Consider the following 72,089-nt stretch of genomic DNA (forward strand, 5'->3'; position numbering starts at 1 on the left):
TCACGCAGTCCCACGCTATGACCTACTGAGTCGGCACTTTTCTCGAAAAGCCATCCCAGCCCTCCACATGCATGTGAAAGACCGCATTGTCCATGCACTCAAACAATCAATGAGTGGAAAGGTGCACCTCACAACAGATGCATGGTCCAGTAGGCATGGCCAGGGCCGTTACGTGTCCATCATTGCGCACTGGGTTAATGTGGTGGATGCAGGCTCCACAGGGGACAGCGGCGGTGGAACAGTGCTGCCTAGCCTACAGTATAGGAAACAGTTGGCTGTAGGCGTTCGACCCTCCTCCTCCTCCATAAGCAAAAGCTCATCCACAGAGCGCAGTCGCACGAGCACTCCATCCGCAGCTGGCAGTGTTGCACACAAGGTGTCCCACTATCGAACAGCTAGTGGTAAGCGTCAGCAGGCTGTGATAAAGATGATGTCTTTGGGCAATAACAGACACAACACGGAGATACTGGCCGACTACTTGCAGTGACGAACTGAGTCATGGCTGGGCACTCTACATCTTGAGCCAGGCAAGGTAGTCAGTGATAACGGCCGTAATTTTGTGGCAGCCATAGTCCAAGCAAAACTCACACACATACCTTGCCTGGCTTACACTTTGAACCTGGTGGTGCAGTGCTTCCTTAATAATTATCCAGAGTTAACATCCCTGCTCCACAAGGTGCGAAAGCTGTGCTCGCACATCCGTCGCTAAAACGTCCACTCCACTCGTATGCAGAAGCTGCAGCGAATGCTCCACTTCTTCTGGCCCCCCCTAATCATAGACGTTGCAACAAGGTGGAACTCCACCCTGCACACGGTTGAGAGGCTGTGCGAACAGAGGCAGGCTGTAATGCATTTGTGGGAGGATACACATGCAGGCAGTTTGAGGGAAGACATGGAATTGTTGGGTGTGCAGTGGTCAAAGCTGAAAGACCTCTGTAAAGTCCTTCAGTGTATTGAGGAATGCACACGGCTGGTAAGCACAGATGACGCCATCATAAGCATGAGCATCCCACTTATGCGTCTGCTCATGCAAAGTTTGACGCACATTAAGGATCTGGCGTCTGCAGCGGAGGAGGAACAGGAGGAGGAGGAGGAGGGAAGCTCTTGCTGACAGTCAGCCATTGTCTGGTCAGGGAACTGTCCTGGATGAGGTGGAGGAAGAAGAGGAAGAGGAGGAGGATGAGGGGGATGATTATTTTGGGCAGGAGGATGCTTCTCAGGGGGCAAGAGACAATGTTGGCGTTCCAAGTCCGGTACAGTGTTTTTGCGTGACTGTAGGGATGTGAATTTGCCAGAAAGTGCATCTCCACCCAGCAGTGGCAGTGCATTATTGACACCTGGAACATTTTCCCACATGTGCGATTATGCCTTGCGTATCCTAAAAAGGGACCCCTGCATTGCCAAAATGATGAAGGATGACGACTACTGGCTGGCCAGCATCCTCGATCCACGCTACAAAGGCAAATTACGCAACATCATGCCGCAGAAGAGCCTAGAGATAATATTGGCTAACAAACAAGCAACTCTGGTAAACCGTTTGTTTGAGGCTTTCTCAGCACACAGCAGTGGTGCTGGTTCTCCCACAAGCCATAGTGGACACAATGATTCAAGATAAAACTGACTATGTGAACGAGGCTTTTAGAATTTTATCTGACAAAAAATTTTATTCACCCATCCCCCAGGACCCCATCCCCCAAGCCACTGTTTTTTACAATGATTTTATTATAAAGGCGCATGATTCTGGGGTTCTTAATGACCATGAAAAAAAGTTTTTAACAGTCAAGAACCCCTCCACTCCCTTCCTGTACCATTTACCCAAAATACACAAGAATACTATTAATCCACCAGGAAGACCCATTATTTCTGGTATTGACTCCCTTACCAGTAATCTATCATTTTACATAGATCGAATCATGCAGCCTCATGTCTCACAGCTCCCTAGTTTTTTAAAGGATTCTACACAACTGATCAATTTAACTAATAACACACCTTGGAAAGATTCTTATGTGTTTTTTTCTTTTGACGTATCTGCTTTGTATTCCAACATTGATCACCAACTGGGTTTGAGCTGTTTTAAAAAATTTCTTTTAACCGACAGTCGACTGTCTGACCCTCAAAAGGAATTTATTTTTAATGGGATGGATTTTATTTTACATAATAATTTTTTTACTTTCTTGGGGGATTTTTATCATCAGATCAAAGGCACCGCTATGGGATCACGGGTCGCGCCAACTTATGCTAATCTTTTTATGGGGGTCTTTGAGAATGTTTTTATTACTATTGATTCATTTCTAGAGGGTATTGTTTTATATAGAAGATACATCGATGATTTATTCTTAATCCTGGACACCAGTCACGTTTCAGTTGATGCTTTTATTTCTTCTATACAAAATAACACATGGGGTTTGGAATTCACCCCCCACATTAGTAATACTCAGATGGACTTTCTTGATATCACTTTTTTTATAAAAAATTCCAAAATTCATACCAAAACCTTTTTTAAGAAAGTTGACTCCAATAGTTATGTCCATTTTAAGAGTAGCCACTATTCCAAATGGCTTTTTAACATCCCTCATAATCAATTTCAGAGAATCCGAAAGAATTGCAGGACGAGGATTTTAATAATCAAGCTGAGGTCCTCAAGGGAAGATTCCTTGCTCAAAAATACCCCTCCCAATTGGTTCATTCTACTTTTAATAATGTTTTTAAAAATTTTAATCAGCAAACTCTTTTAAGTGAGAGATCTAAAGAAAAGGATGCACATGATAACTATCAGGCCAACTTTATCACTACTTATAACTCCCAACATAAAGAGATAAAAAATATGTTGGGTGACCTCTGGTATATTATCAAAAATGATCCAATACTCAATAAAGTTCTGCCTGATAGACCTACTGTCACTTTTAGGAAGGCCAGATCACTAAAAAACCATCTGGCCCCTAGCAGATTGACCCAGTGTACTCCTGATAACTGCACTGGCTTGACACCAGGCATTTTCAGATGCCTGAAACCCAGGTGCAGTCTATGCAGTAATATTGCTCATAATACATTCATCTTTTCACATCCATTCACCTCAGAAAAATTCACCATCACTAACCACCTGTCCTGTGTGTCTTCCTTTGTCATTTATGTCATCCTTTGTCCTTGTCCTAAATTGTATGTTGGCAGAACCACACAACCCCTTCACTGTAGAATGAATTCTCATAGACACAACACTAAAACTGGGTATCAAAAACACGGTTTGTCACGTCACTTTGATTTATTTCACCAAAGAGATTTTTCTAAAGCTATCATTTTTCCTATAGAACACATCCCTGAACACGTTTCCAATAGAACCCAAGCACTGAATAGAAAAGAGGTCTATTGGATTTATAAATTAAAGACAATTGGTCCCTATGGCCTCAATATTATTAATGATGCTTTTATCTGATAGACGAGGGGAAAAGATTTATTCTTCACACCGCTACCGTCAAGCTTAATGGTCTAGTGGACTAATACCTTACATCTGCTCTTTATAGTCTGTACTTGCACTTCATGAGCCAGGTTCTAATACCCCTTGAGGACTCACCTTTTTTAACTATAGCCATGTTTCAACCTCGTGATCCTTAGCACTCTTTTTCATATTTTTTGTACTTTTACATAATTTTATTTTTTCTTTTCTATATAAACTCTTATTGTTGTGTTTTCTATGTTTGTAATTTCATTGTTTTTAACCCCTCAATTTACTTTTCACACCACCACAGTCAAGCCTTATGGTCTAGTGGACTAATACCTTCCATTTGCATTTTATGAGTCAGGTTCTAATACCCCTTGAGGATTCACCTTTTTTAACTATAGCCATGTTTTAACCCCGTGATCCATAGCACTCTGTTTTATATTTTAATTTTTTGTACTTTTACATATTTTTATTCTTTCTTTTCTATATACACTCTTATTGTTGTGTTTTTTATGCTTGTAATAAAGTTTAATTTTTTTTTTTTTATTTTTTTTTTTGACCTTTGCTGATTCTGTTTCACCCTGTATTGGCGCCTTTTTTGTCTATAAGTATGTTTCACTGTCTTCCAATGTAATCTGCCCTGATGAAGTGAGCCAGCAGGCTCAGGAAACGCGTTGGCTGAATAAAGAACCCTTTACTCTACCAGAAGCAAGCGCAGTCCTTATTGCACTTCCACGTCATTTCTGCAATTCTGTCCTAGGACCCTGTGCAGACTTGCTGCTGCTTCTTAAGCGTTCATGGGTGTTGTGACTTCCTCACAACCCCAATAGGTGAGCACCTTCCTTACTGTTCCACAATTTTAATTGTTTTATACGGATTTCACACAGTGGATGCGCCCTGTATCTCTCCTTTTGAGGCTTTCTCAGCACACAGCAGTGGTGCTGGTTCTCCCACAAGCCATAGTGGACACAATGGAAGAGGTGTTTGTGGTGCACACAGCCGAAGTGGCGTTGGAGACAGGGGTTTAATGACCATGTTGTGGAATGATTTCTCAAGTACCGCTGACACGACTGCTAATACTGCAAACTACTTCTCCTCCCATATCGATGTTCTCCCTCACAGGCCATTCCCCTTTCACTATTGGGTCTCTAAACTGGACGCCTGGCCTGAATTAGCACACTATGTCTTAGAGGAGCTCGCTTGCCCTGATGCTAGTGTGTTATCTGAAAGAGTCTTCATTGCTGCTGGATCAATCCTGACAGAAAAAAGGACCCGTCTGTCGACCCAAAATGTTGATGATCTACCCTTCATTAAAATGAACCATGCATGGGTTTCAAAAGATTTTGTCCCACCTTCCCCTGATGACACAAAGGTTACCAGAAAACTGCCTCGCTTTTGTCCTCCTCTTCCTCAGACTTGCCCAATTCCGCCATTTGCAGCAGCTGAATGTCCAGCCTACACATCAACATATGTCATCTTTTAAACCTCCCTAGCTGGGCTGCCCCCCCGAAGGGCTGGGGTCAACACCTGGCGCACCCGGGCAAGTGCTATTGCTCTGAACAGGTGGATGGCCCACTGATGGCTGACGGCCCTGGCACAGGGCCCCTTATAGTACAATACAGTGTCTCTGATGGTGGGGGGGCCCACTCGCTGTCAGACACACTAGCATACTATGAGGGGCCCTGTGCCAGTACCATCACCCACAAGTGTGCCCCCCTGCTTGGTCATGGCCACAGCACTTGCAAGTTGCAATACTTACCTCTCCCTGCTCCACCGATGTGTAGTCTGGCCAGTTAAATCCTTCACAGGGACGGCCACTAGAAATTTGGTGTATTGATCAACGATGGTTAAGATGTAGCTATGGCCTGTCCTGCTGGCCTCTACCTTCAGATGATCAATGGCTACCATTTGTAATGGACATCAACTTACAAGCAGATGCAGTGGTGCTTTATGATCACCTTTCACAGTTGTGATAGTCACGGACGTGTGACATTCCTGCCACCATTTTTCAATGTGTCCTCTCAGGCCAATCCAATAGAATCGCTTACAACCTGTGGCTTCTGTCTTTTGCACTCAAAAATGACCAGACATATCATGATAGGCAGTGAGGACCATGTCTACATCTCTCCCTGTGATCACAATTTGATGGAGACGAGTAACGGTGATGTGATCCACGCTAATGCGATAAAACAATCCTTTCTTCACAAAGAACCTTTTTCGCTTTCTCCACAGACACAGTAATTTAGGCTCTGCATCGCCTCTGCAATATCTACCGAGAGGTTTTCCCCTGATGAGTACGTCCCAAATTTCTGCTAACACTCGACTTTCCGTCTCTACTTGTATCCATGTAGTTTCCAGTAGCGGAGAGTCTGGATTGGCTTACTGAGATTGAAATATACACGAAGATTTAAAAGTACCACAACACTGTGTACTGTTGTACGCTTCGACTACTTTTCCCTTTTTCTACTTTTTAAATTCTGGTGTAATACATAGTGAGCCTGTGAGTGTCTGTGTCTGAGTTCGGAAGTATAGAAGGAAATTTACCATTACCCCTAGACTGGATACACCTGGTATGTGCTGATACAGTACCTTTGTTCAAAATTTTTTATTACGGTATCATCCATATTGAGTGAGCGTGTGTGGTTTACGCCTTCTATATATACTGTGAATCGGAGATACCAATTTTTACCCTATACTCGATACAGCTTGTATTTTGTTATACAGTACCTTTGTTCGACATTAAGTATTACGGTCAAACCCATACTGAGTAATAGTGTTGAGCATTCCGATACCGCAAGTATCGGGTATCGGCCGATATTAGCTGTATCGGAATTCCGATACTTAGTTCCGATACTTTTTTCATATCGAATACCGGAATCGGAAGTTCCCATAATGCTAGGAGCCCGCTCGATTTGATTCAGCCAATGGGGATCCTCAGAAGTGTGGGCACTTCCTGTTAGGCATGTAGGCATGTTAACTACTGGCATGACTGTGATTGGCTGCTGAAATGATGCCATGATGCACTATAAAAAGCGCTGCAGCCGCCATTTCTGGTCACTCTGCTGTGAATTCAGTTAGGGACAGGCTGCTGTTGAAGACTGTGAGGGACAGTTAGAAATAGCGATTCCACAAAACATATAGTGCTTAACCCAGGCTACATAAACCACCACTGTAGCTTGCTTTTCCCTAGCAGCGCTGTTTTCACAGCTGTCTGCAAGGGCTGTGTGAGTGCAGACCCACGCTGTGTAGTGTGTCCTGCAGGCACGTCTGCTTGTAGGCCGCCCAGCGTGTGTCTCTGTCTCATACACATTTTTCTTTTATTGCTGCTTTTTTTTTCTCCTGTATAGTGTGCTTCCATACGTATCCATATACGTTGGTTGCAAACACTAAAGGAGTGGACAGCGGAGCCTTTCAGCAGCCTTTCAGTGCTATAGCCCATTTCTCTGCACTGTTTTTGGCTGTCTGATAGGTCTCTCTGTGTGTGAGTGCAGCTCACGTTGCAGTGTGTTCTACAGCCACCGCTAGCTGTAGTCCGCTCAGCGTGCATCACTGCCTCATACATAGTCCTTTTTTTGCAGCTAATTTAGCCAGATTTTTGCTCCTATATTAGTGTGCTTCCAACCGCATCCATTGTCATTGGTTGGTTGCAAACACTATATAGGATTAGATAGATTAGATAACTGCACTGGCTTGACACCAGGCATTTTCAGATGCCTGAAACCCAGGTGCAGTCTATGCAGTAATATTGCTCATAATACATTCATCTTTTCACATCCATTCACCTCAGAAAAATTCACCATCACTAACCACCTGTCCTGTGTGTCTTCCTTTGTCATCTATGTCATCCTTTGTCCTTGTCCTAAATTGTATGTTGGCAGAACCACACAACCCCTTCACTGTAGAATGAATTCTCATAGACACAACACTAAAACTGGGTATCAAAAACACGGTTTGTCACGTCACTTTGATTTATTTCACCAAAGAGATTTTTCTAAAGCTATCATTTTTCCTATAGAACACATCCCTGAACACGTTTCCAATAGAACCCAAGCACTGAATAGAAAAGAGGTCTATTGGATTTATAAATTAAAGACAAATGGTCCCTATGGCCTCAATATTATTAATGATGCTTTTATCTGATAGACGAGGGGAAAAGATTTATTCTTCACACCGCTGCAGTCAAGCTTAATGGTCTAGTGGACTAATACCTTACATCTGCACTTTATAGTCTGTACTTGCACTTCATGAGCCAGGTTCTAATACCCCTTGAGGACTCACCATTTTTAACTATAGCCATGTTTCAACCTCGTGATCCTTAGCACTCTTTTTCATATTTTTTGTACTTTTACATAATTTTATTTTTTCTTTTCTATATAAACTCTTATTGTTGTGTTTTCTATGTTTGTAATTTCATTGTTTTTAACCCCTCAATTTCCTTTTCACACCACCACAGTCAAGCCTTATGGTCTAGTGGACTAATACCTTCCATTTGCATTTTATGAGTCAGGTTCTAATACCATAGAATCGTAGAGTTGGAAGGGACCTCCTGGGCCATCTGGTCCAACCCCCTGCTCAAAGCAGGATTCGCTAAATCATCCCAGTCAGATGTCTGTCCAGCCTCTGTTTGAAGACATCCATTGAAGGAGAACTCACCACTTCTCGTGGCAGCTTGTTCCACTCATTGATCACTCTAACTGTCAAAAAGTGTTTTTTCTAATATCTAATCTGTGTCTCCTCCCATTCAGTTTCATCCCATTGCTTCTAGTCTTTCCTTGTGCAAATGAGAATAAAGATGATCCTTCTACAATGTGACAGCCCTTGAGATATTTGTAGACAGCTATTAAGTCTCCTCTCAGTCTTCTCTTTTGCAAACTAAACAATCCCAAATCCTGCAACCTTTCCTCATAAGACAGGGTTTGCAGACCGGTCACCATTCTGGTTGCTCTTTTCTGAACTTGCTCCAGTTTGTTGATGTCTTTTTTAAAATGTGGTGCCCAAAACTGGACACAATATTCCAGATGAGGTCTGACCAAAGAGGAGTAGAGGGAAATAATGACTTCACGTGATCTAGACTGTATGCTTCTGTTAATACATCCTAGAATTGCATTTGCTTTTTTTGCTGCTGCATCACACTGTTGACTCATATTCAGTTTGTGATCTATTAGTATACCCAAGTCTTTTTCACATGTGCTGTTGCTTAGGCCTATTCCTCCCATTCTGTATATGCTTTTTTCATTTTTATTGCCCAGATGTAGTACTTTGCATTTTTCCCTGTTAAAAACCATTCTGTTAGTTGCTGCCCACTTCTCCAGTTTATTTATATCTTTTTGAATCCTCTCTCTCTCTTCTCTAGTATTAGCTATCCCTCCTAGCTTTGTGTCATCAGCAAATTTAATCAGTTTACCCTCAATTCCTTCATCTAAATCGTTGATAAAGATGTTGAACAATAAAGGGCCCAGGACAGAGCCCTGTGGTACCCCACTTGAGACATTCTTCCAACTGGATGTGCTGCCATTTACGACCACTCTTTGGGTCCGATCACTAAGCCAGTTATGAATCCACCTAACAGTTGCCTTGTCCATTCCATACTTAGTCATTTTTTCAATAAGGATTGTATGAGATACTTTGTCAAATGCTTTGCTGAAGTCAAGATATACTATATCTACAGCATTTCCTTGATCCACCCAATCAGTGATTCCGTCATAGAAGGAAATTAAGTTAGTCTGACATGACTTATTAGTTACAAACCCATGCTGACTCTGTTTAATCACTTCATTCTTATCCAGGTACTGACATACATGTTGTTTAATAATTTGTTCAAAGATCTTTCCTGGTATAGAAGTCAGACTCACCGGCCTATAGTTGCCTGGGTCCACCTTCTTCCCCTTTTTGAAGATAGGAACAACATTTGCTCTTTTCCAGTCTTCCGGGACTTCTCCTGTTCTCCAAGAATTTTCAAATATTATGGAGAGGGGTTCAAAAATTTCTTCTGCTATCTCCTTCAGTACTCTGGGGTGTAATTCATCTGGACCTGGAGACTTGAATTCATTTAGGTTAGCTAAGTGTTTCCTCACTATCTTTCTGTTTATAGATATCCTGGATTCTTCTATTCCCTTAATAGGACAGTGAAGAACAGTTGATGTCACATTTCCTTTCTGAGAGAAAACAGATGCAAAATAGGAATTTAAAAGTTCGGCCTTCTCAACATCCTGTCTTACCCCTTGAGGACTCACCTTTTTTAACTATAGCCATGTTTTAACCCCGTGATCCATAGCACTCTGTTTTATATTTTAATTTTTTGTACTTTTACATATTTTTATTCTTTCTTTTCTATATACACTCTTATTGTTGTGTTTCATCACTGCCTCATACATAGTCCTTTTTTTGCAGCTAATTTAGCCAGATTTTTGCTCCTATATTAGTGTGCTTCCAACCGCATCCATTGTCATTGGTTGGTTGCAAACACTATATAGGATTAGATAGAGGAGCCTTTTTGCTGGCTTGTGCCCTTCAGGGCCAGCCAGGCTAGTATCACCCTATTTTTTGGAGCCTCATCAATTGCATTGTAGGTTAGCTTCCTGCATTGTAATCGCTCCAAAAAGTTTGTGATACTATAGCTTTCAAACTTTGGTCACATCCTTTCCCCCCCCCCAAAAAAAAAGGAAATAAAGTTCACCAAACACTCCACTTTACAGTTGTCTAGGCCACATTAGATCATATTAAAGTGTAGTACACACACTCTTAGCCAAATTAGTGTTTCTTATACTGGTTAGCAGGTGTTCAGGAATAAGAACACTAAGCCACCCCTTTTTTACTTTTCTGCCTATCTTTATCAGTCTACCAAGATGAAGAAGGCAGGGAGTAAGGCACGTGGTCATGGCCGTGGAGTTTCAGCAGGGAGAGGATGGGGGGATTCGGTGTCTGCTGCGGCCACCAGTGACCCGGCATCCCCCACTTTTACCAGGCAACAGTCCTTCATGCGCAGCTTTGTAGGACCTCGCCGTACCCCACTGCTGCGTGACGAACAAATTGAAGCCGTTGTCGGATGGATGGCAGCTAACGCATCCACTTCAATGACTTCCGCATCCTCCCAAGGCCAGAGCACTGAAGAGCAACCATCTGTCTCTTCACCACCTGCCAAGTTGCCCAGGCAGTCTGAGAGCCCTGGACAGGAGCCATCTCAATCTTTACTTCTGTTCTCAGAATCTGTTGGCTTGGAAAGAGGTGGCCAGCCAAGCAGCATTCTAGAGCGTGAAGAAGAGGGAGTATGCAGTGATGCGCAACTGCTTTGTCCCTCTGAATCTGAAGAGGCGGGTGGGCCAGTGCCTATTGTCAGCACACCTCAGTGCTCATCTGATGATGATGAGACTCAGTTGCCAATTTCTGGTGCGTACGGTGCTGGCGAGACAACCCAGGACCAGCCGGTGCTTGAAGAGGGGAGTGGAGATGATGAGGTCCTTGACCCATCATGGCATCAGCCACAGGAAGGTGGTGGGAGCAGCTCTGAGGAAGAGATTCCCCGAACGGCCAAAAGAGGAGGGAGAGGGCGGGGGCAGACTTGGTTGCCTGTAGCCTCCACTTTGGCACCCGTGAGGAGCAATCCTCTTCCAAAACACAAAACGGGCGCTCCCAGGACTTGCAGTGCGTGGTCTTTTTTTGACACAGTTGCAGATGACATTTGCTTTGTCAAATGCAAGCTGTGTCATCAGAAAGTGAAACGAGGGAAAAATGTGACCAACCTCAATACCACAAATATGTGGAAACATGTGTGTACCAAGCACGAGGTGGAGTTACACAGACACACTGAAGATTTAGGCGAACCTTCAGCAGCACCTACCACCTCTTCAGCTCGTGTTGGGGCCTCTTCCTCCAGCTCACACACAGCTGGTTCGGCTTCCTCACTGGAACGCCATGGAAGAACCACTGCCACTGTTGTCCAGAGACCCAGTGAAATTCCACCCACTGAACCACGTTCGCAGTCATCAGCACACTCCCAGGCCACTCACCAGCAATCGGTAGCACAGGCATGGGAGAAAAAGCGGCCATACTCGGCAAACCATCCCCGAGCACTGGCTCTGAATGCCGGCATTGCCAAACTACTGGCCCTTGAGATGCTGTCATTCAGGCTGGTGGAGACTGACACCTTCCGGAACTTTATGTCATTGGCAGTTCCACAATACAATGTGCCCAGCCGCTTTTATTTCAGCAGGCAAGCTGTCCCTGCCCTGCAAAAGCATGTGGAGGGAAAAATTAAAAATGCGCTACTAAATGCCATCAGTAGCAAGGTCCACCTGACCACCGATGCGTGGACCAGTAGCCATGGACAGGGACGATACCTTTCCCTCACTGCCCATTGGGTCAATGTTGTGGAGCCGGGTACAGATCTGGAGAGTGGCTCTGTACGTATTCTGCCAACTCCAAGGATTGCAGGAATGCAGTCTGTACATATTGAGTGCTCCTCCTACTCTAGTTCCTCGGAATCAGCACTGCGTGAGCCTGTTAGGCCAGATATGAGCACAGGTGTGGCCAAACGTCAACAGGCCGTCCTTAAATTAATTTATTTGGGGAATCGGAGCCACACAGCACAGGAGCTCTGGAATGCCATCAAGCAGGAGAGCGATGTGTGGTTTGTGCCAGCGAATCTCCAGCCAGGTTTGGTAGTGAGTGACAATGGCCGAAATCTAGTGGCAGCTCTGGGCCTAGGCAACCTCACTCACATACCATGTCTGGCATACATGCTCAATTTGGTCGTGCAGAGCTTTCTGAGGGACTTGATGCACTGCTGCACAAGGTTCGCCTAGAGTGTGCGCACTTGCGGCGTTCCAGCATGGCAAGATCGCGCATTGCATCTCTGCAACGCCGATTCCGCCTGCCAGAACATCGCATCATATGTGACCTCCCCACCAGGTGGAATTCAACGTTACATATATTGGAGCGGTTGCGTGAGCAGCAGGCAGCAGTAATGGAGTACCAGCTGCATCAGGCGCAAACAAGTCGCACTGTGCGCCGGACACACTTCACCACCACTGAGTGGGCCACTATGAGGGACATCTGCCAAGTTTTGCATGTCTTCGATGACTTCACGCGGATGGCCAGTGCAGATGATGCACTAATCAGCATGACTGTCCCCCTCATCTGTCTGCTTCAAAAAACCTTACAAGCACTAAGTGAGGAGGTTTTTGAAGAGGTCGAGGATGAGCAGTCAGAAATGCCATCTGCTTCTGGCAAGTCTGCGCAACGTGCTTCCACACGAAGGCCCAGGCAGGGGACACTTAGTGAGGAGGATGACGAGGAGTCAATGGAGGAGGAGGAACACATCTCTCCAGAGGAGGGAGGTACACAAGGCTCTAGTAGTCAGTGTGTACAGCGAGGGTGGGGTGATGCTGAGCAGGCAGAGATGCTGCCTCAAGCTGGGGACAGCGTTTCCGGTCCAGTTGGCAGTCTGCAGCACATGGTTGATTTCATGCTGCAGTGCTTGTTAAATGACCGCCGCATCGCCAACATTCTCCACACGGCTGATTATTGGGTGTACACCCTACTAGATCCTCGCTACCGGGACAACTTACAAAGCCTCATACCACAGTTGAACCGGGAGCGAAAAATGCGGGAGTACCAAGAAACACTTGTGCAGGCCATCATGTTCTCCATTCCCCCCACAAGTGTTGCTGGTAGTGCTTTTCAAAGCAGCCATGTGGGTAGAGGCAGTGGAGGAAGCTCTGCACAAAGAGGTAGCAGAGGCAGTGCCGCAGGACAAGGCAAGGCCAGTATGGCCCAAATGTGGAAAAGTTTTGTGGGACCGCCACAAACGGCTACACCATCACAGACGGCTCCAGTCAGCAGGAGGCAACGTTTCCGTCAGATGGTGACAGACTACTTGTCGTGCCCTGTTAGTGTTCTCCCAGACGGCTCTTCCCCGTTCAAGTATTGGGTCTCTAAGCTGGATACATGGCCAGAGCTTAGCCAGTATGCATTGGAGGTGCTGGCTTGCCCTGCTGCCAGTGTATTATCGGAACGTGTCTTTAGTGCTGCAGGTGGTGTGGTAACAGACCGTCGCACGCAACTATCCGCCGATAATGTTGACCGGCTTACTTTTGTGAAAATGAACAAGGCCTGGATCTCACCTGAATTTGCCAGTCCTCTTCCAGAATAAATAATTGGCTGGCAAAAGGATCCAGGTCTCCTGTTGTGTTCATGTTTCTATGACCTGAACTTTATTTCCTGGGCTACAGCAACGCCCGTTGTTGCTCAGAAGTGCTGTCCACACAGACAAAACACTCGCTCATGTGGAAGTGGGGTTCGGTAACGTCAGCTGATCCCCTGCTGTGTGTATGGCAAAGTGTCCTGCTCCCTCCACAGTCAAACAACCTCAGATTTACACCTGGCTCCAAGTAGGCCTCGGCCTACTACCTGATTTTCCCTGGGCTCCGACACTGCCAGTTGGTGCTCAGAAGTGCTGTCCGCACAGACAAAACACTCGCTCATGTGTAAGTGGGGTTCGGTAACGTCAGCTGATCCCCTGCTGTGTGCACGGCAAACTCTCCTGCTGCCTACAACTTCTGACTACCTCTCATTTAATAAGTTCTCTGATTTGCCCTCTGTCTCCACTCTGTTTTGAGTATTTCCTCCGGCCTACAACACCGCCTGTTTCTGCTCTCAAGTGCCGTCTGCACAATCCACACTTGTTCCTGTGGTACCTGGGTCCTGTAACATCTGCTCATCTCCAGAGTTGAGCACGGCAATGTCTCCTGCTTTGTCTACATTCCCACTACTTGTAGTGGAAATGTGGACAGAGCAGGAGACATTGCCTGACTCACCTCTAGGGAGAAGCTGCTGTTACAGAACCCCAGTAACACAGGAACAAGTGTGGGCTGTGCAGACGGCATTTCAGAGCAGCAACTGGCGTGGTTGGAAGCCAGAGGAAATACTCGAAACAGAGTGAAGACAGAGGCCTAATTGGAGTACGTTGACAATTAGTAGTTGTCTAGAAACAATCGCAAACTGCCACCAAGTAGGCCTCGGCCTACTACCTGATTTTCCCTGGGCTCCGACACCGCCAGTTGGTGCTCAGAAGTGCTGTCCGCACAGACAAAACACTCGCTCATGTGTAAGTGGGGTTCGGTAACGTCAGCTGATCCCCTGCTGTGTGTATGGCAAAGTGTCCTGCTCCCTCCACAGTCAAACAACCTTAGATTTACACCTGGCTCCAAGTAGGCCTCGGCCTACTACCTGATTTTTCCTGGGCTCCGACACCGCCAGTTGGTGCTCGGAAGTGCTGTCCACACAGAAAAACACACTCGTTCATGTGAAAGTGGGGTTCGGTAACGTCAGCTGATCCCCTGCTGTGTGGAGGGCAAACTGCTGCTGCCTCCAAATTGTAACTACTTCAGATTTAAACATTCTCTGATTTGGCCTCTGTCTCCACTCTGTCTCTAGTATTTCCCCTGACCTCCAACACCGCCAGTTCCTGCTCACAGTTGCCGTCCACGCATTCCACACGTGTTCCTGTGTTACTGGGGTTCTGTAACGTCAGCAGATCCCCCAATGTGTGTCCGCCACTGTCTCCTGCGCTGTCCACCTTCCCACTGCAAGCGGTGGGAATGTGGACAGAGCAGGAGACAGTGGCAGACACACATCAGGGGATCTGCTGACATTACAGAATCCCAGTAACACAGGAACACGTGTGGATTGGGCAGACGGCTGCTGTACGCATAAACTGGCGGTGTTGGTGGTCACGTGAAATCCTGGAAACAGAGTGGAGACAGATGCCTAATTGGAGCACGTTGACAGTCTGTTGTAGCCTACAAACAATCTAAAACTACCACCAAGTAGGCCTCGGCCTACACCATGATTGTCCCTGGGCTCCAACAACGCCAGTTGGTGCTCGGCAGTGTCTTTGGCACGGGTACTCCCTGTTGCCCAGCCTGGTTCCAGCACGCCTGCTGTTTCCGGGTAGTGTCAAGGTCACTATGCCACCAATCCGTTGTCCTGTCGTCTTGAGGCCGGGTTAGCCGACTCTACGGTGCCTGCAGTTTAGGTGACTCCTATGTGGGCTGCGGGAACTGGCACTGAAGGCTGGATCCGTAGTGCCAATGGGACATGGACCCCCTGTAGGACTGTGGGTTTCGGTAACTGCAGCCGGCTTGCGGCCTGGCTACTTTGCTTTGAATGGGTACCTTCTGCTACCCACCCGGGTTCCAGCACTATCTGCTGGTTCTCGCCAGAGCCTTTGGCCTAGGTGCCTCCATCTCGGTATCTGAGGTCCAGCACCGTCAGCTGGTCCTTGGTAGTGCTTTCTAGCACAGGTACCTCCTGCCTAGTAACCGTGGTCCAGCACCGTCAGCTGTTCCTCGGTAGTGCCATTGGCTCTTGTAGCTTTTGCTACCCATCTGGGTTCCAGCACCGTCAGCTGGTTCTCGGCAGTGTCTTTGGCACGGGTACTCCCTGTTGCCCAGCCTGGTTCCAGCACGCCTGCTGTTTCCGGGTAGTGTCAAGGTCACTATGCCACCAATCCGTTGTCCTGTCGTCTTGCGGCCGGGTTAGCCGACTCTACGGTGCCTGCAGTTTAGGTGACTCCTATGTGGGCTGCGGGAACTGGCACTGAAGGCTGGATCCGTAGTGCCAATGGGACATGGACCCCGTGTAGGACTGTGGGTTTCGGTAACTGCGGCCAGCTTGCGGCCTGGCTACTTTGCTTTGAATGGGTACCTTCTGCTACCCACCCGGGTTCCAGCACTGTCTGCTGGTTCTCGCCAGAGCCTTTGGCCTAGGTGCCTCCATCTCGGTATCCGAAGTCCAGCACCGTCAGCTGGTCCTTGGTAGTGCTTTTTAGCACAGGTACCTTCTGCTTAGTAACCGTGGTCCAGCACCGTCAGTTGGTCCTCGGTAGTGCCATTGGCTCGTGTTCCTTCTGCTACCCATCCGGGTGCCAGCACTGTCTGCTGGTTCTCGCCACAGCCTTTGGCCTAGATGCCTCCATCTCGGTATCCGAGGTCCAGCACCGTCAGCTGGTCCTTGGTAGTGCTTTTTAGCACAGGTACCTTCTGCTTAGTAACCGTGGTCCAGCACCGTCAGTTGGTCCTCAGAAGTGCCATTGGCTCTTGTTCCTTCTGCTACCCATCCGGGTGCCAGCACTGTCTGCCGGTTCTCGCCACAGCCTTTGGCCTAGGTGCCTCCATCTCGGTATCCGAGGTCCAGCACCGTCAGCTGGTCCTTGGTAGTGCTTTTTAGCACAGGTACCTTCTGCTTTGTAACCGTGGTCCAGCACCGTCAGTTGGTCCTCGGTAGTGCCATTGGCTCTTGTTCCTTCTGCTACCCATCCGGGTGCCAGCACTGTCTGCTGGTTCTCGCCACAGCCTTTGGCCTAGGTGCCTCCATCTTGGTATCCGAGGTCCAGCACCGTCAGCTGGTCCTTGGTAGTGCTTTTTAGCACAGGTACCTTCTGCTTAGTAACCATGGTCCAGCACCGTCAGTTGGTCCTCAGAAGTGCCATTGGCTCTTGTTCCTTCTTCTACCCATCTGGGTGCCAGCACTGTCTGCTGGTTCTCGCCACAGCCTTTGGCCTAGGTGCCTCCATCTCGGTATCCGAGGTCTAGCACCGTCAGCTGGTCCTTGGTAGTGCTTTTTAGCACAGGTACCTTCTGCTTAGTAACCGTGGTCCAGCACCGTCAGTTGGTCCTCAGAAGTGCCATTGGCTCTTGTTCCTTCTGCTACCCATCCGGGTGCCAGCACTGTCTGCTGGTTCTCGCCACAGCCTTTGGCCTAGGTGCCTCCATCTCGGTATCCGAGGTCCAGCACCGTCAGCTGGTCCTTGGTAGTGCTTTTTAGCACAGGTACCTTCTGCTTAGTAACCGTGGTCCAGCACCGTCAGTTGGTCCTCAGTAGTGCCATTGGCTCTTGTTCCTTCTGCTACCCATCCGGGTGCCAGCACTGTCTGCTGGTTCTCGCTAGTTTCTCAGCCTTCTTGTACCTTCTGCTACATTTCCAAGATCAAGCTTTTTGACATTGTCTTTGGTAATCCTTATTGATCTCCATGACGACGACCCTGATGACGACGACCCTGAAGACCACACCAAAGAAGACCAGAAATATGACCCTAAATAATAAGACCAAGAGGACAAAGAACATGAAGACAACCACCAAGATACAGAAAAAAAGACAGAAGAACAAGAAGCAGAAGAAGCAAAAGCAGAAGAACATTAAGCATAAGACTAAAAATCAGCATAGAAGAAATCAAAATTATAAGCAGAAGAAGACTAAGCAGTAAATGGGGGTGAGTCCGTTCCTCCTCGTGGTGCCCCTGGAAAATGCCTGCTGCTGCAGGCCAAACTGAACGCGGACAAATCCTGTTGTAAATCTTTAGTGACAGGCAGAACGTAAGGTGTAATCTTATAACTTTTATAGATAAGTACTACAGGAATGCCTGTCACCATAAGAAAATGAAGACAAAGAAGAATAGGAAGAAGATGAAGAAATAGCATATTAAAATTGATAATAGCTGAATAAGAAGAATATGAAGAATGGAAAAAAAAATTAATGGGAAGAAGATGAAGAAGAAGAAGATGAATAAGGTGAAGAAAAAGTTGATGAAAAAAATGCTACTGCTGCGGATCATGAAGGAGAAAGTGTGGGAGAAGTACAAAAGAACGTGAAGAGCATGGAAGTTGTGAAACATACATATCTGACAAAATATAAAAAAGGTTAACATAGTCAATATCTTTTTAACTCCGAACGTACTGAAAAAAAAATTGGAATCAATGCTATGCCATGTGATTTGAATAAACCACTATGCTTTTAATGTCTCCTCCACCTCCCACAATACATTCTACATGATTCTTATTTGTTTTCAATTATGTAGAATTAGCCAACAAGGAAATAAAAGGCTTTTTTTAATTCCGATACCGGAAGTCCCATTGACTTGAATGGGACTTCCGGTATCGGAATCGGCGATACCCGATATTTTTTTCGTATCGGGCGATACCATCCGATACGATATTTTTGGGTATCGAACGGTATCGCTCAACACTAGTGGTGAGCACTTTGAACCCCCAAGTGCTTCACAGAAGTTTATAACGCTCGGACGTGTAAATAAAAAAATCATTTTTTTCCACAAAAATGATATGATTGCCCCCAATTTTTTATTTTCCTAAGGGTAACAGGAGAAATTGGACCCCAAAAATTGTTTTTCAATTTGTCCTGAGTAGGCTGATACCCTACATGTGGGGGTAAAACACTGTTTGGGCGCATGGCAGAGCTTGGGAGGGAAGGAGCACCATTTGATTTTTTCAACTCAGAATTGGCTGGAATTGAGATCAGATGCCATGTTGCATTTGGAGAGCCCCTGATGTGCCCAAACAGTAGAAACCCCCAATTCTAACTCCAACCTGAACCCCAACACACCCCTAACACTAATCTCAGCCCTAACCCTAGCCATAACCTTAGCCCTAACCCTAACCCTAGCCCTAACCCTAGCCCTAACCCTAACCCTAATGGAAAAATGGAAATAAATACATTTTTTTATTTTATTATTTTTCCCTAACTAAGGGGGTGATAACGGGGGGTTTGATTTACTATTTATGGCGGTTTTTATGATTGGCAGCTGTCGCACGCTAAAAGACGCTTTTTATTGTAAAAATAGTTTTTGCATCACCACATATTGAGAGCTATAATTTTTCCGTATTTTGACCCACCGAGTCATGTGAGGTCTTATTTTTTGCGGGACGAGTTGACGTTTTTATTGGTACCATTTTCGGGCACGTGACATTTTTTGATAGCTTTTTATTCCGATTTTTGGGATGCAGAATGAACAAAAACCAGCGTTTCATGAATTTCTTTTGGGGGGGTGCGTTTACACCATTCCGCGTGCGGTAAAATTGATAAAGTGGTTTTATTCTTCGGGTCAGTACGGTTACAGCGATACCTCATTTAGGTCGTTTTTTTATGTTTTGTCAGTTTTTTGCAATGAAAACTATTTTATATAAAAAATAATTATTTTTGTATCGCTTTATTCTGCGAGCTATAACTTTTTTATTTTTTTGCTGATGATGCTGTATGGTGGCTCGTTTTTTGCGGGACAAGATGACGTTTTCAGCGGTACCATGGATAGTTATATGCGTCTTTTTGATCGCGTGTTATTACACTTTATGTTCGGCAGTATGATAATAAATCATTATTTTTTGCTTTGTTTTTTATATTTATTTTTTAAGGGGTTCGCTAAAGGGGTTAACTAATGGAACAGTTTTATAGGGCAGGTCGTTACGGACGCGGCGATACCTTATATGTGTACTTTTATTGTTTTGTTTTTTTTTCCAAAAAATGGATTTATTGGGGGAATTTTTTTTTTATTTCTAATTTATTTGGCGATTTTTTAAAAATTATTTTAACACTTTTTTTTTTTTTTTTTTTAACTTTATTACATAGTCCCAGGTGAGACATCACTGTCCTGTGACAGATCGCTGATCTGTCACATCACAGATCACTGTGACAGATCAGCGATCTGTCACAGGCAGTGCAGAAGGCTTCCTCATGCCTGCGCTTTGCAGGCACTGAGGAAGCCAGCTTCCTGCAGGCCCCCGAAGGCCCCCGTCGCCATCTTGGATTCGGGGGCCTGCAGGAAAGGAGCCCCCCGCAGCAGCGCTGCACATTGCGCTGCCGTGGGGGGCTCAGGGAAGCACGGAGGGAGCCCCCTCCCTGCCGATGCTTCCCTTTAACCCCGGTACACCGCGATCATTTTTGATCGCGTTGTGCAAGGGGTTAACGTGTCGGGGGCGGTCCGTGACTGCCCCTGACACATTGTGCCGGGTGTCAGCTGTCATAATCAGCTGACACCCGGCCGCGATCAGCGACGCTCACCACGTGGGCGCCACTGATCGCGGTAGACGTACTATCCCGTCCATGGGCATAGGGGCCAGGGTCCCATGGACGGGATAGTACGTCGGATGTCAGGAAGGGGTTAAGGACAGATCCATCCGTATCTTAAGAGAATCTACCTATGTCTGCACTGAGCCAGTTAAACATCCAGCAGTTACATACCACCAGGGGGTAGTATCCTCACCCCAGGTGCCTGCAGTAGAGCACGTGCAGACTCCAGCTGATGATTCTATTGCAGATTTACGGCTGCAAGTACAGGAACTGAATAAAAATATGGCTGGTCTAAGTAAAACTGTTCAGGCTCTCCAGACTTGTTCCCCCACAGAGAGGATCCAGCTAGCATCAAGCCCGGATGATCTCCCATGGTGACGGCCAAAGAGGATGCCGCAACATCAGCGACGACTGACTCGCAGCGGCAGGAGAACAACAGACCGATTTGACTCTTCTGGGAGACCCATCTGCAGATGGTGCCATAAGGTTGATCACATTGAAAGAGAATGTCCTTTAAATGTGCGACCCCTGGGGCCGAGGACCAACCCCCTGGAGTATGACAATCTGCTCCAACTAACTGGAGAAAAAGGTATGTTGGAGGACGTCCACTTATACGTGTGGTAGTGGATGGTATCCCCTTCACCGCCATCGTGGACACTGGATCACAGGTAACCACAATGCCTCACACACTGTACCAAAGATATTGGACTGAGACTGATTTCACCCAACTTCCTGATGGTAACTTGTCTTTAATAGCAAGTAATGGTCAACCTCTGACACAGGTGGGGTACAGAGAGGTTGTCATTAAGGTGGGGAAGGTGAAGCTCAAAGCTCAAGGTCTTGTGGTGGTAGAGGTGGAAAGAGGAGAGTGTCCACCTATCATAACATTGGGCACAAATGTGATTGAAAATTGTTTAAGTGAGGTCATCACTATTTTGAAAGACATAGCTGAGTCGGCCTCACACAAAGAACAGCATGCCCTCAATAAAGATATCAAGGCCCTTGTGCAGCAACAGCAGGTGGTGTTAACTGGTGGAGAGATTGGTAGCGTAAGGGTGAGTGATCCCTACTCCATTATGCTTCCCCCTAGGAGTGAGACTCTCCTCTGGTGCAGAGGAGCCATAGGCATCAGAGGATGGGACTACCAAGCTCTCCTTGAACGAGTCTATTCAGATAGCAGACCTACTGTGCTGACGGCCAGGGGAATTGTTGATTCTAAAAGGGGAGGGTCCCGGTACGTGTTCTGAACTGTGGAGAGGATGAAGCTTGCTTGCCCCGTTATGCAACCGTAGCCAAACTATTCACAGTCAGCAACAATGATATTCAGACTGTAGGACCCTTGAATCCGTCAGAAGCGACGGATGGCAATGGCTCTTCTGTTCAGACGGAGGAATGTTTCCAAAAGATACATGTTGGCACTGACTTCACTCCTGTACATCAGAAAAATGGAGTGCAGCGGGTGGTACAAGAATATGAGAGGGTTTTCAGTAAGCATCTCTTGGATTTTGGGCAGGTAAAAGGGTTACAACATAACATCCCCACAGGAGATCACCCACCTATCAAAGAAAGGTATTATCCTGTACCTCCAGCTCATTATCAGTGTGCAAAAGCTATGCTAAGAGAAATGAAGCAAGCAGGAGTAATCAGAGATAGCTACAGTCCTTGGGCAGCTCCCCTGGTGTTAGTCAAAAAGAAAGATGGTACAATGTGCATGTGTGTATATTACAGACAACTTAACAAAATTACTCACAAAGATGCATACCCCTTACCGCGCATAGAGGAGTCTCTAGCAGCGTTAAAATCAGCTAGGTACTTCTCCACTTTGGACTTAACCAGCGGGTACTGGCAGGTTCCTGTTGCTGAGGCAGACAAAAAAAAAACTGCATTCACTACTCCTATGGGGCTATGTGAATTTAACTACATGCCGTTCAGATTGAGCAGTGCTCCTGGGACCTTTCAGAGAATTCTGGAATGTTGCCTGGGACATATGAACTTTGAGACTGTGCTATTGTACTTGGATGATGTGATTGTATATTCCAGGACCTATGAGGAACATCTACAACAACTGGCAGAGGTCTTGGAGGCGTTGTCCAACTTCGGCTTAAAGGTAAAACCATCTAAGTGTCATCTCCTAAAGCCCAAAGTGCAGTATTTAGGCCATGTCGTGAGTTCAGAAGGAGTTGCACCAGACTCAGACAAGGTGACTGTCATCAGAAACTGGCAGGTACCCACCAACATCCATGAGGTCAGACAATTCCTAGACCTAGTGGGGTACTACAGACGCTTTATCAAAGACTTTACTAAATTGGCAGCCCCCCTTCAAGATCTCCTAGTTGACCAACCCAAAAAGGCCAGAGGCAAGAGTTTCCTGATCGAGTGGAATGCTAGGTTGGATGAGTTATTCAACAGCCTTAAGCAAGCACTTACTGGAGAAGAGATCTTAGCATATCCAGAATATGATCAGCCATTTATTCTGCACACCGATGCCAGCAATGTTGGGTTAGGAGTAGAGTTGAGTGAAACAGGTCAGTCAGATTCAAAAGTCGCTGACGTTCGCCAAAGTCGGGTTTAAGGAAACGAAACCCGACCACAGTGTGAAGTTGGCCATGTGGTCGGTGATCTGAGCGTCAAAGTGGGGTTTCGCCGAATGCTTGCACGTGACTTTTTTCAGCCAATGAGAGAAGCGGAGCGTAGCATAGCGGGAGCGTAGCTGGAGTGGGAGTGGGAGAGAGAGAGAGAGGGAGAGGGAGAGAGAGAAGAGAGAGGAGAGAGAGATTTTGCCGCCTCTGGGGTTAAAATTCATGCCAGGTGTGTTTACAGTCCTCCACACACTGACGACTTTTCTCCCCATTGACTTGCATTGGGTTTTGTGTTTCACGACTTTTCGCTATAGTCGGCCGATTTCGTTCGACTCGACTTTTGAGAAAGTTGGGTTTCATGAAACCTGACTCGACCCTAAAAAAGGCAAAGTCGCTCATCTCTAGTTAGGAGCTGTCCTGTCTCAAGTGCAGCAGGGTAAGGAGAAAGTCATTGCTTATGCCAATTTGAAGCTTCGTCCCACTGAGAGGAACCCTACCAACTATAGCTCCTTCAAGCTAGAATTCTTGGCTATCGTTTGGGCAGTGACCGAGAGGTTCAAGCACTATTTGGCCTCGTCCAAATTTACCATCTATTCGGACAACAATCTGTTAACCCATCTGGAGACAGCCAGGCTCGGCGTCTTGGAACAAAGATGGATGGCTCGGTTGTCCAATTATGAGTTCGTCATCAAATACCGAGCTGGCACTAAAAACGCCAATGCTGATGCCTTGTCCCGTATGCCAAATGCTCCTGATCCAGCAGAAGATGAGCAGGTGAACAGGTGCTAAAGAAAAAGAGAAGAAACCACAAGTTAGATGACCAATGAGAGGCTCAGCCTTACACTATTCAACCATCTAGCTATGACAACAGCAAAGTGTGTACCATCTCCAAGGACAGCGGAAAAACGTGCACTACCATATCAAGAGACAATCTGAAAGTATGTCCAGCACAATTGCGTGAAAAAGTTGAGACTAAGGAAGATCCTCAGCTAAAAGAAAAGACTGATACAAAGATTCACACTGTTCTAGGTGAATTCCCTAGTTCTTGGCTACAAGATAACAACGCAGTGGTAGTTCCAGTGATGGTGTTCCCAAAAAGGTCTTTACCAGAGATACCAAATTGTTTTGAAAGCGATGAGTCGCTAATGCCAACCACTAACACTTTGCATGTGGAAGAATCAGAAAACTTGCCCACTGTCAGCAGTGAACCTGTTGTACCCATGATAGGTTCAAAGATTCGTAGGAAGCTGCCTAGCATTTTTTTCTTGCACAGATCACAGCGTAGCACACAGGACCGAACCCCTTCTCGCTATAGAAATGATTTGCAAAATAGTCTAAAATTAATAAGTTAGTTTTCAGTTGTACTATTATTGAACTTTGCCTTAGGTAACGTTATTGAAAATGCTAAAGAAGTTGTGCACACATGGACTAATGTGAGATTTTAGTAGTTGTTATGCCTTTTCCTACTACAAGAACTCTTGTAAAGACTCATAAACTTGAGAAGAAAAACTGTTCATCGTGCCTTGGCAGGAAGCCATCTAAAAAAGTCAGTGCACTGAATTTTTAAATTATGGTCTCTGTGCCCTGCAGCTGCACTCAGGGACGGTCCAAACAATCAGAAGTGGTTTTGGGCTGTAATCCACAACTTCAACTCAGTTACTGGGACTGTTCACCCATACCCAAGTTAAATGTGTCATTTTGTTATATGCTTATGTTCCTTGTGTAGCCCGAGGACATCCTACCTTTAACTAGGGGGTAATGTGGTGCCCTGCATCGTTTCCGCCACAAAAGGGTTAAATATGTACTGTTTTGTGAGCAATGGGAGTTATGATTTCTCTGCTAGGGACCACAATATACACACACAATTTGCCTCGCTCTCTCACTTGTCTGAAGCTGAGAGCTTGGCAGACATACCCTAACTGGGAGGGAGAGGGGCCAAGTTCTTATTTCAGTGAACAAGAAGGAGGAAGAATGTCTTGGATGCCATGTTAAGACACGTGCTCAATCCAGGAGTGAGAGCTAAGAAGCATCAGGGACCAGCCCCTATACCATCCATGCTTTCAGAGCAGGGTGGTTAACTGAGAGACTGCATGGGCTTAAATGACCAGCAGAAAAGTGTTTTCCCTCAGAAATACTGCAATAACCTAGTATCAGTGAAGGATAGTGCAAGTGGGAACTTGCGCTGCTTCACACAGGATTCACGCTGCAAGTTGCTGAAGGCGAAATACACAGTGAGTAGAGGCAATACTGGGAAGTTCTAAACTCCGGGAAGCCTTGGTCCCAGAAGGGATTAGAATAGCAGGAAGTTACACTGAGTCACAGCAGGGAAAGATAACTCCCATTCTGCAGAGCAGACCATAACCTGGTGAGAGTTGTAATATCTCCTCTGAACTGCACCTGAACTACAGTAAATGATAAAGTGACTTTTCTTGTCTCCTGCCTTATTACTCCGTGCCTTCTATTTTCATCACAATCTCTGGGGGTCTGCCCTGGTTGGAGAGGGTTTAACATCTGCACTGCCTTCACCATCTACTCCCCCAGGGATCATCTGCAGTGCCGGCTATACTACAGTCAAATACTCCAACTGGCGTCACAAATCACTACATAAACTTTATTCCCTAATCAATACTTCCCTTTTACATGACCGCCTGAGGCCACGGACCGGGTCACTGCCACTGTGACATTTCCCATTGAAATTAACAGGCCCGGTAATGAGTATCCCACGGCCCCTGGGGCGCGTCACAGACAGTTTCTGTTAATTATAATTATACTAATATATCATTATGTGGTTAGGCAGAAGGAGAGGAAGCTGTACTGTTCATGTTAGCTACTGGAAAATGAAAGTGTCGTAATACCTGAACGGAAGCTTATCAAATCTTGTGGTGACCTTTTTACAAAATAAGCAAACTTCTCTTTCTTTCATTCTGTCTCTCATTCCGTCTTTTTCTTTCTCTCTTTTTCTCTTTCCCTGTCTCTCTCTTTTTCCATCCTTCTTTCTCTATCTCTTTCTTCCTTTCTCTCTCTTTCTCTTATGCTCTTTTTTTCCTCTCTCTCTCTTGTTTTCTTTCTCTCTTAGGCTGGTTTCACACTTGCGTTTTTTAGCGCTGCACCTGGTGCGCTATCGTGCACATGCACATTGCTCCCCTATCTTTAACATGGTGGGCGCATGGTATAGCGCTTGCACGCGTTCATGTGCGTTTTCGTGCGCTGCTTTTTTCCAGGTGTGCACCCAGGTGCCATAGACGTAATATGTTTCATTTTTCTGTACGCCCAACTGCTGCCAAAAAACGCATGCACATGTTAGCACATGGAATGCGCAAAAAACAACATTACAGTCTATGGGATTGCACATGTGCACTAGGACATGCGCACGCATGCGTTTAAAATCGCATGCGTTTTTAGAGTTAACATGGAGACAAACTGGTTAAATTGCATGCGCAAAAACAGCAAATGCATGCAAAACGCTTAATGCGTTTTTTGCATGCATTTGGAATGTGCACGAGGCGCAGCGCAAAAAAAGCGCTAGTGTGAAAGTAGCCTTATTCTCTCTCTCTTTCAAATTCAAATAGGCTTTATTGGCAGGACCAAAATACAATTACTGTTGCCAAAGGAAGAAAAAATAAGTATGGCAGTGGAGGGGATCGGGGTTATGGGGATGAGATGCTGGAGGACACAATTTGGGCAGTAATAGTCCATTCGGGGGGTCTTGCATTCCTCTCAGGCAGGGCCGGCGTTAGTGGCAGGTAGACCAGGCAGCTGCCTAGGGCCCCCTCCCCCAGGGGCCCCCAGCTAGCAGCACATCACGCAGCCGCTATGGGGCCCGTGAGGCAGGGGGGCCCGCCTGCTGCCAGCACCGACTCCCCCCGCCACCACCGCATTGAACTATACCGGGGTCATAGACACCTATACAGTTCAAAGCAATGATGGAGGAGAGAGTGTCAGCTGATGCTCCCTCTCCCATCATTCCCCTCTGCCTTTGACACTGCGGGTGCGCGATGATGTCGTATCATCTCAAATCCACTGTGTGCTGGCAGACTGCAGCTGCTGAGACCAGAGCTGGGAGCAGCGCAGGGAACGAGGAGAGGTGAGGATTGTGTTTTTTTTAATATAGTCGTGAGTACTGGACTGTGGCGCTATGGGGGGGTGGAGGAGTCTGTGTTATATACAATAGGGGGATGGAGGAGGCTGTGGTATATACAATGGGGGGAGGATGGAGGAGGCTGTGTTATATACAATGGGGAAAGGATGGAGGAGGCTGTGTTATATACAATGGGGGAGGATGGAAGAGGCTGTGTTATATACAATGGGGGAGGATGGAGGAGGCTGTGTTATATACAATGGGGGAGGATGGAGGAGGCTGCGTTATATACAATGCGGGGATGGAGGAGGCTGTGTTATATACAATGGGGGAGGATGAAGGAGGCTGTGTTATATACAATGGGGGGAATGGAGGAGGCTGTGCTATATACAATAGAGGGATGGAGGAGGCTGTTATATACAGTGGTGGAGAATGTAGGAGACTGTGTTATACACAATGGGGGGAGGATGGAGGAGGCTGTGTTATATAGAATGTGGGGAATGGAAGAGGCTGTCTTATATACAATGGGGGATGGAGGAGGCTGTGTTATATATAATGGGGGGAGGATAGAGGAGGCTGTGATATATACAATGGGGGGAATGGAGGAGGCTGTGTTATATACAATAGGGGGATGGAGGAGGCAGTTATATACAGTGGTGGAGAATGGTGGAGGCTGTGTTATATACAGTGGGGGGAATGGAGGAGGCAGTGTTATATACAATGGGGGAGGATGGAGGAGGCTGTGTTATATAGAATGGGGGGAGGATGGAGGAGGCTGTGTTATATACAATGGGGGATAGCGTAGGCTGTGTTATATACAATGGGGGGATGGCGGAGGCTGTGTTATATACAATGGGGGATGGAGGAGGAGGCTGTGTTATACACAATGGGGGAGGATGGAGGAGGCTGTGTTATATACAATGGGGGGAATGGAGGATGCTGTGCTATATACAATGGGGGGAGGATGGAGGAGGCTGTGTTATATACAATGGGGAAAGGATGGAGGAGGCTGTGTTATATACAATGGGGGGAGGATGGAGGAGGCTGTGTTATATACAATGGGGGGAGGATGGAGGAGGCTGTGTTATATACAATGGGGGAGGATGGAGGAGGCTGCGTTATATATAATGCGGGGATGGAGGAGGCTGTGTTATATACAATGGGGGAGGATGGAGGAGGCTGTGTTATATACAATGGGGGGAATGGAGGAGGCTGTGCTATATACAATAGAGGGATGGAGGAGGCTGTTATATACAGTGGTGGAGAATGTAGGAGACTGTGTTATACACAATGGGGGGAGGATGGAGGAGGCTGTGTTATATAGAATGTGGGGAATGGAAGAGGCTGTCTTATATACAATGGGGGACGGAGGAGGCTGTGTTATATATAATGGGGGGAGGATAGAGGAGGCTGTGTTATATACAATAGGGGGATGGAGGAGGCAGTTATATACAGTGGTGGAGAATGGTGGAGGCTGTTATATACAGTGGGGGGAATGGAGGAGGCAGTGTTATATACAATGGGGGAGGATGGAGGAGGCTGTGTTATATAGAATGGGGGGAGGATGGAGGAGGCTGTGTTATATACAATGGGGGATAGCGTAGGCTGTGTTATATACAATGGGGGGATGGCGGAGGCTGTGTTATATACAATGGGGGATGGAGGAGGAGGCTGTGTTATACACAATGGGGGAGGATGGAGGAGGCTGTGTTATATACAATGGGGGAATGGAGGAGGCTGTGCTATATACAATGGGGGATGGAGGAGGCTGTGTTATATATAATGGGGGAAGAATGGAGGAGACTGTTATATACAATTGGGGAGGATGGAGGAGGCAGTGTTATATACAATGGGAGTGGTTGGGGGAGGCTGTGTTATATAGAATGGGGGGAGGATGGAGGAGGCTGTGTTATATGCAATGGGAGGATGGAGGAGGCTGTGTTATATGCAAAGGGGGGATGGATGAGGCTGTGTTATATACAATGGGGGGGTAAATTATATTTTATGGGTTGGCTGTATTATATTCTATGGGGGGATACATTATATTCTATGGGGGGCTGTATTATATTCTATGGCGGTACATTATATTCTGTGGGTGAGCTGTATTATATTCAATGGGTGGGCTGTATTATATTCTACGGGTGGGCTGTATTATATTCTATGGGGGCTACATTACATTCTATTGGGGGCTGTATTATATTTATTATATTCTATGAGGGGTGATTGCATCATACTCTATGAGGGGGCTACATTAGACTATATGAGGGGGCTGCATTGTATTTTATAGGGGGCTAGATTTTATTGTATGGGAGCTTCATTATATTCTATGAGGGGCTACATTATATTCTATGGGGGGCTGCATTATACTCTATGAGGAGGGCTACAGTATATTCTATGGGGGGCAGCATTATACTCTTTGAGGAGGTGCTACATTGTATTCTATGGAGGAGCTACATTATACTATATAAGGGGGCTGCATTATATTCTGCGGGGGGCTGCATTTTACTCTTATGAGGGGCTACCATATATTCTATGGAGAGGCTGCATTATACTAAATGAGGGGGCTGCATTATATTCTATGGGGGGGTTACATTATACTCTATGGGTGGCTGCATTTTGCTCTGTGGGGTGGCTGCATTATACTATATGTGGGCTGCATTATACTGTATCGAGGACTATGGGGAATACATTATACTATATGAAGAACTATGGGGTGCATTATACTATGGGAAGTGAATTGTACTACATGGATGACTATGGTGGTGCATTATACTATATGGAGCACTATGAGGAGTGTATTATACTACATGGAGGACTGAGGAGTGTATTATATTATATGGAGAACTGAGTGTATTTTAATATATGGAGGGCTGAGTAGTGTATTATACTATATGGAGGACTGAGGAGTGTATTATACTATGTGGAGGACAGAGGGGTGTATTTTAATATATGGAGGACTATGAGGAGTGTATTATACTATATGGAGGACTGAGTAGTGATTTATGCTATATTGAGGACTATGGGAAGTGTATAATACTATATGGAGGATTGAGGAGTGTATTTTAATACATGGAGGACTATGGGGAGTGTATTATACTATATGGAAGACCATGGGGAGTGTATTATACTATATGGAGGACTATGGGGTGTATTATACTAAACAAGCAAAATGCTACATATTCATCGAGTGATTGGACTGTTTATTCCGGAACAGAAATCATTGTTCTCAGCAACACATCGCTGGTATAAACTGTAGATGTGCTGCTGAAATATGATACTGTATGGGGACAGATCTAATAGTGATTGTTCTGTTCCCATCATTCTTTCTCAGTTGGTGTAAAGAGGCCTGGAAACAAGCATTGAACGACTTCAGTATTGTCAATCACACTCGTTTAGCAGCCTGAACTCAGTGCATGTAACTACAACCAAAATGCTTCTGTGTGATGTGCAATATGTTAGCATTTGGGGCCCCATTTTAAACTTTTGCATAGGGCCCCACTTTGCCTAAAACCGGCCCTGCTCTCAGCTTATGACATGTGGTGACATACTGGGCGTCGATCTCCACCGCTAATTCCTCTTCTCCCAGTAGAATGCAGTTTCCTCTTCTCGTCCATGGATTGGAAGTTAGAGATGTTGTAAGGGGAGGCCAGGATTGTAGTCATGACCAGAGACACTGAGGCATCTGTGACCCAACCTTCCCTCACAGAAAACTACATTACTTACTCTTCTCAGCGCGCCATCATCTTCCGGTTCGGGTCCCCTGAGCACTTCCCAGGCAGCGACGGTCCCTCTTGCAAGCGACCCTCAGTAATGGAGACACAGTCCAGGATAACTTGAACATTCTCTTTACTCGATACTTCACACGCTACATCCACAGTTGGCACATCATGAAATTCACTTGTCTCCTCATCTCTCCCTGCTTTGCTGTCGCTTCTGTGCAGCACACATCTGGACCGGACAGTCTTAAACTGCTCCTCAGTTCTTTCCTGGCCTAACCTAGCCACAATTCCTTCTGCCTGTTTCCCCCAAGACTCGAAATTATCAGCCACCTGGTTTGGTTGCCTCTGGTAAAGCATCCGGCCTGTCTGTACCATTCTTGTCGAAGCTCTAAAGGCGTCCACCCAGGCGATGAGTCGCCACATCTTTCCTTCCCTGTACTGACCCATTGCTACGATGCTAGTGGCCATGGATAACGTGGGATGCAGCCATTTAACATTGCGTGGCTGTCTGGGCCTATAGCCCATGTGGACACTTGGGCACCCTGGCCCCATCTAAACTAACTTCCTAAAAACTCCTGTCTTACCACCCAGCAGCCCCTCCTACACTTAACCCTCTATAACCATACTATGAACTATACCTACAGTGCACACTAGTATGCCACCATCTAGTGGTTCCCACAAGCACCACAGCTACCCTTAGTAATAAAGAACTGCAAACAACATAATGCCCCCCTCTATTGTCCGAAGGGTAAACTTCACTTTCCCTAAACTGTACATGAGCATTAGTAAACATTATTATATTAAAGGAACAGAACGCAATATAATTTAGTTCTACAAAGAATGGTAACACATGTATGAATGTGGCAGTACCATAAATGTGAGCGGTAATACATATTACTATGTAGCAGTACCACAAATATTAACATAGCCAGTACCAACATTAGAATATTTACACATCAATACACGGAGAAGAATTAGTGGAAGGGAAGCAAGGAGGTAATTCTATCTCACCCCCTTACAATGTGAGTAGAGATTCCCTGGAATTGGGAGGCCCTCACTGCTGAGTATTTGTTACAGTGCAACAGGAAGTGTGCAGGAATTGTGCCTTGTCCTCCAGGGCACCCTGCTGGCAGTGCTGGCACAATCTGTTCTCCCATGGCTTCTACGGCTGTCGGTGTTGTCCTGTTTCCGCCTGTAGGTTGTGGGCACACAGTCTGTACAGATGCAGTGTCTGCCTGTCTTTGGAGTAGCGTAACCTTTTCAGATATTTGGCCAAAGTGTAGTCCTTTCACAGTGACAGATAGATGTTGACTTTCTGGGGGTTCTTTAATTCACTCTTCCATCCCTTTTACGTATCGCTTCTTGCATCTCTCTCTGAGGACCCCTTTGTTTGGGGTTTTGACGGGTAGTGTTGCTTACTTTGGCTGGACTGGCTGCTCGGGTTCCTGGCTTGCTCTTGGTTCTGGTCCAGCAGGGCTTTTTGATGGTAGGAGCTGAAGTTGTTGCTCTTTATGTGCACCTGGCGTGATAGCGACTTCTTGTGTATAATGAGCCATGTAGGGAATCGGCCCAGGTTTGCCCGACAGTCTTTATTTGAGGTGTTGCGATAGACCTTGAGGAGATATTTGCAGAATTCCAGGTGGAAGACTTTTGTTGGTCTGAGATCCCACTTTGTCTGGTCTGGGTAGGTTGCTGGGCCCTATACCTCGATGTCATACAGCACTATAGGAGCAATGATGCTGTCAAATATCTTAAACCAGACTCTCACCAGTGGTTTGAGGTGATACAATTGTCTTCTGATAGTGTACAAGATTCTGCATGTTTTCCTTCTCAGGACCTCTGCTGCTTGCTTTACGATCACAGTTTGGCTTGGCTCCAGACCAAGGTAGGTATATCTGCTGGTCTTTTCCAACATGGAGCCATTTAATGTGAGGGAGTGTGAGGATTTTGTTCTGGTTCCTTTTCTGAAACACCATGACTTTGGTTTTCTTTAGGTTAGTGGGCAGGGCCCAAGTTGTGCTGAATGTTTCCAGCACTGCAAGGTTATCTTGGAGGACTCTCTCGGTTGGGGAGAGTAGCAGGAGGTCATCTGTGTACAGTTAGAACTTCACCTCTTTGTCATGAAAACAGAGGCCTGGGGCGGAGGAGAATTCCAGAGATGCAGACAGTCCATTTATGTAGATGTTGAATAGAGTTGGGCTCAGGCTGCATCTCTGACCCCTCTGGCCCTTCCTGAAGAAAGTAGCCCTTTTCCCATTCACCTTCACACTGTAATGGTTCTCAATGTATGAGCTCTTGATGACATCATAGGTTCTGATGCCTATTACACTCTCCAGCAGTTTTAAGAACAGGTAAAGGTGCCGCACTGAGTCAAAGGACTTCTTGGAGTCCATGAAACATGCAAAAATTGTACCTTGTTTTTTGCTGTGGACGTGGGTCTTGATGAGGTTGTTGCAGGGTGTAGATGTGATCAGTGGTGCGGTGGTTCAGCATGAAACCAGTTTGGCTTCTGCTGAAGATATCATGTTGAGTGAGGAAGGTGGCTATGCTTTTATTAAAGGGGTTGTCACCTCCTGTGCCAGCGCCGTTCCCATGGTGTCGGCGGTTGCTCTCCCTGGGGCTTTCGTGCATTGTTTTGACACGCGACATCGGTGCTCAGTTGTGCTGGCATCACTGTCCCTGCCTTCGGACAAATCGATCATGAAGAGTAAGTCCGGACTAAAACTGATCACAGACTTCAGCAATTGCCAATTTTTTTTTCAGGGAAAATATGAAGCATATTTCCAATAATGTAGACGTATTATTTAATGATTTTGGCGTCTTACACAGATTTTCCACAGAATTGAAATTTTACATTTTGTTCAAGGCAATGTATTAACATATTTCAGACAACGTACAACTTTTGTGACTGAGTGACAAAATTTGGCCTTCATGCTTTCCAAAATGGATTCACATGGCTGCAGCAGTCATGAACCCAGTCATAGATAGAAATTAAACTCAGAAGCAATAGAGAATACAACATGATCTTGATTAAAGATTTATTAAAGAAATGTGCTACGTTGTTGCTGTACAGCTCGAGTAATGTTTTTCCTCTGCACGAGAGTCGTAATTAGAGGCGCAGCAACGTGAATGATATTTATTAGGAGAGCGCATTTCCCATTGTATTATCTGGGTGTGATATTCAGGCTGTTATTAGCCTACTCCCATAAAGAGGTGAAGAAATATCTGGTCAAACATCATTTTGCAATATCACATATGATTAGACATCTAATTCGGTAGCTATAAAAGTTCTTATTTTTTTGTCTCTCTACAATTTTGACGATTTTATGTGCAGTAATCTATATACATAAAATTGAATGTATGTGTATATGTGTATATCACCAACCAATCACGAAGCATCTTTCATTTCACCAGAGCTGTTTAAAAGAAGCTGAGCTGTGATTGGTTGCTATGAGCAACAGTTTTCCCACTCCACCACACCTCAGCAGACACTGACCGAGTGGGAGAAATCTAGCATGCCCAGGAACATAAGCTCCCAGCCTCTGTCTGCCCCCCCAGAAAGGAGCAGAGAATACATGACAGAAATTAATCCCCCCCTCCAGTGCCCATATATCCATCACACATCCTCCATCCCATAAGCACATCTTCCCTCTTAAAGGGATCTCCAGTATGGAAGTTAGGGCAAATCCCTCAGCGCTCTGATTCTGACTCTAGGCTTCTATTAAAGGGATCATTTGTATGCAAGTCAGGGAAAATCTATCCAGCGCTTTGGTTTTGACCCCAGGTCTCTCTTAAAGGGATCCCCCGGTAAGGAAGTTAGGACCTCTCCACTCAGCGCCGTGGTTCTGACCTCAGGGTCTCTTAAAGGGATCATTGGTATGGAAGTTAGGACAATTCCACTAAGCGCTCTGGTTCTGACCCCAAGCCCTTCTTAAAGGGATCCCCGGTACGGAAGTGAGGGCAAATCCACTCTGCACTTTAGTACTGACCCCAGGCCTCTCTTAAAGGGATCTCTGGCATGGAAGTTAGGGCAAATCCCTCAGCACTCTGACCCCAGGCTTCTATTGAAGGGATCCCCGGTATGGAAGTCAGGGCAATTGCCTTCAATTGCTCTGGTACTGATCCCAGGCTCTCTTAAAGGGATCTCCTTTATGGACATTAAGGCAAATCTCTCAGCGCTCTGATTCTGACCCCAGGATTCTATTAAAGGGATCATTGGTATGAAAGTTACAGCAATTCCACTCAGCGCTGTGGTTCTGACAACAGGCCCCTCTTAAAGGGATCCCCGGTATGGAAGTGAGGGCAAATCCACTCTGCGCTTTGGTACTGACCCCAGGCCTCTCTTAAAGGGATCTCCGGTATGGAAGTTAGGGTCAATCCTTCAGTGCTCTGATTCTCACCCCAGGCTTCTATTAAAGGGATCATTGGTATGGAAGCCAGGGAAAAACCACTCAGCGCTCTGGTTCTGACCCCAGGCTGACGGGATGATGTGGGATATTAGGGGTAGTAGTCTGGCAGTTGTGACGGGATGATGTGGGATATTAGGGGTAGTAGTCCGGTGCCTTTGACGGGATGATGTGGGATATTAGGGGTAGCAGTCCAGTGGCTCTGATGGGCTGATGTGGGATATTAGTGGTGGTAGTCCAGTGGCTCTTGCTGATGGGATGATGTGGGATATAAGGGGTAGTAGTCTGGTGGCTCTGGCTGACGGGATGATGTGGGATATTAGGGGTAGTATTCTGGTAGCTCTGGCTGACGGGATGATGTTGTTGACAAATGCAACAAATCAGGACTTATTATAAGTGAAGGGAGGACTTTACACTAGCCTGACAGCAGATGCCCATAGTGTGAAGTTATATGTTTGCTATATTGTGGGGAGGGAAGTTCTCTATTGTTGTTGTTTTTTTTTACTTTCGCTTTGAGTGTGTTATGGCAGTAGCACAGACTGTGTGCTACTGAATTCTTATCTCATGTTTACCCATATGAAGTAAATACTGTTTACTCAAGATAACTTGCTCAGTGAAGTTCTCTTATGTACTGGTGTTGATTTTCAGAAGATGCACTCTGCTACAGGTTATGGACCCAGTCACAGAAAATCCCAGGCACCGATAATCCCAGGCAATAGCCCCAGGCAATAACCTCAGACACCGGAGAAGCAGTTAAGCTCTGTAAACAGAAGGAGATAAAACCCAGTGAATGGAGGCTGAAAAAAAACGAGATACAAAGGGACAAAGGAATTCATGATCCCAGGAACTGGAGGGCACCACACTGGAGATAATTACAGAGAATCACCACACACACAGGATATACAGGAACTCTCAAGAAGAAAGAATAAAGAAGAATATCTTCACTACAACTCTCTAAAACAAGTAAGACTATATAAAAATGATGTGCAGCACTGAGCTAAAACTCACAGTAGCTAAGCTGAACAGTAAAAATGATCAGTTATGGAAAGTAGAGATGTTGTTATCGAAGGATGATTTATGGGAAGTAATCATTACAGATAGACCTGATGAAGATAATCAGACATGGGATAAGAAATAAAGACAACCCAGAGCCACCATTAGCCTATTAGAGGATGATGCTCAATTAATACACATAAGAAATGAAGAAACAGCGAAAGGAATGTGGGAAGCATTAAGAAAATTACATTAAAGATCCAGTTTAAATCACAAATTATTTCTATTAAGGAAGCTTTACAGTATGAGATTGAGTGCAAATGACAATATGCAGAAGCACATATTTCAATGATGCAAGTAATATCACAGCTAAGGTCTATTGGTGAAGGCATTAAAGAAAGTCATGTAGCAGAAATATTATTGTGCAGTTTACCAGATTCATATACAGCCTTGATAAATGCCCTTGAGACAAGACCAGAAACGGACATTACATTAGATTTTGTGAAAACAAGACTAATAGATGATTATCAGAGAAGAAAAGAACAAACAAATGATTCTTCTACTGAAAAGGACAATGGAAACGCTTTTAAAGATACAGAATTTAAAAAACCCTATAATAAAGGGACAAGAGAATGTTTCAGATGTAAGAAAAAAGGTCATTTAAACAAAGACTGTACCATATGGAAAGCAGAACAACAAAAATTACAACATAAAGAGCATACACAGAAAGTGAAAACCACAATTTCCGATTCATGTGAGAATAATTGGAATGGCACATTTAAAGTAACAGACAAGAAATCATCACTTGGTAGGTTTATTGATTCAGGAGCAATGAGTCATATGACAAGTGACAAGAATTTCTTCACTGATCTTGATTTAGATAAGAAAGAAGCCATTTATCTTGCAGATGAAAGCAAAATAACCGCAGAAGGTATCGGACAAGGTATGCTAAACTGTTCAAACAAGTTCAGATAAGATTCAAAGATACTTGTACAGGATGTGTTGTATGTTCTAAAATTGGAAGACGGATTTTTATCTGTAAAGTGTTTAACAGCCAATGGACTCACTGTAAAATTCAAAGACAATGAGTGTGCAATTCTAGCAGGAAACAAGGTGATAACCAATGTCAAGGCAGATGAACACATATCATATTGACACACCAAAGGAAGAGATGAAGGTATGTACAAATGATCACAAGAACTGTATTCACATGTGGCATAGACGTGTAGGACACAGACATCCTGACAGTATAAGGGAACTACAAAGAAAAGAATTGACAAAAGATCTAAAGATATCAGATTGCTCAATTACCATAAGATGTAAATGTTGTATAAAATCTAAAGCCACAATAATATCTATTCCAAAAGAAAGTGAGATGAAAAGCAAAAGACCACTTGATTTGGTGCATACTGATGTATGTGGACCCATGAAAGTGACTACAACAGGAGGAAATAGATACATGGTGACTTTCATAGATGTCTACTCAAGATACAGTCACATACCATATATACTCATGTATAAGCCGAGATTTTCAGCCCATTTTTTGGGGCTGAAAGTCCCCCTCTCGGCTTATACACGAGTCATATACCTGGGGGTCGGCGGCGGAGGGGGAGCGGGGGTGTCAGAGATCATACCTACCCCCCGAAACGGTCTCTGCAGCCCCCCCGCTTCTCCACAGTCTCCCTTCCTCCCTTCACGTGGTAACGCACATTAAACTCATGAATATGCGCATATTCATGAGTGTAATGAGAGGTATCACATGACCGCTGAAGGCAGGAAGGAGACCGTGGAGAAGCGGGGCTGCTGAGACAGCTCCAGGAGGGGGTAAGTATAGCAGTACTCACCTGTCTGGGGTCCATCGTTGCTCACCGCTGTCTGCTGCATCTTGGGTCAGTGACGTTTAGGCAGCAGAGGGCGCGATGACGTGGTTAGTGCATGCTGCGCCCGCTGCTGGTTGAAAAGTTACTGACACAGGAATCAGCAGACAGCGGTGAGCAGCGATAGACCCCGGACAGGTGAATATCTCAGGTGCCGGGTCCTGAGCAGGAGAGGTGAGTATGGCATTTTTTTTTTGCAACAGCAGCAGAATATGGGGGCATAATATATGGAGCATCTTATGGGGGAAGAATATGGGGGCATAAACTATGGAGCAGCATATGGGGGCATATTCTGTGGAGTAGCATATGGGGGCATATTCTATGGAGCAGCATATGGGAGCATATCCTATGGAGCAGCATATGAGGGCATATTCTATGGGGCAGCATATGAGGGCATAGTCTATGGAGCAGCAGATGGGGCCAGCATATGGGGGCATATTCTATGGGGCAGCATATGGGGGCATCATCTATGGAGCAGTATATGGGGCATATTCAATGGGGCAGCATATGGGGGCATATTCTATGGAGCAGCATATAGGGCATATCCTATGGGGCAGCATATGGCGGCATAGTCTATGGGGCAGCACATGGGGGCATAGTCTATGGAGCAGCAAATGGGGCATATTCTATGGGGCAGCATATGGGGGCATAGTCTATGGAGCAGCATATGAGGGCATATTCTATGGGGCAGCATATGGGGGCATAATCTATGGAGCAGCATATGGGTGCATAATCTATGGAGCAGCATATGAGGGCATTATCTATGGAGCATCATATGGGGCATAATCTATGGAGCATTTTATAGAGGCATAATCTAGGGAGCATCTTATGGGGGCATAGCTATGGAGCATTTTATGGGGCATAATCTATGGAGCATCTTAAGGGGCTATAACCTTTATGGAGCATTATATGGGGCATATTATTCTATGAAGTATCTTATGGGAACATTATTAACCTTTGTGCAGCATTATATGGGGTGTATTTTGTATGGAGCATCTTATGGGGTCCATCATGAACTGTATGGAGCATTATATGGGACTCCAGATTCAATATGGATATTCAAAAACATTTAACCGTCTGTTGTCTCAATTAATTTTACCTTTATTGGTATCTATTTTTATTTTTCAAATTTAGCAGTAGCTGCTGCATTTTCCACCCTAGGCTTATACGCGAGTCAGTAAGTTTTCCCAGTTTTGTGGCAAAATTAGGGGGTCGGCGTATACTCGGGTCGGCTTATACACAAGTATATACGGTAATTAAGAACAAAAATGAAGTTTTTGATAAACTTGTAGACTACGTAACAAGGTCGAGTAACAAATTTCAAAGGAAGCTAATTGTCATCAGAAGTGATAATGGAGGTGAATTTACAGGTCACAAAATAGAAAACTGCTTAAGACAGAATGGAATAGAACACCAGAAAACTGTTCCGTACACACCTTAACAAAATGGAGTAGCAGAAAGGAAAAACAGAACTCTGACAGAAATGATGAGATGTATGCTGACAGATTCCAAACTACCAGAGAAATATTGAGGTGAGGCAGCAGTGACAGCTACAGTTGTGGCCAAAAGTATTGACACCCCTGCAATTCTGTCAGATAATACTCAGTTTCTTCCTGAAAATGATTGCAAACACAAATTCTTTGGTATTAGTATCTTCATTTAATTTGTCTTAAATGAACAAACACAAAAAGAATTGTCCTAAAGCCAAATTGGATATAATTCCACACCAAACATAAAAAAGAGGGTGGACAAAAGTATTGGCACTGTTCGAAAAATCATGTGATGCTTCTCTAATTTGTGTAATTAACAGCACCTGTAACTTACCTGTGGCACCTAACAGGTATTGGCAATAACTAAATCACACTTGCAGCCAGTTGACATGGATTAAAGTTGACTCAACCTCTGTCCTGTGTCCTTGTGTGTACCACATTGAGCATGGAGAAAAGAAAGAAGACCAAAGAACCAAAGCATGAGCAATCTCAAGGCTACAAGTCCATCTCCAAAGACTTGAATGTTCCTGTGTCTACCGTTCGCAGTGTCATCAAGAAGTTTAAAGCCCATGGCACTGTGGCTAACCTCCCTAGATGTGGACGGAAAAGAAAAATTGACAAGAGATTTCAACTCAAGATTGTGCGGATGTTGGATAAAGAACCTCGACTAACATCCAAACAAGTTCAAGCTGCCCTGCAGTCCGAGAGTACAACAGTGTCAACCCATACTATCCGTCGGCGTCTGAATGAAAAGGGACTATGGTAGGAGACCCAGGAAGACCCCACGTCTTACCCCGAGACATAAAAAAGCCAGGCTGGAGTTTGCCAAAACTTACCTGAAAAAGCCTAAAACGTTTTGTTGAAAGAATGTTCTCTGGTCAGATGAGACAAAAGTAGAGCTTTTTGGGCAAAGGCATCAACATAGAGTTTACAGGAGAAAAAAAGAGGCATTCAAAGAAAAGAACACGTCCCTACAGTCAAACATGGCGGAGGTTCCCTGATGTTTTGGGGTTGCATTGCTGCCTCTGGCACTGGACTGCTTGACCATGTGCATGGCATTATGAAGTCTGAAGAATACCAACAAATTTTGCAGCATAATGTAGGGCCCAGTGTGAGAAAGCTGGGTCTCCCTCAGAGGTCATGGGTCTTCCAGCAGGACAATGACCCAAAACACACTTCAAAAAGCACTAGAAAATGGTTTGAGAGAAAGCACTGGAGACTTCTAAGGTGGCCAGCAATGAGCCCAGACCTGAATCCCATAGAACACCTGTGGAGAGATCGAGAGATCTAAAAATGGCAGTTTGGAGAAGGCACCCTTCAAATATCAGGGACCTGGAGCAGTTTGCCAAAGAAGAATGATCTAAAATTCCAGCAGAGCATTGTAAGAAACTCATTGATGGTTACCGGAAGCGGATGGTCGCAGTTATTTTGGCTAAAGGTTGTGCAACCAAGTATTAGGCTGAGGGTGCCAATACTTGTGTCTGGCCCATTTTTGGAGTTTTGTGTGAAATGATCAATATTTTGCTTTTTGCTTCATTCTCTGTTGTGCTTTTTCATTTAAGACAAATTAAATGAGGATAATAATACCAAAGAATTTGTGTTTGCAATCATTTTGAGGAAGAAACTGAGTATTATCTGACAGAATTGCAGGGGTGTCAATACTTTTGGCCACAACTGTACATATCTACAGAACAGACTTTTTCCAGAAAACTGAAGAAAACTCCAAATGAACTGTGGCAAGGTATGAAATCAAGTGTCAATCATTTAAAAGGTTTTGGATGTAAAGTTTTTATATTCATTCCATCAGAAAAATGTTCCAAACTTCAAAACAGATCCATGGAGGGAATATTTGTTGGATATAATGAAAATTGCAAGGGATACAGAATCCTAGATCCCAAAACAGACAGAGTCACGGTGAGTAACAGTGTGACATTCATTGAAAACTTAAATGAAGATGTCATGATTTCAATTGACACAAAAAATGAGAAAAACAGCAGTGGCATAGCTGAAGAGGTATCTGATGAGAAAGTAGTTGAAATTGATGAAGAACTGAATACTGAAAATGAAGAAACACAACTACAGACACAGAACCAAGACGTTCAATGAGAGAAAACAAAGGTAAACCACCAAAAAGTCTCTCATACAAGACATGCACAAGTAAAATTTATGAACCTACCTCTTGGGAAGGCATATCTAAACTCCCTAAAGAAGAAGCCAATAGATGGATAGAAGCAAAAAAAACAGTCAATTGTGACACTGTCTTCAACAGAAGAGTATGTTGCCGCAGCACATGCAAGTTAAGAAGTTCTGTGGTTAAGACAATCGTTGACAGACTTAAGACAACCACAGTTGGCACCAACAAAATTGAAAGAAGACAATCAAGTTTGTCTTGCTCTTGCTCAGATGGAAAGAGTCAATCCAAGAACCAAGCATATTGATGTGAAGTATCATTTCTTGAGAGATTATTAGGAACAAGGAGTCTTGAAGTTAGAAAATTGTCCCACTGAAGAAATGACAGCAGACATCTTCACGAAGGCATGAATGCTGATAAACACCATGCACAATGCATGTCTGCATTGTGATTGCTATAAGTGTGTGCTAGAAGTGTGAAGATTAATTTAAGAATTAAAACCAGAAGGATGTATACAGACTGTGCCCTGCTACCTGCCACCATCGCACTCTAACAAGCATCTCTATTCTTCCGACAGGTATGTCCATCCACCCAGCTCTCCTGCTCTCCTGCTGTCTGTCTATGAAGGACACACAGTGCGTCACCCAGCTTTGCACATAGACTTGCCTCTGCACCTAGCATTCACATGGTATGTCCATCCACCCAGCTCTCCTGCTGTCTGTCTATGAAGGACACACAGTGCGTCACCCAGCTTTGCACATAGACTTGCCTCTGCACCTAGCATTCACATGGTATGTCCATCCACCCAGCTCTCCTGCTCTCCTGCTGTCTGTCTATGAAGGACACACAGTGCGTCACCCAGCTTTGCACATAGACTTGCCTCTGCACCTAGCATTCACATGGTATGTCCATCCACCCAGCTCTCCTGCTCTCCTGCTGTCTGTCTATGAAGGACACACAGTGCGTCACCCAGCTTTGCACATAGACTTGCCTCTGCACCTAGCATTCACATGGTATGTCCATCCACCCAGCTCTCCTGCTCTCCTGCTGTCTGTCTATGAAGGACACACAGTGCGTCACCCAGCTTTGCACATAGACTTGCCTCTGCACCTAGCATTCACATGGTATGTCCATCCACCCAGCTCTCCTGCTCTCCTGCTGTCTGTCTATGAAGGACACACAGTGCGTCACCCAGCTTTGCACATAGACTTGCCTCTGCACCTAGCATTCACATGGTATGTCCATCCACCCAGCTCTCCTGCTCTCCTGCTGTCTGTCTATGAAGGACACACAGTGCGTCACCCAGCTTTGCACATAGACTTGCCTCTGCACCTAGCATTCACATGGTATGCCTTTCAGCTAACCCCAGCTTACCCCAGTGTTATTTATGACCTTGTTTACTCTGGCTTGATCATATACATCTGGTCCACTCTTAATTGTCTGGCCAAGATGAGCAGAGACCACTCCTCTCTGCTTCACACCTGACTGCACTTAGTTGTACATATATTGCAGAGTACAAGTCTGCATAGACTTCAGTCTGCATTGTGATTGCTATAAGTGTGTGCTAGAAGTGTGAAGATTAATTTAAGAATTAAAACCAGAATTGAACCAGAAGGGAACTGAAGGTAACTGGACACAGTCACTGTAAACAATGTTTCTGTTTGTTTTCACTTTCACCCCAATAATCCTTCACTTTCTGCTAATTCCCCTAATCCCTACTCCTAGTAAGGAACTGTTCATCTCTTCTTCAATCCTCCCCATCCACCTCACCTCCGCCTCAAAACTGTTCCTTAACATACAATCCTCTGTCTCCAAACACAGACAGCCCCCTCATGCCCTCTCCTGCTCCCACCTGGTAACACTTTCTCTGCTCCTTCTCACTGCTGGTGATATCTCTCCAAATCCTGGTCCTCCTCACCACATTCCCACAGTCATTTCTACCTCCCATCCACGCTCTATCACAACCTTCCGTAACCTCTCCAACCTTATACCCATTCACCCAGCCCCCGCTTCCCCAGTCCCACTAACAGGAGCTCTGTGGAACGCTCGCTCTGTCTGCAACAAGCTTTCCTACATCCATGATCTTTTCGTTACTACCAAACTCTCCTTCCTCGCCATCACCGAAACCTGGCTCACCCCCTCTGACACAGCCTCTCCTGCTGCACTTTCGTATGGCGGCTTCCACCTTTCTCACACCCCCCGCCCCAGCAGCAAACATGGTGGAGGAGTTGGTTTTCTCCTGTCAGATACCTGCTCCTTCACCCCAATCCCACTGCCACCCTCTGTTACCCTCCCTTCCTTTGAGGTGCACTCTGTGCGCATCTACTCCCCCTCCAACCTCCAACTGGCTGTCATCTACCGCCCCCCAGGGCCAGCCACCACCTTCTTTGACCACTTCACCACCTGGTTACTTCATTTCCTTTCCGCGGACATCCCTACTATCATCATGGGCGACTTCAACATCCCCATTGACACTTCCCTCTCAGCTGCCACTAAACTTCTATCTCTCACTTCCTCCTTCGGCCTCACTCAATGGTCTTCTACAGCCACCCACAAAGATGGCCACACACTGGACCTCATCTTCACCCGCCTCTGCTCCCTATCTAACCTCTCTAACTCACCTCTTCCTCTCTCTGACCACAACCTGCTCACATTCTCTTCCCTCTTCACTCCATGTCTACAATCCCCACCCCACAAACTTTCACACCCTCACAGGAATCTTAAACACCTTGACCTACACTCATTCTCCGAATCCCTCCTCCCTCTTACAGATATAAGTTCCTTACACAATGCGGATGACGCTGCCACTCTATATAACACCACAATAGCTGTAGCTTTGGAATCCGCTGCCCCACTTACACATACCAAAACTCGCAAAATCAACAGACAGCCCTGGCACACCAGCCTGACCAAAGAGCTGAGGCGAGCTTCCAGGGCTGCTGAGCGCAGATGGAAAAGATCCCACTCCAACGAGCATTTCATCGCATTCAAACAGTCCCTCACTACTTTCAAGACCACACTCGCCACAGCTAAACAAACCTACTTCTCATCTCTCATATCCTCCCTGTCTCACAACCCTAAACAGTTATTCAACACCTTCAATTCTCTCCTCCGCCCCCCAGCACCTCCTCCCTCCCCACTCATCTCAGCTGAAGACTTTGCCTCATTTTTCAAGCAGAAAATTGATAACATCAGGGACAGTTTTGGTCAACAACCCCCAGAGCCCTTCCTCCCGACTTCCCAGCCCTCCACCTTCAAAACCAACTTCTCCACCATTACAGAAGATCGACTCTCCACTCTACTCTCAAGATCACATCTCACCACCTGTGCACTCGACCCGATCCCATCCCACTTCATCCCAAACCTCACCACAGTCTTCATCCCAACCCTAACCCATCTCTTCAACCTATCACTAACAACTGGTGTTTTCCCCTCAAGCTTTAAACATGCCTCCATCACACCTATCCTCAAAAAGCCCTCTCTTGACCCATCCTCTGTATCTAGCTATCGCCCTATATCACTTCTCCCATACGCCTCCAAGCTACTGGAACAACACGTCTACCTTGAACTGTCCTCCCATCTCTCTTCTTGCTCCCTCTTCGACCGCTTACAATCTGGCTTCCGGTCACACCACTCCACTGAAACTGCCCTTACTAAGGTCACCAATGACCTCTTAACTGCCAAGAGCAAGCGACACTACTCTGTCCTCCTCCTCCTGGACCTGTCGGCTGCCTTTGACACAGTGGACCATTCCCTATTATTACAGACCCTCTCATCCCTCGGCATCACAGACTTGGCCCTCTCCTGGATCTCATCATACCTAACAGACCGGACATTCAGCGTCTCCCACTCACACACCACCTCCTCACCTCGCCCCCTATCTGTCGGAGTCCCACAAGGTTCAGTCCTAGGGCCCCTGCTGTTCTCTATTTACACCTTTGGCCTGGGACAGCTCATAGAATCTCATGGCTTTCAGTATCATCTTTATGCTGATGACACACAGATCTACATCTCTGGACCAGATATCACCTCCCTACTAACCAGAATCCCTCAATGTCTGTCCACTATTTCATCCTTCTTCTCCACTAGATATCTGAAACTCAACATGGACAAAACAGAATTCATCATCTTTCCCCCATCTCACGTGACCCCCCCTACGAACCTATCAATTACAGTAAATGACTGCCCACTCTCCCCAGTCCCACAAGCTCGCTGCCTCGGAGTAATCCTTGATGCTGATCTCTCCTTCAAACCACATATCCAAACCCTTTCCACTTCCTGCCGACTTCAACTCAAAAATATTTCACGCATCCGTTCATTCCTCACCCAAGAATCTGCAAAAACCCTAGTCCATGCCCTCATCATCTCTCGCCTTGACTACTGCAACCTCATGCTCTGCGGCCTCCCCTCAAACACTCTCGCACCCCTCCAATCTATTCTAAACTCTGCTGCCCGACTAATCCACCTGTCCCCCCGCTATTCCCCAGCTTCTCCCCTCTGTCAATCCCTTCACTGGCTCCCAATTGCCCAGAGACTCCATTACAAAACCCTAACCATGACATACAAAGCCATCCACAACTTGTCTCCTCCATACATCTGTGACCTCGTCTCCCGGTACTTTCCTGCACGCAACCTCCGATCCTCACAAGATCTCCTTCTCTACTCCCCTCTTGTCTCCTCTTCCCACAATCGCATACAAGATTTCTCTCGCGCATCTCCCCTACTCTGGAACTCTCTACCACAACATATCAGACTCTCACCTACCATCGAAACCTTCAAAAAGAGCCTGAAGACCCACCTCTTCCGACAAGCCTATAACCTGCAGTAACCACCGATCGACCAAACCGCTGCACGACCAGCTCTACCCTCGCCTACTGTATTATCACCCATCCCTTGAAGATTGTGAGCCCTCGCGGGCAGGGTCCTCTCTCCTCCTGTACCAGTTATGACTTGTATTGTTTAAGACTATTGTACTTGTTTTTATGTATACCCCCCTCACATGTAAAGCGCCATGGAATAAATGGCGCTATAACAATAAATAATAATAATAATAATAATAAACACCAGAGACTAATAAAAAAGTTGAGTTTGATTGAATAAGTCCTTAATGTTGAGAAAGGGTGTTGACATATGCAACAGATCAGGACTTATTATAAGTGAAGGGAGGACTTTACACTAGCCTGACAGCAGATGGCGATTGCGTGAAGTTATATGTTTGCTGTATTGTGGGGAGGGAAGTTCTCTATTGTTGTTGTTTTTTTTTTTATTTTCGTTTTAAGTGTGTTATGGCAGCAACACAGACTGTGTGCTACTGAATTCATATCTCATGTTTACCCATATGAAGTAAATACTGTTTACTCAAGATAACTTGCTCAGTGAAGTTCTCTTATGTACCGGTAGTGATTCTCAGAAGATGCACTCTGCTACAGATGTGGGATATTATAGTGAATGTGGCTCTGCGGAGTGGGCGAGGCTATACACTCATCTTTATATATACACTAGCTGAAGAGCCTGGCGCTGCCCAGGCATAGTAACTAGCCATGGTTAGTTATAGCAAATTATAATGATTCTCTTTCTCTCTCAGAGATATATATACATATATATATATATATATATATATATATATATATATGAGTGTATAGCCCTGCCCCCTCCACTTAGCCACATTCACTATAGTATTCCACATCATCCCGTCAACCAGAGCCAACGGACTACTACCCCTAATATCTCACATCATCCCATCAGCCAGAGCCACCAGACTACTACCACTAATATCCCATATCATGCCATCAGAGCCACTGGACTACTACCCCTAATATCCCACATCATCCCGTCAGAACCACCGGACTACTACCCCTAATATCCCACATCATTCCGTCACAGCCACCGGACTACTACCCCTAATATCTCACATCATCCCGTCAGAGCCACCGGACTACTACCCCTAATATCCCACATCATCCCATCACAGCCGCTGGACTACTACCCCTAATATCCCACATCATTCCGTCAGAGCCACCGGACTACTACCCCTAATATTCCACCTCATCCTGTCAGAGCCACTGGACTACTACCCCTAATATCCCACATCATCCCATCAGAGCCACCGGACTACTACCCCTAATATCCCACATCATCCCATTAGCCAGAGCCACCTGACTACTACCCCTAATATCCCACATCATCCCCTCAGCCAGAGCAACCGGATTACTACCACTAATATCCCACATCATCCCGTCAGAGCCATCGGACAACTATCCCTAATATCCAACATCATCCCTTCAGCCAGAGCCACCGGACTACTACCACTAATATCCCACATCATCCTGCCAGAGCCACCGGACTACTACCCCTAATATCCCACATCATCCCGTTAGCCAGAGCCACGCAACCAGACTACTACCACTAATATCCCACATAATCCCGTCAGAGCCACCGGACTACTACCCCTAATATCCAACATCATCCCTTCAGCCAGAGCCACCGGACTACTACCCCAATATCCAACATCATTCCGTCAGAGCCATCGGACTACTATCCGTAATATCCCACATCATTCCGTCAGAGCTACCAGACTACTACCCCTAATATCCCACATCATCCATCAGCCAGAGCCATCAGACTACTACCCCTAATATCCCACATTCTAACTTCCATACCGGAGATCCCTTTAAGAGGGAAGATGTGACTATGGGATGGAGGATGTGTGATGGGTATATGGGCAGGGGGGGAGATTCATTTCTGTCATGTGCTCTGCTCCTTTCTGTGGGGCAGACAATGGCTGGGAGCTTATGTTCCTGAGGATGCTAGATTTCTCCCACCATGGCAGTGTCTGCTGAGGTGTTGTCGTGGAGTGAGAAAACTATTGCTCATAGCAACCAATCACAGCTCAGCTTCTTTGCTTAGTGAATGGTTGCAAGGAAAACTGTTGCCCATAGCAACCAATCACAGCTCAGCTTCTTTTAAACAGCTCTGGTGAAATGAAAGATGCTTTGTGATTGGTTGGTGATACACACACATACATACATTCACTTTTATATATATAGATAGATATAATCATTATAATTTGTTATAACTAACCGTAGTTAATTACAATGCCCAGGCAACGCTGGGCTCTTCAGCTTGTTACAAAAATAAAGATAAAAACTTTTGTGGTATAGAAATGAGCCTCTAACAACATGGACATACAAACTGTATATACAGTATGTGCCTTGACATTGTTCTGCAAGTTTGGCATATATGCATCCATTCATTTCCTTTAATCTTATATGCTTACTGGGTAAGCATTTGAATAAATGTGTTGGGACATTGATTGGCAGTTTTGCTGTCAATGCCATACCTTAATAATTTCCATATAAAATGTAATGCTTAAAGAAAGATGCAAAAGAAGAATATTCACCTTGCCCCCTTCCCCTCAGTTCCCATTCTGATGGTCTGTGTCCACTGTTCAATGCAAATGGCCGTAAATGTCCATTTAGTCATTCCCTGACTGCAGCCAGTCACATCTACAAACAGATCTGACCATTTCTGGTGTGTTGAAAATGCACAGACCAGCATAAATGAAATAAGCATCAGAACAGGAACTTGGGGGATATCAGAAGATGAGCATCACTTCTTTTTTTTCAAGTAAGTTTGAGGCATTAATAAACAATCTTAAAGATATCACCACTTGCATCATCATCCTTAATGTTAAGCAGTATGTTTTCCATCATCAGCCTTATATAAAAAAAAAATTAGAGAACTGGTTCTTGAACTAGATGTCAGGATTATACCATATAATGTTGCATCTCAACAAAAAGATGTTGCAATGTTGCTTGTTTTTTTTTGCTAGGTGGAGGCAAAGTTAAAAAAATGCCGAAGAGTCCAATTACCCTAAAGCCAACCATTATACAGTATTTGCATAGTTGATAGTTACCTTGTCAACTTGAGTGATGCTAGTAGCCTACAGTATGTATTAAACTCGTTAGACTGGATTTCACTGTTTCTAGTTCAGTTAATATTTCGCATAGATGCCTACTATGTCTGTATTGCAGCATTGCCGAGATATGGATATGCTTCACACTGATCTGACTAAGATATCCCTAAGATCTGTAATGTAATGAGCTGCTGCTATACACATTTTTATAGCTATTAGACATGAACCAGAATTTTATCAAAAATGCATACATACACTCATACATCCACTTACCAGGGACATTTACTACCCTTCTACAATTACCAGCCAAATGTGGTGCTCCAGTAGCATAGCGACTGGGCGGGCGATAGAGCAGATAGACATGATCTCCCTGCACCGCCGCTCTTCGTTCTGTAAACCGAAGGTTGCTTCATACCTGCAGTCTACATATCGGCAGAAAGATTGAGTAGCTGAGGTGTCGTAATCTAGACCAGGGGTGGGGAATCTTTTTTCTGCCAAGGGCTATTTGGATATTTATACCATCCTTGGGGGGCCATACAAACTTCGCCCACAAATTACATCCTGACTCTGTCACTGGTGTCAGGATGTAATCTTTCATAGCATGCCCTCCAGTGTTCATTAGTGAACACTGCATGCGTGTGCTAACAGAGCAAGAAGAAATTAATTAGTTTGTGGCAATCAAAATACAACTCCATGCCCAAGAATGCGGTTCCTGAGAATCTGCCCAGGGGCCTGATAAAAGGTCATCGAGGGCCGTAAATGGCCCTGGGGCCTGAGGTTCCCCATCCCTGATCTAGACTGTACCTAGATGTAAATATTTATTTGCGATACTAATTCCCAATAGTACTGTGGTTCCTGTATTGTCCCCAGTCTGATGATGACTAATAACAACAACTCCCAGCATCTCTTTACCATTGGTAAGGACATACTGGAAGTTGTAGGTTCATGCAATTAAAAATGTGTATGGGTCTGACTGAGAATACAATTATCCCCTTTACCACCTTGGGTTTTTGCGTTTTTGTTTTTGATCCCCTTCTTCCCGGAGCCATAATTTTTTTATTTTTCCATCAATATAGCTATGTGATGACTTGTATTTTGCAAGATGAGTTGTACTTTTGAACAACACCATTGATTTTACCATATAGTGTACTGGGAAAAAATTCCAAGTGTGATAAAATTGCAAAAATAGTGCAATTCCTCAATTGTTTTTGGGGGTTTTGTTTGAACCACATTCACTAAATGCTTAAACTAACCTTATATTATGATTCTCCAGGTTATTACGCGTTCGTAGATACCAACGATGTATAGGTTCTTTTTTATTTACATGGTTAAAAAAAATCCAAAGTTTGTAAATAAAAATAAAATGGCTGTCATGATCCAGACCTGGATTTTCCTGGTCTGGTCATGTCAGGGGTTAACTTTTCTCTGCCTCGTTCTGGTGTCAGGTCGGCTATTTCTCTGCGCTTCACCCTTTCAGGCAGTGTCAGTTATATTTTCTTCCTACGGCGTGAGTAGCTGCCTCTGGTTATACCCTGATTTGTCCTGCTGTGTTTTTTTATGATTGTGCCGGTGTCTGTTCATTTCCGCCTTCTGTCCCGACTCAGGGTTTCCCTTCATGTTTGGACTCCCTGATACCTGACTCTGCTTTGACTCTAACCTGCTCCTGCCTCTTGCTTCTGGTATTTCTGCTCCTGACCAGTACTGACCTTTTTGGCGCTCCTCTGACTCTGTGGCATTTTCCTTGTTATTGCACTAGTCTCTGGTATCAACCTGGCTTGTTTTACTATTCTGCTGCCACCTGGTGGTAGCCTCACTGCAGTGCTGCTGGACAGCTCTGAGCAGAATTTCAGCCCTCCCTCCACTGTGCTACCATCTTGGGGAGTTTGCATTTACCAGAGCTGCAGAGTGACATTGGCGCCATTTTCTGAGACTCATGTCTTCATTTTCCGGGATCTGGGGCCAAGTGATAGCTTACTTTTTGTGCGCCTAGCTGATGTTTTTATTGATACAAGGAGCGGTCATTAAACATTTTCCCTGACCCATTTCTATTTCACAGGATGCTGAAACTGCACATGTGTAATGATATAAGTCTGTTTAGGATACGTGCCAATTTGCAACTCAAAACTGATAACTGTCTTGATTTTACAGGTGCTGAAGTGGTGAGAGGTTTGATAATGAACCCAGTGGAATACAGAGCAGTCATCAAGTTCCTTTACTTCAAAGGCCACACACCAAAGGAGATGTTCGATGTGATGAAAGAGGTTTATGGTGATGAATCCCCATCATATGATGTAGTCAAGAACTGGTATCTTCAATTCAAATGTGGCCAGACTTCGGTGCAAGCAGCTCCAATTCCAGGGTGACTCCACTCTGCTATTGATGAACACCCCATTCAGAAAGTGGAGGTTGCCATTTTGGAAAATCGCTGCGTAACTATTCGCCACCTAGCGCAAAATGTCAAAATTAATGTGGGATCCATGGAAAAAATCATCCAAGACCATCTTCACATGCCTAAGGTCTCCCCTCTGGGTTCCCCAGCTGCTCACACCTTTCAAGAAGTAGAAATGTGTTGAGGCTCTATTGACGACATGCCATGGAGACCAGAAGGACTTTTTCAACAGACTGATCACACAGGATGAAAGCTGGGTCCATCACTATGAACCTGAGACTCAAGTCATAGGTCGTAACGGGGTTAAGGTACGATGAACTGATGGCTATTCTGGTAATGTATTCATGTACTGATCATGGTTCAGGTGACTTATTCATTTAATGATGGTGGTTCTGGTGATATATTTCTGTATTGATGGTGATTCTGATGCTGAATTCATGTGCAAATTGTGGTCCTTGTGATGTATTCATGTACTAATGATGGTCCTGATTATGTATTCATTTACTAATGGTGGCCCTAGTGATGTATTCATGTACTGATGGTGATTCTGGTGATGTATTAATCTACTGATGGAGGTCTAGTGGTCTATTTCTGTACTACTAGAGATTCTGGTGATGCATTTCTGTAGTCAAGGTGGTTCTGGTGATGTATTTCTGAATTTCTGTACAAATGAGGGTTGTAATGCTGTGTTTCTGTACTGATGAGGATTCTACTGTTGTATTTCTGTACTGATGGTGGTTCTGGTGATGTATTTTTATGTTGTTATTGGTTCTGATCCTGTGCACATGTAACAATCCATAACTTGTAAGATTACATGATACATGTCTATGTTAATAAAGTGTTCTGTCATATGGCAAGTTAAGGGTTAATATGTTTTTATATATGTTAGGAGCATTAAATGGGTTGTCTAAGTTTGTGATGTTAATCTGTAATTACTGTATGTGACTGCAAACTTCTGAATTCTCACACTTCTCACTACACATTGTCAGGATCCTCTGGTACCAGGAGTGAGAGCGGGAGGTACAAAACCGCAAGTATGAGATTCACGTACATGCAATTGCGTGCTGACTAGACATGCGTGGCCTCACGCAATAAAAATTAATTGAGCTATGCTGGACACATCTAGTCGGACTGTGGCCGGAAATTCTCAAATCGCATGCTGTCTGCTCTTGCCGCAGTCATGGGAGAATCTAGAATGACTGTGGATTTTCATCACAAAAGGGGACAAGCCATTTAGTTACAAAACAGCGTGTAATTGTCTTCTGCCTTTGACACTGTATACCATTCCCTCTTGTTAAAGATTCTCTCATCTCCTGGCATCACAGATTTTGGCCCTATCCGGGATCAGGTCATATCTAACAGACCGGGCATTCAGTGTCTCCCTCTCCCCCACGGCTGAGTTCTAGGACTCCTACTAGTCTCCATCTACACCTTCGGCCTGGGACAGCTCATAGAATCACACGGTTTGCAGTATTATCTGTACGCCGATGACACGCAGATCTACCTATCTGGACCCGACATCACCTCCTTACTGCCCAAAATCCCACAATGTCTGTCCGCTATTTCATCTCTCTTTTCTGCTCGCTTTCTAAAACTGAACATGGACAAAACCGAATTCATCATCTTTCCCCCATCTCAATCTACCCCTCCACCAGGCCTAACCATCAATGGCTGCTCACTTACCCCAGTCCCGCATACTCAGTGCCTCGGGGTGATCCTCAACTCTGCCCTCTCTGTCAAGCCACATATCAAAGCCCTTGCCTCCTGCTGCCGACTCAAACTCAAAAATATTTCCCGAATCCATACCTTCCTTGACCAAGAAACTGCAAAAACGCTTGTGCATGCCCACATCATCTCCTGTCTTGAGTATTGCTATTGCAACCTCCTACTCTCTGGCCTTCCCTCTAGCACTCTTGCACCACTCCAATCTATCCTAAACTCTGCTGCCCAACTAATCCACCTGTCTCCCCATTATTCCCCAGCCTCTCCTCTCTGCCAAGCCCTTCACTGGCTTCCTATTGTCCAGAGGCACCAGTTCAAAACCCTAACTATGACATAATAAGCCATCCACAGCCTGTGTCCTCCATACATCTGTGACATGGTCTCCCGGTATTTACCTACATGCAACCTTCGATCCTCTCAAGATCTCCTTCTCTACTACCCTCTTATCTCTTCTTCCCACAACCGCATACAAGACTTCTCCTGTGATTCCCCTTACTCTGGGACTTTCTACCCCAATACATCAGACTTTCGCCTACCACGGAAATCTTCAAAAGGAACCTAAAGACCCACCTTCTCCAGAAAGCCTAAAACCTGCAGTGATCCTCAGTCTACTGAACCTCCGCGCGACCAGCTGTACCCTCTCCTAGTGTATCCTACCCCATCCCCTGTAGACTGTGAGGCCTCATGGGCAGGGTCCTCTTTCTCTCTGTACTTGTGTGTGCCTTGTATTGCTCATGTTTATTCTACAGGTCTATGCATGGCCCTTTTTCACATGTAAAGCACCATGGAATAAATGGCTCTATAAAAATGAATAATATTAATAATACTCACTGTCAGGATTCAGCTCTGCTTGCTAGCTCCAGCGGTTATCACGCGGCCACTTCACTCATATGCGATTTTCATACATGGCCATGTGACAACTAACTTTTCCTCTTGCTTTTCTCAGTTTTTCACTGAACATTATCAGAAATATGAAGAGCACTTGTCAGCATGTTAGTGTAATTGTGCAAATCACATATGAATGAGCGGTCACATGATGACTACTCAAACCGCATGGGGGATGCCAAACTTTTCTGGATGCTGGAAAACCTAGATACACCTCTGGCCCAACCAATCGCCTGACCTAAATCCTATGTGAGGAAGTGGACCTAACTGTCACATTCCCCCGCCCCCAAAGACATCAATCAGCTTAATGTAAATGTGTCAATTATTTTTTTGTGGTAACAAGTGTCAATTTAACTGTGGGCTGCAATATTAAACAATGGCCACAAGATGTCTTTGTCCTCCTTTTCACTTTTGTATAGAATGTAGGTGAAAGCTTAAGTCTGCCTAGCAACAGACAGCAGGGATAGAGACTCACGTCAGGGTTAACTGTAAGGCCGACCCATAGTGGGGAGGAGGATTGGGAATCTCTGGGGAGTGAGAGATTGAGGAAGTTTGTGAAGTAAGAAGGGCCTTGCCCAACTAAGGACACATTGGAGGGAAGCGGTTGTAAGAAAGGCCTTCATTAACAGAGCACAGACTGCTGTTTGGGTGCAGAGTTCACAGGGTAATATACTGACCCCCGTGTCCCTGCAATGGGAAAATGGAGGCTTATCTGACTTGTACTGTTAGTCTACCATCCGTATTGGAAAATGCCATTACCCGAAACTGATAAGAATGTAGAAGAAGTTGTAAAGTCTGCTGCCTGCTGCTTTGTGTACCTAAGTGTGTTGTCAAGTAAAAAAAAGCCTAGTTAAGAACGTGCCTGGTGTCCTTGTCTTGAAGTCTAATCTACCTGTTATGGTTTACCTACTAGGGAGGAATCCGGAAGTGGACCCTCTGGGTTGCAACTCCAGAGCCCCTGAGGTCGAGCGGACCAGGTGAAACCACCCCCTATACAGGGAGTGTTAGGGGCAGGCCCAAGGGAGATGGAACCACAATGGTTGGAGCCAAAGGGGCGACTTAGGGCAACACAGAGAGGGATAGAGAGGAAGACCAAAATGAAGGAGTACAAATATGGGCTTGGAGGTACCGGGGACCAGGGAGTATGGAAGGCAAGAGGGACCGAGAGGACCTGGGGCTGGCAGCAGCTGGATGCTGCAAGAGAGAAACAAAAGGTAATAATAATGAGAGTTGATATAGATAGGAATACACAGAGGCCAATGGAAACACAGGAATGGAAGGACAGCAGCAGCCACAACAGACAGGGGTGGCTGAGACACAACCAGACAGGCAAGGCAGAGGTTCTGGACAAGAGGGTGCGGCAGAGATGCAGGATAAACAGGTACGACAGAGGAACAGGGCAAGCAGGTAGGGCAGGGGCACAGGACTAGCAGGCACGGCAGAGACACAGAGCGAAACAAGTATTGCAGAGACACAGGTGTAGGCAGACAAGCAAGGCAGAGACACGGGGCAGATGGACAAGGCAAAGACACAGGGGCATGAGGATCTGGAAGGACGCCAGAAAAAGATACTAGCACCACCGCATTAGATAATCAGGCATCTTACCTGGGCAAATGCCAAGCAGCAATACCCAGTGGGCGTCGCCATGTTGGGGGCAGAGCCACTGGGTCATAGCTCCCAGGGACCCTTGCGGTGGAAAGGATGCCACTGTTATGGGCTTGCGGAAGGCATCAAATAATATAAGATAGTATAGAGGTGCGTTAGCAGCCCGGGGTCCACCGTGCAGAGATGTTAACTGCTGCTTGGTAATGGCGGAGCACTAACTAGACACCGGCGGGTTAACCGCTGACCCAGTGTGTACAGGAGCGAACTCTGTTACCTCACTGAGCTGCTGGAACAAGTGCCAGAGTCTGTTTATCCTCACAGGACTCGGCAGGAGAGCACTAGTGCTGAGACACAGGACTCTGCCCCAAGGACACAGGGTTAGAGCCCCTTTAGTCCCACTAACGCTCAGCACCGCAACAGCGATGTGTGAACAGACACTTATAGAATGCTGTGCCCTGTTAGCAGTCATAGGGTGCAGCTGCACGTTGCTTACCACACTATGTGTGTACAGCTCAGCTCTGGCGGACGCCACTAACCAGCCTAAGCTCAGGACTGGAAAGCGCATAGGACGTGCATGGCACCACTCTAACGGATTCTGCAGTACCTGTGGTAGCGTAGTGCCTTAGGTAGAGTGGCACACTCTGGCGCTAGCATGTGTGAGGAGCTGGCAGCACTGCGGCGCTAGTCAGTGCCACAACTCGGCGCTGACTCTGAACTCAAAACCCTACCAACATGCATATCAAAGGGAAGGGGTTTCATAATGAGTCATTCAGCGGTTCACAAGCATCCATCATCACACACATCACTACCAATTACTGTCTATACTACTCTTTTATAGCAGTGTTCCTCCGGGACCTTTCTAGTGGTCCAATGGGAGCAGCAATAGGACCTGAGCATGTGACCTCAGACCTCCAATGAGAGGACTTCCTATGGGCATGCTCAGTGGGCCGAAAGAAGGACTTAGTTCCAAGAGCTGCTCGCTGCTGGCTATTGCAGGTTACTATAGCTGAACCCCGATTGGCAGCAGTAATGAAGCCAACAGTAGTAGACTGAGCAAGTTGCCGGGAATGACGTCTTTGCAGAGCAGGCTCCTCTGCGGCCAGAGAGGAATGGGAGACCGCAGAGGGCAAGGCTTGAGATTCCTCCTGTGCAGAGGCAGGAACCCGGCGCCTAACAGCCACCACGCATGCCCAAAGCACAGAGGCGCCGGGTGCACAGCAGGACAACAGCTGTGAGCAGTGGAATGGGACTGGCCTGAAGTTGAAGGAACCAATAGCAACACTGCCAGCATGCACCCACCCAGACCTCTCATTTCTTCTGTAACAAGCCAGGGTGTCAGACTCATGACACTCGGCTACCACCTCAAACAATGCTACACCTATAGAAATTTTTTGGAAGAAACTACATTTCAGATGTCATAGAAGGAGCCCATGGAACCTTTCAGATTTGAAGAGTGTTTGGGTGGAAGAATGGACTAAAATCACCTGAGCAATGCATGTGACTAGTTTCTCCATACAGAAGGTGTCTTGAAGCTGTTATCACCAACAAAGGCTTTTGTATGAAGCATTAATTACATTTCAGTAAGCATGTTTAATACTTTTTCCCTGTGTAATTTCTCATTATTACACATAACTTAAAGTGAACCTGTCGGCAGCATTTTACTAAGTAAAGTAGAGACAGGGCCATATTGGTGCTGTCATACTGATTAAAATGATACATCAGGTGAAGAAATGCTTTTTCTTTTTTCGATTTTCTATAATCCATGTTTGAAGTTTCCTTGTATTCATATTTTCGTGCATCAGGATGTGCGTGTGGGCGGGACTGTGGTAGGGTCTTCAGCTTTGTTACGTCCCATTCGCTGTGTCTGGGTGTCTTTTCTTATTCTTTATTTAAAATTTTGCACCATCCTAGAAGGGGGCTGCACTTGCACACATTGAACTCTTGGAAGTCTTCAGGAAAATTCCATCTAGAGCTGCGCATGCATAGATTTCTCACTGCAACCGGCAACATTTTACTGAAGCCGGCATTGTAGTGCGTTAGAAAAAGTGGACACAGCAAATAATTCGGAGGGGTGCTACATTAGTTTAGTAGGTCTGTTTTTCAGATCACTAATTATGCACTGTTGCACTTTTTATGATTACTGAGAGATATCTGATTTTTGCATTTCCTATATATCCCCCTTTCTTTGGTGGTTATAATTTTGCATATAATTTAAACCTTATTGTGTACTTTTTCATAGAATCATAGAATCATAGAATCATAGAATCGTAGAGTTGGAAGGGACCTCCTGGGCCATCTGGTCCAACCCCCTGCTCAAAGCAGGATTCGCTAAATCATCCCAGTCAGATGTCTGTCCAGCCTCTGTTTGAAGACTTCCATTGAAGGAGAACTCACCACTTCTCGTGGCAGCCTGTTCCACTCATTGATCACTCTAACTGTCAAAAAGTTTTTTCTAATATCTAATCTGTGTCTCCTCCCATTCAATTTCATCCCATTGCTTCTAGTCTTTCCTTGTGCAAATGAGAATAAAGTTGATCCTTCTACAATGTGACAGCCCTTTAGATATTTGTAGACAGCTATTAAGTCTCCTCTCAGTCTTCTCTTTTGCAAACTAAACATTCCCAATTCCTGCAACCTTTCCTCATAAGACAGGGTTTGCAGACCGGTCACCATTCTGGTCGCTCTTTTCTGAACTTGCTCCAGTTTGTTGATGTCTTTTTTAAAATGTGGTGCCCAAAACTGGACACAATATTCCAGATGAGGTCTGACCAAAGAGGAGTAGAGGGAAATAATGACTTCACGTGATCTAGACTGTATGCTTCTGTTAATACATCCTAGAATTGCATTTGCCTTTTTTGCTGCTGCATCACACTGTTGACTCATATTCAGTCTGTGATCTATTAGTATACCCAAGTCTTTTTCACATGTGCTGTCACTTAGCCCTATTCCTCCCATTCTATATATGCTTTTTTCATTTTTATTGCCCAGATGTAGTACTTTGCATTTCTCCCTGTTAAAAACCATTCTGTTAGTTGCTGCCCACTTCTCCAGTTTATTTAAATCTTTTTGAATCCTTTCTCTCTCTTCTCTAGTATTAGCTATCCCTCCTAGCTTTGTGTCATCAGCAAATTTAATCAGTTTACCCTCAATTCCTTCATCTAAATCGTTGATAAAGATGTTGAACAATACAGGGCCCAGGACAGAGCCCTGTGGTACCCCACTTGAGACATTCTTCCAACTGGATGTGCAGCCATTTATGACCACTCTTTGGGTACGATCACTAAGCCAGTTATGAATCCACCTAACAGTTGCCTTGTCCATTCCATACTTAGTCATTTTTTCAATAAGGATTGTATGAGAGACTTTGTCAAATGCTTTGCTGAAGTCAAGATAAACTATATCTACAGCATTTCCTTGATCCACCCAATCAGTGATACCGTCATAGAAGGAAATTAAGTTAGTCTGACATGACTTATTAGTTACAAACCCATGCTGACTCTGTTTAATCACTTCATTCTTATCCAGGTATTGACATACATGTTGTTTAATAATTTGTTCAAAGATCTTTCCTGGTATAGAAGTCAGACTCACCGGCCTATAGTTGCCTGGGTCCACCTTCTTCCCCTTTTTGAAGATAGGAACAACATTTGCTCTTCTCCAGTCTTGTGGCACTTCTCCTGTTCTCCAAGAATTTTCAAAGATTATGGAGAGGGGTTCAAAAATTTCTTCTGCTATCTCCTTCAGTACTCTGGGGTGTAATTCATCTGGACCTGGAGACTTGAATTCATTTAGGTTAGCTAAGTGTTTCCTCACTATCTTTCTGTTTATAGATATCCTGGATTCTTCTATTCCCTTAATAGGACAGTGAATAACAGTTGATGTTACATTTCCTTTCTGAGAGAAAACAGATGCAAAATAGGAATTTAAAAGTTCAGCCTTCTCAACATCCTGTCTTACCATTTCATCATTTTCATCCTGTAAAAATCTTATAGCATCTTTGACTTTTCTTTTACTTTTGACATATCCCCAAAATCCTTTATTATTGCTTTTGACATCTCTTGCAAGCCTCAATTCATTTTCAGCTTTAGCTAATCTGATCTGTGCCCTGCAGGTTCTGCAGACAGCATTATATTCTTCTTTAGATATGCCTCCCTCTTTCCATTTTATAAACATTTTTTTCTTCCTTTTTAGCATGTGCTTAAGTTCTGTGTTCATCCATCCTGGTTTCCTTAAATGCTTCCTATTCTTCCCTCTTTTCGGAATTGTTAACAACTGTGCTTTGAGAATTTCATTTTTCAAGATTTCCCATCCTTCCTGGACATTTTTGTCTTTTAGGATATCCAGCCATTGGATCCCTCCAATTCTCTTTCTGAATCCCTTAAAATCTGCCTTTCTGAAATCTAACCTTGACGTCTGAGTCTTCACAGGTCTTCCGCCTCTAGTTATCCAAAATTCTAAAATAGCATAGTCGCTACCTCCTAGGGTCCCAGCCACTTTTACCTCCTCAACCATTTCCTCCCTGTTTATAAGGATTAGATCCAAGGTAGCAGTTCCCCTTGTTTTCTCCCTTACCTTTTGGAAGATAAAGTTGTCAGCAAGAGAGGATAAGAATTTCCTTGACCTGTTAGTTTTGCCTGAGAGAGATTCCCAACAAATGTCTGGATAGTTGAAATCTCCCATGACAACTATGTCATATTTTTTGGAGAACTTGGCGATTTGATGCATAAAGAGTTCATCCATATCTTCAGCTTGCACAGGCGGCCTGTAGTAAATGCCTACAATGGTGTCCTTTCCATTGTTCTGTCCTTGTATTCTTACCCAAACAGTTTCCACAGAACTCCCAGTCTCTGAAGCTTCAATCTCTGTGCAGATATACGCGTTTCTAACATACAATGCGACACCCCCTCCTCGTTTATCAAGTCTGTTTCTTGCAAATAAGTTGTATCCTTCTAGTCTTGTATTTCAATCATGTGTATTGTCCCACCAAGTTTCAGTGATTCCAATGACATCATATTTCTTTTCCTGTGTTAGTAGTTCCAATTCTCCTTGTTTGTTGCCCATGCTTTGTGCATTAGTATAGAAACATTTTAGTTTGTGATTGGTTTCTCTTTCTCCAATATTTTTATTAATTAGATTCTTTCGTCTTTGTTCTTCCTTTCCACTTCTAATAGCAGAGCTCTCAATAGCATTTGTCAGGTGTATGGCTTTTGTGGTCTTTTGCTTCCCTTCCCATGTTGTTCTAGTTTAAAGCTCTCCTTACAAGTGTAGCAAGGCGACTTCCAAATACATGCTTTCCAGTCTTCGTAAGGTGCACCCCATCTCTAGCAAGTAGTCCATCGTATAAGTAGTTCACTCCGTGATCCAGAAATCCAAATCGTTGCTGACGGCACCATCGACGTAGCCAGTTGTTCACCTGCAGAATCTTATTCCACCTCCTTGTTCCATGGCCATCCACTGGGAGGATGGAAGAGAAGACCACCTGCGCTCCCAGTTCTTTCACTTTCTTGCCTAAGTCTTCAAAGTCTCTGCAGATGGTTTCCAGGTCGTTTCTTGCGGTGTCATTTGTCCCCACATGTAGTAGCAGGAATGGGTAGTCATCTGTAGGTCTGAAGAGTCCTGATATCCTGTCAGACACATCTTTAATTTTTACGGCCATCTTTATTGGTATATGTGATTGATATTAAATTGCCACTTTTCCATCCAACCCCACCTGTGTGTGGTACCTAGGTGTTGCTGATTCCCTTATCTATGTAATATCAAATTATCTATTCATAATCTTGATTTGAAGCGGATACTGGTTCTTTACAGTGATTGCGTTCAATTCCTGGTAATCAATGCAAGGTCTGAGACCTCCATCTTTCTTTTCCACAAAGAAGAACCCGGCCCCAACTGGTGAAGTGGACGGTCTAATAAAGCCTTTTCGTAAACTGTCCGCTATGTAGTCATTCATGGCCTGATGCTCTGGACCGGAGAGATTAAATATTCTCCCCTTTGGGAGATGGGCATCCGGAATCAAGTCTATAGGGCAATCATATTCTCTATGAGGGGGTAATTTCTCAGATTCCACTTCAGAAAAGACATCCTCATAGTCCCTGAAAGCATAAGGTATGCAGGGGGTTTTAACATTAACCTGGTTCACTGCTAGCGATATGCAGTTAACCTGACAGTGTGGACTCCAGCGCACAATATCACCAAGGTGCCAGTCAATGACAGGATTGTGCTTGTGCAACCATGGCATCCCCAAAACAACTGCGGCTGATAAATCATCAATCACAAATAATGAGATATGTTCAGTATGTAATGTCCCCACTGTTTCATGGAGTAACAAATTCCACTCCACCCTGGACAATAGATGTGCCATTGATAGCAGTGGTTTTAATAGGGGCATTAAGCCTCAGTAGCGGTACACCAAGATTCCTGGCAACCAAAGAATCCGTGAAATTTCCCTCAGAGCCACTATCCACATAAGCCTTCACACACAGAGATTTCTTTCAAAATGAGAGAGAGACGGGTAACAAAACTTTAGCCGCATTTGCGGGCAATACCAGAGCCCCAGGGCAGGTTTGACCAGAGCTGCCCAGAGGCCGATGTCCCAGGACTGTGGATCTCTGACGTCCGGCGTTTTCCCTGAAGTCTCCAGACTGCAGCATGCTTGTGTAGGAGGATGGGAGTGTTCCTCCAGGCTGTGCACTGAAGCAGGTAACAGGTGTTAGGTCAAAGAATCAACTGAGGCAGGAGAAGGGAGAAGAAAAAAAAGTTCAGGGACACTGCTTTTATATATGTTGGATATATAAAAACGTTTTTTTGGGCCAGATATAATGTGACGTCCATCTGAGAGTCTGGGCTGCAGTAAGACAGCACCCAGAGCAACCCCGATACCCTTTACCCCTATACAGGGATCTGGATTTACAGCAGAGCCCAGGAGGTAGCTGTCCGAATAAGAGCAGCGGACCAGAGCAGGACAGTCGCCAGAAAGGGGTTAAAAACGGGGCCAAAAGCGTAGTCAGGAATCCATCTGCTGGGTGAGAATGCCGAAAGTGTGCATACAATCAGCGGCAGAGCCAGCATGTGTGGGTAGTTTAGAGGAAGCTCTGCACCATCGAGTTTAGCACATGAACCAGACCAGAGATATGCATCAAACCTGCAAGGCCCAGAACTGCTATGAAATTTTGCCCGTTATCGTATACCACCAGGCTTGAGGTCCACTTGCACCGACCACTCATCTGTCTGCTGTTTGATCCCAGTCCACAGCTCCTGTGTGTTGTGGGATTTCACCCCAAAACAGAGGAGTTTAACAAAAGCCTGCTGTCGTTTCTCCATGGCTGTGCTCAAGTTGGTGGTGCAGGTCTTCCTGTGACCGAATGAGGAGCCTGTGAAGGAAGAAGAGTTGGAGGAGGAGGCAACCTGGACAGATTAACTTCCTGAAATGCTAGGTGGTGGTAGGACATGAGCTAGAAAGCCTTCCGACTTTACCCCAGCCACCACTACATTTACCCAGTGGGCAGTTAGGGAGAGTTGACTCAGACCAAGGTTCCCTTGAGCCCTGAAACCCTCGCAAATTGGAGTGTCTCTTTATGTCTCTGGCGAAGACAGAGATCAACACAGATAGTCAGAGACATGGCCACCTCATGGGAAATTGGAGTCTCATACAAAGCAAAGGCATCTTTTACCCTTACCGATAGCCCTTGACAGAACTGGCTATGTTATGTGAGATCAATCCACTTAGTTTCTGTGGACCACCTCCCAAATTCGGGGCAAGAATCCTCTGATAGCCGGTCTCCCTGCTGAACTTGATGTAGCATGGACTCGGCCAGAGAGACGGGGTCAGAGTCATTGTATATATGACCCAGGGCCAGAAAAAAATCCTCAACTGTCCGGAGCGACTAAAAGTTGACTGGGAGAGAAAATGCCCAAGCTTGGGGGTCACACTGAAGGAGAGATATTACAATCCCCACCCATTGCTCCTCAGTTCATGAGGGTGTAACTTAAAGTAAACCTTATAAGCCTCTGTGAAAGCAATAAAATTGTCTCGCATTACCAGAGAACCTGTCAAGAAAATCTTGGGCTCCATTAGGAGTGCCTGGGAGTCATGATTGCTAAACCTGCCATGTTACGGTTCTGCAAACCTACAGTGTGTAGGTTTGCACCTCCAGGCTGAGTTGCTGCAGTAGCCCTGCCAAAGCAGTCACTGGATCCATGGTGAATAAAAAAATGGTTTAGGCCAGAGTTAATGTCACGGTACTGTAGCAAGATATCCCTGGGCTAGGGGCTCTTTCCCTATCCATAAAGCTAGAGGCACCCCGGATTACTTCGGATGGTGAAGACACTGTGGCCATGTGCCGTAATGAGTTCCTGAATCAGCCATTATCTCTCTCTACACCCACCCAGGGAAGTGGGGAGTTGTGTATTTGAATACACAAAACCAAGTAACCAAGGGAAGATGTACAGTAATAGATGAAAATACTAATCATACAAATATGCACTCACAAACAGAGGGGAACATCGAGAAGTAGAGGTAGGAAAAACCAAATAGGAGAAGATGAGGGTATGCACACAGACAAATCACCACGCAACAGTCTCCTGAAAGACACTCTAAAACGTCACTTCAAACAACCAACATCTCCAGCTCCTGAAACAGGCAGTATAGTGCTAACTTTGGCAATGACTGCTTGTCAAAGGAGAGTATATATCAGAGAGGAGTGGCAAACAGTGAACAGCTGAGAGCATCAAAGCAGAAAAGTCTCCAGGTGATCTCAGCAGAACAGATTAACCACTAAACTGCTAGCAGAAACCTGCACTGTTTAATATGAAGGTAAAGTACTTATAGTCAGTGCAGGAGTACGAGAAATCAGACAGCTTGGTATTCTGGCCTCTCTCTGTCCAGGGGTGAACCATTCCCCTCCACATTCTTGAGATGTATGTACAAAATTTTGAACGTGGTCCTGGAATTCTCTTCTGTATACCATCCTTATTCCAACAGTCAGATGTAGAAAGTCAACCAGGTTCTGTCTAATTTCCTACGGCATTTCGCGAATGTGCACCATGATGACTTGGTCAAACTTTTGCAAAGGATTTGGACCTGAGGAGAGATCGTGGGAGCCCAGGGAGAATATTCATACCCCAATTCTTCCATAGAAATTCTTTGCAAGCTTGAAGAAGAGGAGGATCTTCCTCCTCCCGGCAGGGATGCCAACATATTCACTGCCATGACCGCTCAGTACCAATCCCTGTCATAGCTTCCTGCTCCCAGGGACTGCACACGTTGTGCAGGTCTCAAGGCAACACGCTTAGGGCACATGCTCTCCCAGCTTCTTAAAGGGACAGCACACACTTTGGAAATGTCAACAGCCTATAGCTGGGAAGCATCAGGTTTTAAGGCACTCTCCCCTGTAGAGACCGCCTGAGCAACATCAATGTTTCATTAGTCTTCAAGCTGCTTTCTGCACCTGTTCCTGGTCCGTCCTGTCAGAACCAGCACCAGTGTCTGTCCTATCTAGTGTTCCAGTATCTGCATTTTCTGAACCAGCACAAGTGTCCATCCTGTCTTGTGTTCCAGAATCCACATTGTCTGAGCCTGCACCAGTGTCCATCCTGTCGAAGTGTTACAGAATCTGCATTGTCTAAACCAGCTATCAGATATAGAACAAATTGCATATAAAATTTGTCAAGCACTATTTCAAATAAGATCCTATAAAAAAATTGTGCATTGAAGACAATATAAAAATAGTATATAAATATATTTATTAGTGATGATTACGTATACAGAAAAAAAAATTATTATTAAAAATAGCTGAATAAATCGGAGCATGTATAAAAAATAGTAATATTACATCAAATCAATTAAATTTTAAATATCCAAAGTATATAGCCCAAAGAAATTTTAAATAGTTGACAGCATAGCAGTACAATACCATAAATAGCACAAAAATTAATAAATAATAAAAAACTCCCCAAAATTTATATTTTATATGTAAAGCCAGAATTTTACTGCATAATTAGTAGTGCATCAATATAAACTATATTAAAATTCGAAAAACACCACCACAATTAAAGTTAATTGCATAGAAACATATTATAAAGAGCTGTAGTGCAAAATATCAATCCACCCAATAAAAATATGTGCAACTTACGAAAATAGTGTAAGGGTGTGAAAAAATATCTATAATATGTAATATATTATAATAAAACTATAAAAAAGAGTCCAATCATATATAGAGCACTAAAAAATACAGATGTTTGTTGAAAATCACAACACTAATGAAAGTGCTGCAGTGCAATAGTCAGAACACAGGGAAGTGTATAAAAAATATTTATGGTATTATACTGCTATGCTGTCAACTATTTAAAATGTCTTTGGGCTATATACTTTGGATATTTAAAATTTAATTGATTTGATGTAATATTACTATTTTCTATACATGCTCCGATTTATTCAGCTATTTTTAATAATAATTTTTTTTTCTGTATATGTAATCACTAATAAATATATTTATATGCTATTTTTATATTGTCTTCAATGCACAATTTTTTTATAGGACTTTATTGTCTAAACCAGCACCCGTATCCTCTCCTGCCAGTGACTCCGAGTTCGTGTCTACGATCCTGACCCTTGGGGTCAGCTGTCGTGGTTACAGCAACTGCCATGGAGTGGTATCTGGTTAGCTACCTGTAGCTCAAGCCTAACTCCACCATCAGGGGCTCTAGTGAAAACCAGGTAGCCACTTAGCCATGCACATCTAGGCTAAGATGGCCTGTGGCGCAGTTGGTCCATGATCTACTGTACCAGTGTGACACGTGGTCTGTTTAGCTTCCATTAGGGTGTCAACCAAATGCTAGATACCTTAACTGACACCAAATGGCCACCATTAGAGTTAAGCTATGTTAGTTTACCTGACTGTTCTTGGTTCTGAAATTTAAAATTTAGAATGTCAGGGATGAATATCGTTATTTGTCCCTTGTATTGTGTAAATGGTCTGCAAACAATGAGTGATCTAATATATAAAGCTCAATGTGGGTGTGTATGTATGTACAGTATGTATGTATGTATGTATGTATGTATGTGTGTATGTCCGGGATTGGCATCAGCACCGTCGCAGCTACAGCCACAAAATTTGGCACAGTCACACGTCTGGACCCCGAGAGAATCATAGGCTATGTTGTGAGGCGAAATTTTAACCCCGTGCTTTCCAATTCACCAAACAATTTTTCCCCTATCTACATAATGGTGAAAAAGTGAAAGGAAAAGTGTTGGAGGCAAATTGACAGCTGCCAGATGTGAACAAGGGGGACTTAAAGAATGAGAGTTATGGCGCCAAAGAGTATATACCGTACAGTTGTTAAGGTGGGGCCCTGACATGGGATACTCACCACACACGGGGATATGAACACACACACAAAATGCGCCACACACTACCACGTGCTTCAACAGATATACCACCCTCAGCACACATTTCACCACACATACACCAACCTCGCCACATAAAAGTCGAAACACAAAACTCGCCATGCTGTCCCAGAGCTGTTTAAAATATCAAAAATTAGTTGTGATTGGTTGCTATCAGCAACAGTTTTCTTTGTAGACAGTTGTGGTAACTGAGGCCTATTATTCTTATCATTTCTATGGTGTTATCGTCCTTCTGTAAAGCTGGAAATAACACAATTTATTACTGTGCCAACACAGACCACCCTCTGACACAGACTGCAGGGGGAGCCCAGTATCACACAGTATCACACACGTAGTTTTTTTGGTTCCAGCACACGATGTGAAAAAATTAAGAAAAGCCTTTATTTAATCCATAATTAAAAAATGCAATTCCAGTGATGATAAAAGCATGTGTAGGCTTACGCGTTTCGGATCATATTTGACCCTTAATCATAGCATCGGTTCACGGTAAACGGTTCAGCTGTCAGTATCACACAGGAAAGGGTTAGATACATGGCTCAGCAGTCAGTATCACACAGGATAGGGTTAGATACATGGCTCAGCAGTCAGTATCACACAGGATAGGGTTAGATACATGGCTCAGCAGTCAGTATCACACAGGATAGGATTAGATATACTGCTCAGCAGTCAGTATCACACGGGATAGGATTATATACAAGGCTGAGCAGTCAGTATCACACAGGATAGGATTAGATACAAGGCTGAGCAGTCAGTATCACACAGGATAGGATTAGATACACAGCTCAGCAGTCAGTATCACACAGGATAGGATTAGATACACTGCTCAGCAGTCAGTATCACACAGAATAGGATTAGATACAAGGCTGAGCAGTCACTAACACATGATAGGATTAGATACACAGCTCAGCAGAAAGTATCACACAGGAGAGGATACTTGGGTAATCGTTTAGTTAATTTGTGTTGCAAATCTCTAGTGTTGAATATATGATGTGAAATGTTTTTATGTGCAATATAATCATTATAATTTGTTATAACTAACCACAGTTGGTTACTATGCCCAGGCAACGCCGGGCTCTTCAGCTAGTTCTATATATAACTTTGAAATTGAAAAAGTAACAATTCTAATGGAGGGTTAAGGTGCATTAAGTGTCTTGTTACCTATTCCTTTTCTTTTAGGTGGAGGAGGGCTTCATTTGCTTCACCTGCCTAGAGCACCAAACTACTTTGTGCTGGACCTAGTCATCAATATCTGATTGGTGGGGTTGCAACACCTGTCACCCACACTGATTAGCTGTTCTCGGTGACGGCCAGGAGTGCTCCATTGCAGAGCTGCACTGCTCTGTCAACTGTATAGTGACCACAGTCAGGTACAGCAAATCTGCTCCATATTGATTTACACAGGGGACGGATATACAGCACCCCGCCGTGTTCACTATACAGTTCACAGAGCGGTGCTATGCAGCTTAGGGAATGAACATTTTTGGCTGGCACTGTGAACAGCTGATTGGTGAGGGTGCTGGGTATCACACCCCAATGATCAGATATTGGCAATCAATGTAAAAGTCATGGAAAACTGCTTTAAGGAGTGGGTTTGCAGCTACTGACTGGCAGCACTCCTTTTGACTTCTTGTTTCACAAGGTAAGGCCAAATTCACCCATGTCCAATTGTGGTGAACATTATCGAGTTTTGTGAATTATCGAATAGTTAAGTTTGCTGTTTTTCTTAGTTACTTATAGAGTAACACTCATTGTAGAAAAAAATGTTGCAGGCATTACCACTGTTCATGAAAGGGAATTCACATATTCCCCTTACATGTATGTGTCATGTGGCTGAAAGGGGTTAAAGGGTGGAGGAGAGGGTCCATGGAAATACAGTGGTAAAATATTAATAAAATGTCCCTTGTGATACAGACCTAGATAAATTTTTCTGTACACAAAAGAATTGGAGCTTTTTATGCGTTAGGTAATAATGGCATCAGACTACCACAAGATGGTGCAATTATATTACAGTTTAAAGTTCCACACAGAAACTTCCCCTCAAATTATTTCTACACGAAAATAAGTAATGGATGACCTTATGTTTGTGCATGTGCTTCCATAATAAAAGGTAATATATACAGTACATATATTAGTTTTTATATAGAACCAAAAAATGTATAAATGTATTACACTTTAAAAAATGTAAAGATTTTCCCAGGAAAGAAAAGTATCATGTTAACATTAAGGCCCCTTTCACATATCAGTTTTTTGCCACCAGTCGCAATCTGTCAAATTTTGAAAAAAACAGAACTGGCGACTGATGCCGCTGGATCTGTTTTTTTCTCATAGACTTGTATTAGCGACGAATTCCGACTGATGGTCGCACGTTTCATCCCGTCGTTCGCCGGATCGGTCGGAAATTCTTTGTCCGTCGGCCGGAGACAATGGATATAGGAATGTTTTTTGGCTCCGATGAAAAGTCGGACAGTGACGGAAGAAACGGATGAAAAAACGGATGCAACGGATCCGTTTTTCACAATCTGCGACGGATCCGTCGATCCATCAATCCGACGGATTGTAACTGATGCCAAAAAACTGATATGTGAAAGCAGCCTAAACGGTAACTATAATGGGTGCAGCGGTTGGAGTCGCAATGTGGTCCTGGAAACCAAAGGAGCCCAATTGGTTTGACAGGCCCACATAAAAAAAAGTACTATTAAAGACTTGTGATGGCTGGTGACTCTTGGAGATTTTGTATTGTGTTCCAACAATTGGTTATCTGATCCACTTTAGCCCCTTGGTCCTGCCATATTACTTGCAGTCTGACTCATAGAGGTTCTTATGTGTGGACCGAAGATAATTTTGTCAATGAATTCCTATGACAGTCTTGTTGTGAGTCTCATAGGACCTAACCTCCAGTTCACTCATAAGAGCCTGAGTTACTCAATTGATGCACTGTAATGGAGCAAACAATGCAGGAAGACACCAATCAATAAGAAATTAACAGAACAAATGTGTACCAGGTATTCATCACTTGGACCAAAAAATAAAAATGTTTGTTGAAGTGCCTCTTGAAGCGTTAATCCCTTCAAGATGGGGCAAATTTTAATTTTCTGCCAACATAAACATATGAGGAGTTGGGTTTAAGTGGAAAGAAATTGTGAAAAAAAATGCAAATCTGACATAGTTTTATGGGAATTGTTTTTACAGTGTACATTTATGGTAAAAACTATGATTATTATGATACCAAACATGTCCATTTTTAAATTATTTTAATGGTAAAATAAAATCTGAAAAAATAAATTTGGGGGGTTGTTTCTAGAGACCCGTAATGCTTTTATTTTTCAGTCGATGGCTTATTTTTTTGTGGGGCAAGACAACTTTTCTATTGATTCAATTTTGAGATAGGTTTGACATTTTGATCGTTTATGACAGCATTTGTTGTGGAATTGCAGCGACCTAAAAAAGGAATTCCGAGGATTCACATCCAATTGAAGTTTCTGCTGGTGTTGGCCCCTTACCATGGTTGTTACACCACTGGATGTGACAGCATTGCTGTATATATCAGGAATCATGGTCTCCTTAGAAGGACAGCCACAGGCTGGGTTTCAGATGTGCACCTTAATGACAGGAAGGGAGGTCTCCTATAGTCAGAGAAATTCCTCGGAGGGCTGTGATCACGTCATTGGCACGCCGATGGAAGCATGGAATGATGCATCACCATGCCAGAGTGTGTTATATGCCGCTGTCTGAGATTGACAGCAGCATTTAACAGGTTAACAATCATGAGTGGAGCTCTGCTGCACCTGCGATTATCAGAGGCCGGTCATGGCTGTAACACGCAGCCATGAACTGCCGGATATGCAGTGGTCTGACTCTGTCATTCTGCTCCATACACAGGCTTCCAACAAGTATCTTATGCTTACAGCAGAAGAATTAAAAGACAACAAAATTATCCTCTATATATGTGTGACCATAAAGAAACACGTAAGTAGAACTCCAAAAAGAAAAAGCTTTACATGTGGCCAAATAACCAAATAAAATCTAAATAATTTTATTAGCAACATAGTATAAAAACAGGGCAAAATATGAGACAAAATACCACAGGTACAGAGAAACAGGTGGGTACACCAGGAACGATAATTACCCTTATAAATAGGGGTCTCCTGAAATGCTAAGTGCGAAACACGCATCAGGTTAGACCTGAGGGAGATTATGCCCTGGCACCTCGGGTGTTGCACTGGAAAATGCTGTGATCCAGATTTTTCCGAAGCAGAGCACAGTACCCAGGTCATGACCCCAACAGAAGTGGCCAAGTGGCCCAAGGTCCCACAAAGGGGAGTCTTAGAGGAAGAGGAAGAATGGCTTGCAGGGCCAGTGAGTTCACCAGAGATGACGTTGCCGCTCTTGAATGGGACAGGAAGCAAACTAGGAGTCTATTTAAAACCTCCAGTGGCTGAGTCTCAAAGTACCTCAGACACGCCTCTACAGGAAGAGCTCCACAGGACTGAGTTGGCCAACACCAGAATTCCCACTAACCGGTATGCTCAGGATGAATTTGCCTGGTCCCAGATATAGAAGAAAACCAAAGAGTGCGCTCAGCTGTTGGCTGAACTCAGCTTAC

At 44.7% G+C, this 72,089-nt stretch overlaps 1 long non-coding RNA gene across 1 annotated transcript; it reads right to left on the reverse strand.

Moving 5' to 3' along the window:
• Window positions 1-22,741: 22,741 nt before the first annotated feature.
• LOC141089377 (uncharacterized) lies at window positions 22,742-49,878 on the reverse strand. The gene is made up of 2 exons (XR_012232273.1): window positions 49,755-49,878; window positions 22,742-23,657 (listed from the first exon to the last, which is right to left on the reverse strand). It is a non-coding gene; the product is annotated as an uncharacterized lncRNA (long non-coding RNA).
• Window positions 49,879-72,089: the final 22,211 nt, after the last annotated feature.

Source organism: Dendrobates tinctorius, unplaced genomic scaffold (assembly GCF_039654945.1).
Source record: "Dendrobates tinctorius isolate UK_male_01 unplaced genomic scaffold, ASM3965494v1 ptg000003l, whole genome shotgun sequence".
Taxonomy (NCBI): domain Eukaryota; kingdom Metazoa; phylum Chordata; class Amphibia; order Anura; family Dendrobatidae; genus Dendrobates; species Dendrobates tinctorius.